Genomic DNA, 72089 nt, shown 5'->3' with positions numbered 1-72089 from the left:
GTAATCCTTCGGGATGTAGGATGTTAAGGATTAAGATCGTGTTCAACTTGTATTAGGAATCTTGTTCTAATCTATTTGTTTTATAGCAGAACTCTATGTTTATGTTTGTAATTCTATGCTTATGTTGTATGATGTTCTTATCTATGAAAAACCTGCTTTACTTTTAAAAGAGTACCGTTGCATACTATGTTATTAAGCTACTTTTGACTTTTGAAAGATAGACCATTTGCAAAAGAAAATTTGTTTTAGTAAAAAACCCCTTTCAATTTTCCCTCGTAGATAGTGAATACGCGCCACGGATTTGGATACGATAACGGAGGACCCTCTAAACGCAGAATAGGCCTAACTAAGCTATTTTAGCCATTCTTAGCACTAACCAACCCTAGGCCTAAGCAGCCGGAACCATAGCCGAATTCAAATTGCATCCTATTTCATTGCTGCTTTGAAAATTGGTTCCCGTTTCAAAATCTCGATGGTTTTTTCTCACCTCATAACCCTTTCACTAGGAGTAAGAACCTTGCGATTTCGAGTTACGCGCCGTTAGGAAACTAGATTGTGAATAACTCCCTTCTAACACTAAAAAGGAAGGACTACGAGAACAAGTCAAGATGCCAGCACCAACGGTGAGGCCGCCACCGCAAGCAACAAAGGCGACACTGATGCAGAAGTTAAAAGAACATCCCAACGCAACGTCTGAAGCCAACAAGATCAACCAATACTCCTAGAGCTTCCATTCTAACCTCTAAACATCGCGAGATTCCTTAGAATCGTAAACCGACAAAGGAAGGCGTGAAACTATTCAAGGGCTGCGGACGCTAACCACTTGTACCGGACGCAAACCGGGAACACTGAGGTCGAAAAGTTCGTTTAAATTGGGAATGCTCGAAGGGAACGACAATTACGTCTGTCAGCTAAATCCTAGTAGGAAGTATATACCAATCGACTAGTTATATCCGTACTATTTCCTAACTACATTGCTTCTCTCAAATCTCTATTTGAAATCAACATCCTTGTGAAGGAAACCCTCATTGTTTCAAGTAATGAAATCATTCATTTTTACTCCTTACGACACTTATTGATAAGAGTGGCGTAATCTTGGGTATCTTTTGTGACCCGACCTAATTGGCCAAGCGATGCACCCTATGGTGTTACTAATCCTAACTATTATCATTTAGAACCTTTCACTATCCCTTGAATTTTTCGTAACTCTTGAGTTTTGAACCTCGAGAATCATAGCAACCATTTTCTTCTGATACAACTTTTATTGACACTTTCGATAATGATCGGCAATGTCATTTCGCAATAACTAAGATTTGATGATTGGTCCATTCCATCATTGATAACTATTCCATTTCGTTCGTAATCAATAAATTCAGATCATCTCTTGATGATATTCAAATCATTTCGGAAAAACTCCTTGTTTCATTCTTATGGTACGATCATTCAAATTTGTTTGAAACTAATCTCCTTAGGAGATGGGTACCCTTCCTTGAACTAACCAGGTATCATCAATTCCTTATCAAAAGCTTGCGCTACTTGAGGGCAGCTTAAATCAGTCATTCCCGTCCCGACATCTAGGATTATCTTGGATTTTTGAAATTTTATTTTCAAGATAGCCGTACCTCTGAAATTACTGCCAGAAGTCGATGCTGCCCAGGTTTATTTTCCCGTGACTGCATAGGTTCTTTCAATGCCTTTGCTAATAATATCCGAGTTTGTAGACTATAGTAGGACATGCTTGCAGATGTTCGATTTCCCCCTGAATAAGGATGGAGTACTTACGCTGTACAATAATGGAGTGATTCTGCCCAAGCGATCCGTTGTTTCCTAGTTTAGAAATGGGTTTAATATCGTTAGGTGGGAAGCATGCTGATTTGATAGGGACGTGATAAGAAGATGCTTATGGGATACGAGTCCGCATGATGATTTGGTAGAAGTTTTGCATTTGACGTTAGTATCTACGATAGAAACTTCATCAAAGGCATACTACGAGGCAAATTGTTCGACGACTGAAGCAACTTCAACCCCGTCTTGTTAAGCAAGTGATGAGGCTTAATTTGATTGTGAGAGATGCTTGAAACGCTGTCGTCTTACTTCGAGATACTTCTAGGACCTGCCGGAGCCTTAGACAGTAGCCGTGTGATGCCAAAGCATTTGTGGGTTGCCAGAGTATTCGAATCTTGATTAGATCGCTGATTGGCTTAAAAAATACCTATAGGGTCCTTCCTGATTTTGCAGGGGTATTTCTTTCATTCCTTGACATCACCCCTCTCCGTTCAGTCATAAGTTGAAATCCTAATTTTCGAGCCTGATCAACACTGCAAGGGTACCTATACCCATGTAGCGTATTCTATCCTCTTTCAATCGAGAATCTACCCTTGGAATGGGAAGGTTTTTTCCTAAACTGTTTATCACTGCATACCTAGAAACTGAACCCATAGGATCGCTGTTGAACCTGTTATCACTTCAGGAGGAAGAATAGCTGTCAACCTAGTCTATGAAGGTTACGTGATGGAGATATCCTCAAATGACGAAGGTGATCACCTCAATATCACGCTATTGGTGGTGACCTGCTCCTATTTTAAGGGGGATAGACGATGATTCCAAGACCAGTAAAGCGACGAAATCTGATCCGTAGTCATGCACCAATTTCGAGGACGAAATTATTTTAAGGGGGATAGTTTGTAACGACCCGGATTTTTGGTAAATAAAAATTTCGTTAAATATTTAAATTTTATTTTAACTACTTGGATTTGCTACTAAAAATTTCTTTTTAATTTTAATAATCCGTCATAATTAGATTTGAGACTTATAAAATTATATCTTTCACGCCGAGCAATCTAGTCATTTTTTAAAAACAAGTATACTTATAAAAGCACTTGTATATTTTCCTAACGAGTTAGATAAAATCTTTAAATTATATTTCTTGGCTGGAAATCTTACTTGGCAAGTAAGGTTAGTTTCTAACCGATTAGTTTAAGAAACCGAACTACCAATCCACCTAGTTACAATTTCCTAACCCTAAATGGACCTTTTTGACCGTCTTTGAGCCTTATGAAACCCTCCGAACCCTATTGAACCATTAGACTATAGGAGTAATCATTTTATTCCTATGTTTAGTCATTTCACTTTACCTAGCATCATTACTTACCCTACCTATTGGATAATAAAGGCAAGGGAAAACTTTAACCTTTGGTCCATAATTGTTAGGGAAAATATTATCCCTTGGACAATAGATTCCCATGACTAGTCATATCAAATTATTACCAATATTCCTTTACCCATTGGTCCATAATTGTTAGGGAAATTTTTATCCCTTGGTTAATCAACCTTAGACTTGCCATAATGAGAACCTAGATTTGACTAGTCATTCAAGCTCATACTTACCTTCTTTAACCAATGGTTAATAAATGCTAGGAGAATTTTTGACCATTGGTTAATAGCAATTAAGTTGCCAATAAAGCCTTGATTTGACAATACAAAATCATGGGCTAAGGAATCTCATCATTTTGCTTCCAAGGAAGCAAGGCTAGCTTTGCCATGCATGCACACCTATGTTCTAGTCTTAAAATCCTAGACTCACTTTCCTAGACACTCATATATATACTTGTACACATATATATATAGACCAAGAGAGAGAGAGAGAGAGAGAGAGAGAGAGAGAGAGAGAGAGAGAGAGAGAACCGTGAGAGAGAGGGAGAAAGAGGCCGAGAGTGAGAGAGTGAGATGGAGTGTGTGCTTGTGTTTTGATTACTTACACAAGCAACCTTTATAGCCTTAAGCCTATTTTTTGACTACATGCCAACCCATTCTAGTCTTCCAAAGTACAAAGCTAGCCCATGATTATATTCTTTCTTGCAAGCAACCTCCCCATAGACTTGACAAGTCCAAAACCCTTCATGATGACCTAAGATTTGGCCTACAAATGGAAGTGACAAGTCATGGAAGACTTGGCATGCTTTCAAGCTTGATTGGACATGACAATGGAGCAAATCCATGGGAGGAAGGAGAGAAGGGGGGGCCGGCCATAGAGGAGGAAGGAGAAGCTCAAGTGTTGGCTATAAATAGCACCCCATGCCTTCCATTCAACTCACACCTTCACTTCTTGCTCCCACTTCTCTCTAGAAACCATTTCTGTTTTTCCAGGCAGCTTACTGCCCTCCACGAATCTCTATTTTTCTCCTGCTTAAAGTAGTTTTTAGAACCAACTCCCTTCGAGAAAGTTGTAGAGCACTTCGAAACCTTCAAGTTAGACCCAAGAACCATCCCAATCGGTGAAGAAATGACAAAGATATTGGCATCCGAAGTTCAGTAAAAATCTCGGATTTCTATTTCCAGACAGCATACTGTCTCTGCCTTTATCACCATTTTTCTCCTACCTAAAATAGTTTCTAGGATCAACTTCCTTCACGAAAGTCGTAGAGCACTTCGAGAGCTTCAACTTCGACCCAAGAACGATCGTATTCGGCCAAATATTGACCAAGTTACTGCCATCCAAAGTTCGGTCCAGATTTGCAAGTTCACCGCCCGTAGAAAATCTTCCAACTAGCTTATTCGGCCCCGACTAAGTTTCGGATCAAGGTAGATAAATCTCTACTCATTTTCCCTAGTATAACTTTAGTTATTTTGCTTATGATAAGGCAAGTTAAAGTATTAGGAATAAATAGCAAGCTCGTTTTACAAAATCTTGAAATGACATTACGATCATGTAGATAAATCTCTACTCATTTTCCCTAGTATAACTTTAGTTATTTTGCTTATGATAAGGCAAGTTAAAGTATTAGGAATAAATAGCAAGCTCGTTTTACAAAATCTTGAAATGACATTACGATCATGTAGATTTTCTCTGCTCACTTCCCTAAGTATACGTAGAACCCTAGTCCAATAACTCTACGTATAGTCTAGAATCTACGTTAGAAAGTAGCATGTTCTTGATTCAAAGTATCAATATCGTAGATAAGATTATCTATTGTTTGGTTTCAAGTAAATAAGCTTATCGTTTAAAATGCATGATTGTCAATAAGTTTATCTCACTAATGGAGGTAGGAACATGTTGGATAAATGACTTTGTCTTGAATAAACATATGTTGTATTGAATTTCTCAAAAAGTAAGATATAACGATTTTCGAAAGATAAGATTTTAACGCTTGAATTGAAGTATTCATATTTTGATCTTTTCGAGCATGCTTAGCAATATAGAATTGGATGATCTTGTTAGATTACAATGAATGATTTATGGTTGCGTATGTGAAAGGTCCTACCGCGGAGTCTATGCATGAGAACGAGACACGAAAATCGAGAAAATAGAAACATGACACCTAGGGTGTGGTTAACAAGAAAAATGTGTTTCGAAGGAGGAAATATTTTTGAAACTACATAATGACCGATTTTGATGGCATTATGTGAGATGTGTGTGTGTGAATGTGTGCCAATGGGAACCCGAGACGGCGGAACCATTGTGAGGATACTCGGGAACCCGGAACGGCGGAACCGAGGTTGGGTGTGTGGCTTGGTTATCCACGGAGAGGAGCCAATGCAAATGTGTGCCAATGGGAACCCGGGACGGCGGAACCATTGTGAGGATACTCGGGAACCCGGAACGGCGGAACCGAGGTTGGGTGTGTTAAAAACGGATTTTTGAAAATGTTGATTTGGTGAAGAAAAGTGAAAATGGAGACACGGTCTACGATGAGTTGCGTAGGAGAAACACAGAAAAAAAAAAACATGGACACCAACGATACTTGAATAGTGAATGTGGATGTGTGATTGTTACTATTCGTCGTATATGACTTACTGTTTGTAAGTTAAGAGTTAGTGGGTAGGGTTTACTCTATTGAGCGTTGTAGCTCACGGTGTTGCCTTTTTGGTGACCCTGACATATTATATGGGTGGCGACGCCGGTATAATGTGTCAGATTTCTTAGATGAACAGGATAAGATGTACACCGTGGAAGCTTTTGGAGCAGAGGAGCTTGCTAGGATGGAAGAGCAAGCAAAGTAGTATTAGGAACCCTAGTTTCCTTCCTTGTTGAATAAATGTACCTTTTCCTTATGATGTATTTATGATGTAATAATGAGCCAGACTCTCTTTATTATATAATAAATGCCTCATTTAACGTACCCAAAATTGGGGGCGTTACAACTTGGTATCAAAGCTTTAGGTTCAAAACCTCGGCCATGGGTAGAATGGGTAGATCCATAAGATAGTTTGACCGTTGCACAAACGTAAATTGAGTTTAAGTTTACCGTCTCAAATTGGGTGGAATTCTGTCAAAACAATCTTCGGATTGAAGCAAGGCACGGAATTGGCAGTACGGCCGAGCTGGGAATTCCCGAACAATTGGATGATGACTTAAATCAAGAATCGAATGTGGGACTTAGAAACTCGAAAATATTTTTGGTATTAGTAAACCTTGCGGCTCGTTCTTGAAATAAATATTTTCCCACGCTTCTTAAGGAACTAGAGCGGAACCTAACACCGAGTGCCGAGCACAACCCCAGTAGGCGCGGCAAACCGAACCCCCCCTAACCTTCAAATTTTAACCTCCAAAAATTCAAATTTCAAACTTTAAACTTCAAACTTTTTCCCTCCTCCACCCACCTTTTCCGTCCCCTATATATACCCCACCACCAATTCCATTTCTTCATCCCTCTCACCATCTTAACTCCTCCAAATCTCCATCCTATCCTATCAAACCGAACCGAACCAAGCCGAGCCATGGCAACCCGACGACGAGGATTTCCGGAAGACGCCATATTCCGAGAAATGGAGCGAGCCGAAATAACCATAACAATCCAAACCTTATGGTTGCAACTCTTCGCCCTCATTATATTTTGTGCGGTAGTCACAATAGGTATGCCACGGTGGTTCGCCGTGAATAACCGCCTCAACACCTTCTGGTACGGGACTCTCGTCGTGGCCGTCGCACTCGCCGCAGTCATAAAGGAGTACGAACGTCAGTTGCGCCAAGCTTACAACGAAAGATGGTAGAGAATCTCGAGGATGGGCGAGACCCGAACCCAACGACGCCATTTAGACATATATTAGGCCGATTGTAATCCTTCGGGATGTAGGATGTTAAGGATTAAGATCGTGTTCAACTTGTATTAGGAATCTTGTTCTAATCTATTTGTTTTATAGCAGAACTCTATGTTTATGTTTGTAATTCTATGCTTATGTTGTATGATGTTCTTATCTATGAAAAACCTGCTTTACTTTTAAAAGAGTACCGTTGCATACTATGTTATTAAGCTACTTTTGACTTTTGAAAGATAGACCATTTGCAAAAGAAAATTTGTTTTAGTAAAAAACCCCTTTCAATTTTCCCTCGTAGATAGTGAATACGCGCCACGGATTTGGATACGATAACGGAGGACCCTCTAAACGCAGAATAGGCCTAACTAAGCTATTTTAGCCATTCTTAGCACTAACCAACCCTAGGCCTAAGCAGCCGGAACCATAGCCGAATTCAAATTGCATCCTATTTCATTGCTGCTTTGAAAATTGGTTCCCGTTTCAAAATCTCGATGGTTTTTTCTCACCTCATAACCCTTTCACTAGGAGTAAGAACCTTGCGATTTCGAGTTACGCGCCGTTAGGAAACTAGATTGTGAATAACTCCCTTCTAACACTAAAAAGGAAGGACTACGAGAACAAGTCAAGATGCCAGCACCAACGGTGAGGCCGCCACCGCAAGCAACAAAGGCGACACTGATGCAGAAGTTAAAAGAACATCCCAACGCAACGTCTGAAGCCAACAAGATCAACCAATACTCCTAGAGCTTCCATTCTAACCTCTAAACATCGCGAGATTCCTTAGAATCGTAAACCGACAAAGGAAGGCGTGAAACTATTCAAGGGCTGCGGACGCTAACCACTTGTACCGGACGCAAACCGGGAACACTGAGGTCGAAAAGTTCGTTTAAATTGGGAATGCTCGAAGGGAACGACAATTACGTCTGTCAGCTAAATCCTAGTAGGAAGTATATACCAATCGACTAGTTATATCCGTACTATTTCCTAACTACATTGCTTCTCTCAAATCTCTATTTGAAATCAACATCCTTGTGAAGGAAACCCTCATTGTTTCAAGTAATGAAATCATTCATTTTTACTCCTTACGACACTTATTGATAAGAGTGGCGTAATCTTGGGTATCTTTTGTGACCCGACCTAATTGGCCAAGCGATGCACCCTATGGTGTTACTAATCCTAACTATTATCATTTAGAACCTTTCACTATCCCTTGAATTTTTCGTAACTCTTGAGTTTTGAACCTCGAGAATCATAGCAACCATTTTCTTCTGATACAACTTTTATTGACACTTTCGATAATGATCGGCAATGTCATTTCGCAATAACTAAGATTTGATGATTGGTCCATTCCATCATTGATAACTATTCCATTTCGTTCGTAATCAATAAATTCAGATCATCTCTTGATGATATTCAAATCATTTCGGAAAAACTCCTTGTTTCATTCTTATGGTACGATCATTCAAATTTGTTTGAAACTAATCTCCTTAGGAGATGGGTACCCTTCCTTGAACTAACCAGGTATCATCAATTCCTTATCAAAAGCTTGCGCTACTTGAGGGCAGCTTAAATCAGTCATTCCCGTCCCGACATCTAGGATTATCTTGGATTTTTGAAATTTTATTTTCAAGATAGCCGTACCTCTGAAATTACTGCCAGAAGTCGATGCTGCCCAGGTTTATTTTCCCGTGACTGCATAGGTTCTTTCAATGCCTTTGCTAATAATATCCGAGTTTGTAGACTATAGTAGGACATGCTTGCAGATGTTCGATTTCCCCCTGAATAAGGATGGAGTACTTACGCTGTACAATAATGGAGTGATTCTGCCCAAGCGATCCGTTGTTTCCTAGTTTAGAAATGGGTTTAATATCGTTAGGTGGGAAGCATGCTGATTTGATAGGGACGTGATAAGAAGATGCTTATGGGATACGAGTCCGCATGATGATTTGGTAGAAGTTTTGCATTTGACGTTAGTATCTACGATAGAAACTTCATCAAAGGCATACTACGAGGCAAATTGTTCGACGACTGAAGCAACTTCAACCCCGTCTTGTTAAGCAAGTGATGAGGCTTAATTTGATTGTGAGAGATGCTTGAAACGCTGTCGTCTTACTTCGAGATACTTCTAGGACCTGCCGGAGCCTTAGACAGTAGCCGTGTGATGCCAAAGCATTTGTGGGTTGCCAGAGTATTCGAATCTTGATTAGATCGCTGATTGGCTTAAAAAATACCTATAGGGTCCTTCCTGATTTTGCAGGGGTATTTCTTTCATTCCTTGACATCACCCCTCTCCGTTCAGTCATAAGTTGAAATCCTAATTTTCGAGCCTGATCAACACTGCAAGGGTACCTATACCCATGTAGCGTATTCTATCCTCTTTCAATCGAGAATCTACCCTTGGAATGGGAAGGTTTTTTCCTAAACTGTTTATCACTGCATACCTAGAAACTGAACCCATAGGATCGCTGTTGAACCTGTTATCACTTCAGGAGGAAGAATAGCTGTCAACCTAGTCTATGAAGGTTACGTGATGGAGATATCCTCAAATGACGAAGGTGATCACCTCAATATCACGCTATTGGTGGTGACCTGCTCCTATTTTAAGGGGGATAGACGATGATTCCAAGACCAGTAAAGCGACGAAATCTGATCCGTAGTCATGCACCAATTTCGAGGACGAAATTATTTTAAGGGGGATAGTTTGTAACGACCCGGATTTTTGGTAAATAAAAATTTCGTTAAATATTTAAATTTTATTTTAACTACTTGGATTTGCTACTAAAAATTTCTTTTTAATTTTAATAATCCGTCATAATTAGATTTGAGACTTATAAAATTATATCTTTCACGCCGAGCAATCTAGTCATTTTTTAAAAACAAGTATACTTATAAAAGCACTTGTATATTTTCCTAACGAGTTAGATAAAATCTTTAAATTATATTTCTTGGCTGGAAATCTTACTTGGCAAGTAAGGTTAGTTTCTAACCGATTAGTTTAAGAAACCGAACTACCAATCCACCTAGTTACAATTTCCTAACCCTAAATGGACCTTTTTGACCGTCTTTGAGCCTTATGAAACCCTCCGAACCCTATTGAACCATTAGACTATAGGAGTAATCATTTTATTCCTATGTTTAGTCATTTCACTTTACCTAGCATCATTACTTACCCTACCTATTGGATAATAAAGGCAAGGGAAAACTTTAACCTTTGGTCCATAATTGTTAGGGAAAATATTATCCCTTGGACAATAGATTCCCATGACTAGTCATATCAAATTATTACCAATATTCCTTTACCCATTGGTCCATAATTGTTAGGGAAATTTTTATCCCTTGGTTAATCAACCTTAGACTTGCCATATTGAGAACCTAGATTTGACTAGTCATTCAAGCTCATACTTACCTTCTTTAACCAATGGTTAATAAATGCTAGGAGAATTTTTGACCATTGGTTAATAGCAATTAAGTTGCCAATAAAGCCTTGATTTGACAATACAAAATCATGGGCTAAGGAATCTCATCATTTTGCTTCCAAGGAAGCAAGGCTAGCTTTGCCATGCATGCACACCTATGTTCTAGTCTTAAAATCCTAGACTCACTTTCCTAGACACTCATATATATACTTGTACACATATATATATAGACCAAGAGAGAGAGAGAGAGAGAGAGAGAGAGAGAGAGAGAGAGAGAACCGTGAGAGAGAGGGAGAAAGAGGCCGAGAGTGAGAGAGTGAGATGGAGTGTGTGCTTGTGTTTTGATTACTTACACAAGCAACCTTTATAGCCTTAAGCCTATTTTTTGACTACATGCCAACCCATTCTAGTCTTCCAAAGTACAAAGCTAGCCCATGATTATATTCTTTCTTGCAAGCAACCTCCCCATAGACTTGACAAGTCCAAAACCCTTCATGATGACCTAAGATTTGGCCTACAAATGGAAGTGACAAGTCATGGAAGACTTGGCATGCTTTCAAGCTTGATTGGACATGACAATGGAGCAAATCCATGGGAGGAAGGAGAGAAGGGGGGGCCGGCCATAGAGGAGGAAGGAGAAGCTCAAGTGTTGGCTATAAATAGCACCCCATGCCTTCCATTCAACTCACACCTTCACTTCTTGCTCCCACTTCTCTCTAGAAACCATTTCTGTTTTTCCAGGCAGCTTACTGCCCTCCACGAATCTCTATTTTTCTCCTGCTTAAAGTAGTTTTTAGAACCAACTCCCTTCGAGAAAGTTGTAGAGCACTTCGAAACCTTCAAGTTAGACCCAAGAACCATCCCAATCGGTGAAGAAATGACAAAGATATTGGCATCCGAAGTTCAGTAAAAATCTCGGATTTCTATTTCCAGACAGCATACTGTCTCTGCCTTTATCACCATTTTTCTCCTACCTAAAATAGTTTCTAGGATCAACTTCCTTCACGAAAGTCGTAGAGCACTTCGAGAGCTTCAACTTCGACCCAAGAACGATCGTATTCGGCCAAATATTGACCAAGTTACTGCCATCCAAAGTTCGGTCCAGATTTGCAAGTTCACCGCCCGTAGAAAATCTTCCAACTAGCTTATTCGGCCCCGACTAAGTTTCGGATCAAGGTAGATAAATCTCTACTCATTTTCCCTAGTATAACTTTAGTTATTTTGCTTATGATAAGGCAAGTTAAAGTATTAGGAATAAATAGCAAGCTCGTTTTACAAAATCTTGAAATGACATTACGATCATGTAGATAAATCTCTACTCATTTTCCCTAGTATAACTTTAGTTATTTTGCTTATGATAAGGCAAGTTAAAGTATTAGGAATAAATAGCAAGCTCGTTTTACAAAATCTTGAAATGACATTACGATCATGTAGATTTTCTCTGCTCACTTCCCTAAGTATACGTAGAACCCTAGTCCAATAACTCTACGTATAGTCTAGAATCTACGTTAGAAAGTAGCATGTTCTTGATTCAAAGTATCAATATCGTAGATAAGATTATCTATTGTTTGGTTTCAAGTAAATAAGCTTATCGTTTAAAATGCATGATTGTCAATAAGTTTATCTCACTAATGGAGGTAGGAACATGTTGGATAAATGACTTTGTCTTGAATAAACATATGTTGTATTGAATTTCTCAAAAAGTAAGATATAACGATTTTCGAAAGATAAGATTTTAACGCTTGAATTGAAGTATTCATATTTTGATCTTTTCGAGCATGCTTAGCAATATAGAATTGGATGATCTTGTTAGATTACAATGAATGATTTATGGTTGCGTATGTGAAAGGTCCTACCGCGGAGTCTATGCATGAGAACGAGACACGAAAATCGAGAAAATAGAAACATGACACCTAGGGTGTGGTTAACAAGAAAAATGTGTTTCGAAGGAGGAAATATTTTTGAAACTACATAATGACCGATTTTGATGGCATTATGTGAGATGTGTGTGTGTGAATGTGTGCCAATGGGAACCCGGGACGGCGGAACCATTGTGAGGATACTCGGGAACCCGGAACGGCGGAACCGAGGTTGGGTGTGTGGCTTGGTTATCCACGGAGAGGAGCCAATGCAAATGTGTGCCAATGGGAACCCGGGACGGCGGAACCATTGTGAGGATACTCGGGAACCCGGAACGGCGGAACCGAGGTTGGGTGTGTTAAAAACGGATTTTTGAAAATGTTGATTTGGTGAAGAAAAGTGAAAATGGAGACACGGTCTACGATGAGTTGCGTAGGAGAAACACAGAAAAAAAAAAACATGGACACCAACGATACTTGAATAGTGAATGTGGATGTGTGATTGTTACTATTCGTCGTATATGACTTACTGTTTGTAAGTTAAGAGTTAGTGGGTAGGGTTTACTCTATTGAGCGTTGTAGCTCACGGTGTTGCCTTTTTGGTGACCCTGACATATTATATGGGTGGCGACGCCGGTATAATGTGTCAGATTTCTTAGATGAACAGGATAAGATGTACACCGTGGAAGCTTTTGGAGCAGAGGAGCTTGCTAGGATGGAAGAGCAAGCAAAGTAGTATTAGGAACCCTAGTTTCCTTCCTTGTTGAATAAATGTACCTTTTCCTTATGATGTATTTATGATGTAATAATGAGCCAGACTCTCTTTATTATATAATAAATGCCTCATTTAACGTACCCAAAATTGGGGGCGTTACATTTTCAAAATCTGAAAATTGTCCTGTGAAACCCAGCTAGTACATGCACCTTAGTTTGTATTGGTACATGTACTATCATTGAGCATGTACTATCATTGAAATTTAGGATATGTTTAGCTAGTACATGTACCTGTACCTCGGTTTGTATTGGTATATGTACTGTCATTGAAATTTCGGATCTGTTTAGCTAGTACATGTACCTGTACCTCGATTTGTATTGGTACATGTACTGTCATTGAAATTTTGGATCTGTTTAGCTAGTACATGTACCTCTGTTTGTACTAGTACATGTACTACCTGAAAATTTTCAGCAATGTTCCTTCTTCCATGTTTTGAACTTCAATCACTTCTAACACACCCTAAATATTGTCAAACCATCCCTAAACTTGATTACTCGGGTTCCAATGATTCGTTGATTGTTCCAATTCCTTAGACACTCGTTAAACGTAATCTTAGTACCGTTGTAAATGGAAAACATACCGTAAGGTTATTTAGGTGTACCGTAGGTTATATGAGATGTTGTGGTGAGTGTGGTGGGTAGTCGTGAGTTTGGCTAGTGATCCGAAAGGTAACATGGTAACTTGTATCCTTGTGATTCCATCTCGTTGATCATCCTAAACTCCTTGAGCTCTCATTTTATGAGATTCTAGTTTAGAGGCTAATGGTTAGTGTGTCATAAAGTTACTTATGAGCTCAGTACGTTGTGTAGGAGCTCAGTACATTATGTAGGATGTGGTGATATACTTAAGGGAAATGTGGGTGCTTATATATTTGTTGGTGTATGTGATAGTTGATTATTTGTAGCATAATGGGATACGATTGATTGTTGAGATTGTGGACACAATGTGAATTTGACACAACGGGTATCACCATTCTGTTAAGTACCGACATGGTGAGAGGACCGGAATGGACACTTTTGGTATTGCCATGGACATTCGGCGAGTTTATAAGATCTGCAGATCAAATGAAATGACGGGTATCACCATGAACATTCGGTGAGATGACCGGACCACGCAAATGAACGGGTATCACCATGAACATTCGATGAGATGACCGGACCATACAAATGAACGGGTATCACCAATCGGTGAGATGACCGGAAACGAGCGATACATGCGAAAACCTTGGATGTTGTGATATGAGATTGTTGGGAAAGAAAGAAAGATTGATTTTTACCAAGTTGACTTGTTTTGAAAGGAGATTTGTTGATGAAACGAGGAATGTGAAAGATTGTGAAATGAGAATGAATGTGAAAACATATATGATGTGATGCAACGGATGAGAAACCAAACATTGGTTAATTGTGATAGATGTGGGAATATTGGTGGTATCGGTATGGCGTGTGAGATGATAGGTGTTGTATATAGGATTGTCTAGAATCCTTTAGCCATAGTGAGCTGCTTGTTGATAGCCATATACACTTTGGGCATATCGGTCTATACTCATTCACTCTAGATGCATAACTCGGCATGTTTTCTTATAACTTGTGCATAGATTTCTCTACTGGGCGTGTGTTTGCTCAACCTACCATTTCAGGTTTATTGCAGGTTATGGTCATGGAGTGCTTGGAGTATATGCAGGTGTCATGGTGTAAAACTTTTTTTTTTAGAGTACTTTACTATCTTTGTCAATTTTATCTTCGGATGAAGAAATTGTAATCTTATTATTATTCTTTTTATTAAATGAAGGATTTCTGTAAACTCTTAACTTTCTTTTAACGTGATCTAGTGGTTTTAGGCTGTTGGGCCAAAGATGTAAATTTGGAAATGCTTTAGAGTTTGGAAATGATTTGAGAGCAAGGGAAATAGAAATTGCTTTTGGGTAATATTAGTATTATTGTGAGGATATTTATTTATGGAAAACTTTTAATATTTATGTTTAAAATCAAGGGTGTGACAATAGTACTAACTGTTGAACACAAATTTCGAGTTTACGAAAAAGACGGCAAAAATGTTGAACAAGAGTCAATTTAATTAATTGAGAAAATTAGGGTTTACAATCTCTGATGTATTTCCTAATCAAAGAAAATAAAGTTTTCTTATTATTCTCTTCGGATTTTGAAACGAGGGCTTGATGCTTGATCCCGAATCGAACGGCAGAATCTTCTCCAAGATTTGTGAAGAAGATGATTACTTGGGTTGAATGTTCTTCGAGGCTTTGATTCGAAAAACCTTCTTGTTGGATGCAGACTTGAATAATTCTGAAGGACTTGAGGGCTTTAATTTTCAGAATTCTGGAGCTTGTATGCTTGAATGTCTAAATAGAAAATATGAGAGGAGAGCACTTCTATTTATAGAGATATAGGATGTAGAGTCGTGACCAATCTCTACTTCTTTTATATTTATCTTCTTAATTATTTTTTTATTTGATGTAAAAGAAATAATTATAATTTTATAACTTCCATTTGAAAGATAATTATATAAAGAGAAATACAATTATTACTTTATTAAGTAGCTTAATTTGATCGGCCACGCTTAATAAAAAATAATAACTGCGTCACTTAGACACGTGACACCATTTGATTGGCCCATCTATGTCACTTTGACCTTTGACCTCGAGATACACGGCAATATATGATTGACCATTTACTATGTTCTATTTACCAGGTCCCGCAACACGTGGCACCTTTTGATTGGCTGGAAATTTTACATGCGTACACCAACATTTTTAACTCTTTTGGTGTTAGGAAAAACATGACACTCCTCTTTTTTTTTTCCCCCATAGTGCAGAACTGCAGATGCGATGTGCGCGTATACCACACGCGCGCATGGGGATTCAGTGGAATTGAACGTTGAACTCGGACGGATGCGGGGTCCATCGGCAAAAATGGTTTGAATTGCTTTGGGGGGAAACGAGAAGCTTTTTTTGGCGGGAGGGAGAGAGAGAGAGAGATATTTTAATTTGTTTTTCAATTTTGTCTCGTTACGGCAAATACTGTTAAATATTGTCTGCCACAAAAAAAAATTTACTCCAAAGTCTCTAATTCAAAATTCCGAGCAACGGAGCAACTGGACTGGACGTGGAGGCGCTGCTGTGGTTATGGGGCAGCAGCCCCTACCTATTCCTCAAAACACATACTATCATATTGTGTTTTCAAATCAAGAATTGATTCACGACAATTGCAGTCAATACTTGACCGTCACAGGTGATTTAGGAACTTTTTTTTTTGTTTTTTTTATTAAAAATAATTTTTACAAATCAACGACCACTACAATCGATTCTGTTATGGACAATTTGATATTCCCAATGCAATTACATCGCGACCGTCACCATTGCATGTTTTGTTACCATAATTTTGGACCTTGATCCGTGCTAGTGTCTTCTTTGATCTTCGGGCTAGTATCTTCTTTGATCTTCGGTAAACATAATCAAGTTTTATCAACCAAAACCAAAACGTTGCCTACCATACTTAGTTGTAGATTTGGTGTTTTAATTCGCTTTTAATTCTTGTCGATTAACCCAAAGTGAGAATATATAGTTAGTTACCTTCCCTAATTGAACACGAAAATTCTGAACTCATTTAAAAAAGTTCACATTGAGACCATTTTAACTAATTTAAGCAAGATTACATTTTAAGGAATTTAAGGATCAAGAAAATAAAGTAATAAGTACTTAAAAACCATGGAGCTTTATTTATCTAACAACCAACAAGCAGTGGAGCATTACTCTAGTTATGAACCGGATTGTAAAATTTAAACCTAGACAATCAACCACATAAGAAAGCCACAATACCATAATAAAAAGAAAGGAAGTAGATACTCTCCGGTGTCAGAGTTGTCTCACAAGTGGGAGTCCTATAAACAATATATCTTCAAGTAAGGATATGCTTGCATTATGAGAAAATATTGGACTATCAGGGACAATTACTACCGGAGATGATCTCATCCCAAAAAAAGAAGTCTAAAACTTGCCACCAACATCTACTTTTCGGTATATTCTGAAGAAATTAACACTTCCCCTCAACCCTATAGTTTAGTGGTGTACATGTTTAACATGAATTCGGCTACATTCTTCTTTACTTTTTTTCCCTAATTTTTAGAATTTATCATTCATCTAGATGAAAAGGAATCGAAAAAGTATAAAAAAAACGGATTGATGTTGAAAAAAGTTCACATAAGACGATACTTTAAGAAAAAAAGACAACCGTTTTGTATTTTTTTTTTCTTTAGTGACCTTTTAAAACTTTTGGTCATAATTTTTTTATTTTTAGACTCCTTTTATCGAAATGGATAATTAATCAAAAAATATCAAGCAAATATAAAAAAAAAAAAAATCAGAAAAGACTAATAAAACTCACAAACGAAAAATAAAAAAAGGATAAGAAGAACTTGAAACTCGCTCAAATTAAAGGGGGTCCAAGTGAAATTTACCCTATTGACAACAAAAGACAAAATTTATGCGCAAAGAAAAATCTGGGAAAGAGCAACGGTCGTACAATCCCACAAAAAGTTCAAATAAACCGCCATTGGCCACAACCACACACACCCCCCCCCCCCCCCCCCCCCCCCCCCCCCCGGGTCTCTGTCTACTCTCTCTCTCTCTTCAGAGGTCAAGAAACCCCAAAATCGCAAAACCCTAGGAAAGAAACAGAGCCCTGGAAAAGAGGGAGGAAGAGAGAGATGGGTTTATCAGTAGTTGATTGTAGAGCAGGAACTCTGGTGTGGGTCCAGAGGAAGAATGGGACATGGTGGCCTGGCAGGGTAGTTGAAATCAGTGAGCTCTCGCCTTCTCTTCCTATTAACAGAACAGCCACCACCCCCATCAAGCTCCTCGGCCGAGAAGATTCCAGTGTGTAAGCTCTCTCTCTCTCTCTCTCTCTCTCTCTCTCCATGTGTGTGTGTGCTTTTTATAGTCATTTATGTACATGTACAGATGAAGTATCATTTTAGTTGCTGGATAGCAGAGGGTAAATGTGGAAAAAGAAAAGTGAGAAGATTTAGCTTGTGAAATGGAAGTAAAAAAAAAATGTCACAATTTTAGCTCAATATCTTTCTGGTTGCTGGAAAAGCAGGGCAATAGAATGAGAAATACAAGTAAGAAAGATTTTTAGTTCTTATATATATCTAAAATAAAATTGCATCTATGCACGAGCTTGCTCTGAAATCAAATGAAACAGAGAAAAACAGACGTTGAAATATGAAAAAGTAAGTCACATATCTGTATGGTTTCTACCACTGCCAGATTAAGGTTTTGGATTTGTTGTTAGTTGACCGTTTAACATCAAGGGCCTTCAAACCTCATTGCATACTTGTTCATTCTTCCATTTAGATTGTGTATCCTTGGGTATAACTAGGACCTTCAAGTTTACATGGAGCTGTTTATGAGAGAGACCAGTCTCTTGAGTCTGCCAGTTTATCATATAGGCTATGTTTGGAGGAGGTTTAAGTTTTCGTAGACTTATTAGTAACCTGTTCTCAAGACAAATATTGCTTCATTTGCCAAGGAAAATGGGCGTAAGCACTACGTTTATACTATGTTTTCTACAACCTACTGCAAAGCGGTATTGCCTTGTCAAAGAAACAAAGCAATAGAATTACCCTCATGTAGTTTCTCATCTTTTGTTGCCAACCCAAGTGCTAGAATTTCTGCCATGTTGTTTCTGACTTATGTTGCGGTTTGTTGTGTTAAGACTATTTTTTCGGTAATGGTACTTTTCATTGAAACCCCAAACAAGGAAACAAAAATACCTATCTATACACAGCATTTACAAAGGAGAAGAAGCAAAGACTACATTGTGTACATTCCAGATTCTGCAAAAGTGCAAATGTCTTTGTTCTCCTGCTTCACCTTCACATTTCTGCAAATGTATTAGAATATATGTCCCCATGTCTCAAGTTTGTTAAGTATCTCGAGAATAGATAATGCTTTAGTAAATCAGTTATCAGTTTACATTTTCTTTTGTTGTTTCGTAAGTTAATTATGCACTCATTAAAGATATTTGAATTGATGAAAGGAGCCAAGGATGTATCTGATAAGACAACTTTAAGTCTAATTGAGGTGACATGCTGGCATGACTTGTGGGTATGAGTGACTATATTACTATAGTTTATCGTAGGAAACGGGTGTATGTATCCCTTTTCAGATGATTACACCAAAGGCTTGTCGATTTGGAGGCTTGTCGAGTTGATTTTGTTAGAAAGGACCTGACATTCTAAGCTAACAGTAATATCTCGAGATCTTGTTGGTTTACTGGCAATGTGAGAAGGCTTGTGGAATATTTCCCTTAAAGAAAAGAAGGTTTACTTTGACCCCAGGGCAGTTTGTTTGGAGTTAGAGATTTGTTATGTTACGTGATACTACCTGTTTTGTTTGGAGAGTCAGCATCATTTTATTTATAATTTTATTGCTCAAAACTAAGAGATGTCAAGCATTATCTTTTTGGGGGTTCAAATGTCATACCCCACACCGGGCTAGCACTCTAATGAGCCCAATCCGACGCGAGGGTGCAACATCAACCACCAACCCACTCCTATAATTAAAGTTCAAACAATTAAGTTATTCAACAGTCACTTTATTGATAACGCAAAACATATCGTTCTTACAAATACAGCGGAAGTCTCAAGAAAGTAGTTAAACTATACAAAGACTAAATATTTACATAAGCTGCAACTACATCCCTATCTACAATATCTCTCCAAAACTCGTCAAGCCTCCCCGACATGCTACCCTAAGTGAGGGTACAACCACACGACGATCAGCAATGGATATCTACAACGCCTGCAAGATTGGGTTCCAAAATGGAATCCGGGAGTGTTATGAGACATGGATGCAATTCCACATTAAATGTACAACTAAAGATAATCTCAACTTGCTAAACAGTTATCGAGAAAATTAAAAGCAACACCGGGCGCACAACCAATAATTTAAGGCATAATAGCCTTTTGGCATAAAGCCAATCACCGGGCACTAAGCCAACAGTTCAATTCAATATAGAACAACATCTATGAATCAAACATTCACCTCGTACTCCAAAAGAAAGTACAACTTATGGTTTCGGTGCTCCTTGATTCACCGACTTGTCACCTATCCACAAACCAAACATTTTAGTATATAAATACTTGAAAGGCTTAACAAGTGCATTAACAATATCCGCATCAACTCAACTACACAACAAATGCCGAACATAAGTAAATTCACCAATTTGCACCCCAAAGCCGAAAATCTCACAAAACACACACTATCTAGCAGAACCACCGACTAAATTCTGACTATAGTATTCTAGAGGTTCACAGTCACTTTATATTAGTCAGTTTACTTGGTCCCCAACTCCCCTAAGCTTGGAACTCATTTCGATAGTTTGTATATTCAATAATCCCAAGATGGAGACGTGTACTCAAATACAAGTTTGATTATTGGGCTTGCCTGCCGAACGCATGATGTTATCTTCCTATTTCAGTTTTTCATGTTATTACATCACCTTTGTGGTTGAGTTATGACCTAAATATGTGTATAGGAAGCCCATTTTCCCCATAAAATGCAAGTTGAAATCTTGTAAAATAAAGTTTAAAAGTCACCATTGTCATCTTTAAGTAGCATCTGAGTTTGGAGGTTGAACTTTCTGGAGCTGGCCCTTTGCTTGATGACTTACACCAAGAATCGTCTCACACTGGGTGTAGAATGAGCTTAGACGTGTAAAGTGTTCGCAATTGACACCCATTATCGTAATTGGTCGTAATGCAGATTTATAGGATGTTGGGCTTGGATTCTTGCAACTTGGGTTTTTTTTATGATAATTTTCCGTGTATTTCGTATGCCAGTCCATTTCTTTAAATCATTTGCAGAAGGCATTTTTTTAGTTTTTTAATTTCACCTTCTCAAGAAATAAATGGTCTTTATCAACTTTTAGGGACTGGTACAATGCAGAGAAATCTAAGCGCATCAAGGCATTTCGATGTGGTGAGTTTGATGATTGTATTACAAAAGCTGAGTCGTCCCAGGTCAGTTCCCCAAAGAAAATTGGCAAAAATGCACGCCGGGAAGTTGCTATTCTCGATGCTCTTGAGCTGGAAAAGCTAGAAATGCAGAAAAAACATCAAGCAGCAGGTACTTTTCTAGCTGTTAGACTAGTTCATTCCTCGTGGTGTGCTAAAAGAGACTGACAATTCTTCAACGTATGGGAATGATGCGAACTCTGAATTTCCTTCCTTGAATGATTTTCTGAGACTCTAATTGTCCATTTAGGATGAGTGCAGACTGCACCGACAGTATGTTGAAGCTGAATCCCCCCCTGCGTCTTCCATTTTGATTAGAGTATGGGAAAAGCCAAACTGTTCAATCAACTAATCACAACGATGGTACTATTAAAGTCAAACGTTAAATGAGATATTGACTGAACAATAGTGCATGTTTCTGTAAACTTGTGTTTGTTCTAGAGGCAGATTTTTAGATTCTGCTTTTTTTCAATGTAGTTTGAGTCTTCGAGATGTTTGGCGGAAATACCCCTCAATCAGATTATGGATTTCGCAGTAATTACTACTATCTAAGAATCTGACGTTGGAGAAATTGGGTTTGGGGTGCTTTTGTAGCAAATTTTGAATTTTGAGTGATTTAGAAGCTGATTTCTAGCTTTTTGCAGCAAACGCTACTAGCTTTTGTTGTAGTTTAATTCAAGATCACACAGCTATAACAAACAAATTTCCCAGCTTCTAGTAAGTCCAAAAATCTGTAATCTAAAGCGGAACTAAAATCTGTTTCAGCAACTGTCATTGTCTGATCGGCTCCAAAAGGAAGCTATCCACAGCTATTGCAGATATCTTACAAATGGAGGGCTGATAGATACCATCCTTTTTATAAGTGTTATGTCAGAAAGATAGGATACCAGTTTATCAATCTTTGCAATCTCTTGATAAAGATGCATCTGTTTCTATGTCAGGAAAGGAGCAGGCAGGAATTATATGCCAAGGAAAGAGAAGCCGGCGTGTTTACTTGCCAGCTGAGTCAGAGAATTGCTGGAAGAAAACAGATATCTGTCCCAAAGTGTTGAAGGTCTCATCCTCCACGTTTGAAGTGCATGAATGTCCTAAGCAATCTGGTTCAGCTGAAGTCAACATCTCTTCCAGAGCAATGGAATCTGAACCATCCGAAAATGATTCTAGGGGTCCAGACAGAGTTCAAAGGGATACTCAACTTTCAGGTTAATGATCTCTCATATATACAAATGAGCTTTCGTTCAATGGCTTCGTTGTCTATGGTTGTCTGAAATTCCTGTTATATTGTTTACAGAGTCCTGTATGTGTGAAATTCTTATCTGAAAATAACATAATTGTGCTGAAATGTATACACATGGAATACAAACAACAAATTTATGAAATGGAAGAAAGAACGAAAGAGGAGACATGAGGTTTGCCTGGTCCTGCCATAATTCCTACGAGGAGATCACTAGCACTGGCGCACCTTTTTTGTCACCTCTTTTTCTCTAAGTTGATCATTTTTCTTGGGCACTAACACTGAGTCTGTAAAGTCAACACATGTGTATTATACTCGAGATAGGTTTAAATGGGAATAGTCCAATTTGTCCCGATCGTGTGGTAAACTAGTGTTATTTTTTTTGGCTCTTTCATGTTCATCCTTGTTGATTTTCCTTAAAATCCTTTCGTAAATGTGAGGAATTCAAGTTTTCAAAATTTTCTGGTGCAAACGAGGAACACTTTTTCCATTATAAAAGACCACCATAGCTCTAGACAGAGTGAAACAGTGATTTTCAAATCATTGCCCAGTGTAATCTACGTACGTTATATTTGGAGAAAAAGGTGTTAAATCAGCATATACTTGTTTAGATTTCAGAATCACACTGAGTATTAACCTTGCTGGAATTAGTTCTATGGAGTTTTTGTGGTTATGTTCTTGCAATAATTCTGATTGCCGGCTGTGGTTTGGTTAAGTTGATGCTGCTATTCTCGTGTTAACTTGACCATGTAATTCAGGTAAATTTGGCTTGCAACCTGGAAACATCAATGGGACGGGGAATCATGAAGTCAAGCGCTTGTCCTGTGGAGTACAAAAACGGGAGCTGAAAGGAAAAGAAAACATTAGCAATCTAACCAGAAGGCATGGAGATGTGATTGATATCAAGAGCGTCAAACTCAAAAAAGAGATGGCTAATAAACCGTGTCAGTCACCTCATAGTAGGAGTTACTTGGAAGAACCAGGCTTCCAATTTGCTGATACAGTACATAGCCAATTTTATAACATGATGCAAATGACCTTAACTGACGTGGAGTTGAAAATCCAAGCAAGTTATCGACAAGAACATGTCCCTCTGGTTTCTCTCATGAGTAGATTAAATGGGAAATCAATTATTGGGCCCTGGTTGATGTTGAAGCATCAGATGAAGGTTCCTTAGAGATCCTGCCTGGTAGAAATCACGAAACTAGCCGCAAGTTTAGTAATAACGGGAGTGCCACGCTTCAGTCAGCTTGGAGGACTTCTAGAAGGACTCCTGTTTGTTATGTCCCCCAAGATGATCAAAATCCAGGTAATTTAGGTCTTAAGGCAAGGGAGAGACGTCTGCCGCCGAAAAAGTTTCTGGTGAAAGTGCTGAAGAAACCTAGCTTGTCTAACCAGAAATCAAGAACACTCTCTTCATTTGACAGCGAACAGGGAAAAGACAGTATGGCTATGGCTAACAGAGTGACGCGTGTCCCCGTAAAACATATTTTCAGTAAGTTACTGGTGGCGGTTGGCGGTGTGTGATAATGAGCAGCAACTCATGGAGTTTTGTTACTTGATGCTGTACAGAAGAAAAGCCTGTATAGCTTACTAATTACATGGTTGTAGAAAATTCTATTTATCTTTTACTTAACAATTTCTGAACCACAAAATCAGTTTAAAGGGTAGGTTATGCAAATGTAAGTACAGAAACAGCAGGGGTATCTCCCAGTAGCTTTTGTTGTCCCCTGCAGTTAGATTTGAGGGAATTGGAGTAGATTGGATTGTGTGGATGCATATTGATGTTCCTTGAAAGTAGGGGTGGGCAAACAGGTATTTCGTGTTATTTTCGTATCATGTCTCCAAAATCTTATTTATGAATTCCCACCACATTTTCTCAATTCGTGTCGTATTCGAGTAGTTCGTGTCATGCCAAAAAGTCCTATTTTTAGCTAATTTTTTTTTATTTATTTATTGAGAGTTCATCATATTTATGTGTAATGAATAAAGTTACTCGTAAAAATGTTTACTTTTAACTCAATTATATAGATTTATTTAATTTTTCGTGATGCCCACCCCTCCTTGAAAGATAGTTGACGCAACAAAATTAACAAAGAGATTAGTTGCGTACTAATCAAACGAATGATAGGTACTCGTAGCCATGAGCGGTTTTTGAATTCACAAGAGAAAGAGACAAAGTCTGAATAATATTTGATAAAAAGCCTCATAAATATTAGGTTACAACTCCTTTTATAGGAAAAATGTGTAACCCTAGCAAAATCCTAACTCAAAAACGAAAATTCGGGGAAAATAATAAAATTGGAAAAAGGAAAGAAAAACATGACTTTCCTAAAAAGAATCAACTCTTACAGAATTATACGCTAAAAGTTATTAACGAAACAAATATTTCCTAAAACGGCAAAAACGTCTAATTGAAGGCCTAAACGAAGAATTAGGTCTAAAAACATCATCAGTCACGACTTAGGGTAGTGAGTATTGATCGCAGCGCGAAAATAAGTCAGCCAACCAAGTTTTGGCCCGAACTGAGCTCGTCCGAAAGTTGCCAAATTGGGTAATTTGCAATTAAACAACGTTTGGACTTCCGAGGTTTCGACCGGTCCAATTGAACATAAAATTGAGCCTCCACGTGTTTTATATCAATAGCAGATGAATTTTGTGTGGTACCCATCTTAGTTTTTGGTTGTGGATGCAAAATGAAGTTTTCTTGCAATTTTCAGTCTAGATTGTGTGGTTTGGTTCCCTTTGATTTTAACTTTTGAAGTGCCTGGAGATCAATAGGGATCCTGCAGGTATAATATGAAGTTAATTTACATGTCAATTGACACTCTTTATGTGACTAGTACTGTGATTGTTTGAGTGCAGGGTAAGCTATTTTCACAGGTATGTATAGATAGAATATTTAAGACTGTGATGATATAGGTACAAGCGTCTTTGATAAGTGCTCACCCACAATTTTTTTTTGTTACCAAATCTAATATTTATATCAAATGGTGGTATGGAAAAGAAGATTTAGATCATGACATGGTCATGAGAGAGAGAGAGAGAGAGAGAGAGAGAGATGGCATTCATTGCAGAAGCTCCTTGAAACAAAACTATAGACCGTACTAAGGATGTTTTCACCTTTCTTAGGATAGGAAAATAACGGAGAGCGCCAGGGTTGGAACCAGGGAGAGACCGAGTTGTGGCGCGACAGGCCCCAACCTGTGGGCTTCACTTGAGTTAATTGCAGAGGCATGGCCGTCTTTCCAGCTGATTAAGTTAATATAACAGACGTGCGCACGCGCGAGAGAGAGAGAGTCTTGAATATCCAAAAACTCTTCATAAAATTCCCCACACTCATGCAAGTTAGAAGATACCACCTTCCGTTAACTGAAAGCAAGAACTAGATAATTACGCATTCTACATCTTAGACAGTACAATAAAAATGGCCTTAACACCAAAACATGTGATGGCCAAATGATGTGTAGACTCCCCCCGGAATTCGTCAATAGATACAAAACATTTACAAGGTAGCACAAAGTAAATTGTGATTGCAATGCCACAGCTTCATCAAGAACCTGTTACGAGTCTTATGACGTCTCTCACCTAGAAGGGGTTTCGGATGCCTGACTATTCAAAGCTGAATTTGAGGGGACGGAAGGCAGGGCCCCATTTTCTTGAGGCACTGTTCCACCCCACTTTGGCTCTGCATCAGATGGTTCGATCACATGGACTGCACCATCACTCATTCCAAGAGCCATTTGGTTAGGTTCTGATGGGTGTGCCGCAATCACCACAGGAAAGGTGCTACTGCCACTGCAGAAACTATAGTCATCAGTAAAGGATAACCCTATTATGGAGACGGAAGAAGGTAGAATTTGAATCCATAAAGTTTAGGGCTGTTTTTGGATCGGAGGGAAAGGGATAATAAAAGTAAAAGCTGAGAAGAGAAGTCTATTTCTTTGGTTTTCTTATTTTTATTTATTCCTCTGCAAATCACTCCCAAAAAATCACAATCCAAACAAAGAATGATGAATTGTATATGATGCACGAATAATCGATGTCCCAAAGTTGACTCATATCAGGAAAACTTCATAATCAGAAACTCCAAATTTTATGATTGTACTATGATTATGGATATTGGTGAAACCAAGAGTGATATCGCCAAAGTCGGCAAGAGTTTCTAATTGACACCCAAAAGCAGAAGCCGAACCGTGTGCTTAAGGAAAGATTTAACACGAAAAAAGAATAAATTCATGTTCTTCACTGCATTATCATTTTCTCTTTTCCGTTGCTTCTACCTTTCCCTCTCATATCTCTCCACAAAAAACATTTCACGAACATAGCAAAAATTGTGTCCACAGTGGAACAAACCCCAGAGGAACCAATTCTAAACTTCTGTTGTCTATTCAAGTTAAGAAAGGTGGAGGGAACAAAATGAAAATTTTCAAGTCCAAATCATTTTGCAATGAAAGGCTGCAAGATTTTTCAGGTTAGCATACCTGGCAATCGATGAAGATATATAAGCAGATGGTGCTATCCGGCATCGAAGCCTGAAACTGTCTGCATCAAAAACTCCAATAGCTCCATCAGAAAATCCAGTGAAGACCAGCAAACCATCACACGAATATATTGCACTTGTAATGGCAGCAGAGAGTGATTCTCTAGGATACCACTGCATGATAGTTTACAGGTTAAAAAAGCTCAGAAACTTGGGACAAATACATGAATAAAAAACTAGGCACATAAATGTATTCTGAATATCCCCCACATGGTTATATTGTATTCTGTATATTCTATGTTCTTGTTCGCAGAGTATTTCTCCAATTACTCCTATGTAAAGAACTATCCTCAAATACCTAGAAATCAGATATCTTAACATCAGGCGTGCATGACCAGAAAACTAATAATAGCATTCAAGTCCTTTTATGGATAACTTCTGATGAGCAACATTTTATTGCACTCTTGGTGTCGAAACGGGAATGCATTCAAATTTTGTTTCTTGCTTCGGACCCATATTATCAACAACAATCCAAAAATTTCCTTAAACATTAGGTAGATTAGATGGATGTTGGTGCACTATTATGGGTTCCAATTCTCATTTATTTTCAGGTAATTAGGCCAATCAATTGTAGTGGATTGATTTTCACCAATAAATTATTAATTGTGATGACTCCTAGACAATGAGCACAATAAGCCAAACTTACTGATCGCGAGCATTCCAGCTGGATATCATAAATAGCGATTTGGCTTTCATGGACAACTAAAATATGGGTTTGGTCATTGTTGAATTGGACTTTAGTTTCTCCAACCAGGGGAGATGGGTGGCCAGGTGGTGCTTGTATGGGCCTTGCTTTCCTCTTTTCCCATCCATCAATGTTCCAGACGCATAGCTGCAGTTAAAGTCGACAATCAAGCATTATAAGGTACAACCTGAGTTGAGTAACGGCAAACAAAATACCAGAAAAATGAAATGCGCACAGCATTTTCCCGCGTACCCACTTAAATATGATATATTCCCATAATCGCTCTGTGAAGATACCGCCTGAAATTTACCTGCGCATCAGCCCCAGATGATACCAGTACGTTCAGAGTCCGGGAAAATGCCAGCCCCGTGATTTCTTTCTGGTGACCCTTGAGCTTAGTTTTCACCTACCAGAGGAATTGAAAAGAAAATTTAGAATTGAGCTACAAGAATTAAGAAATTCAAAGGCAACACAAGACCCAAAAAGCATGCACAGAATTGCTTCTTTAGGCTACAGTAATTGGGCCCCTACGGCCACAAGAGAGACCAGCCTACAAAACTACTTGAACCCAATCCACTCTTTTAGTGGTGCCACTGCCACCCCCACTGCAGATCATAAGATGATGACAGGGATCCGCACATGCGCCATCCTACGGACCTACAGTTATTCCCTAATGCAAGTAACTAATAAGATTGAAAGCTCCTTGACCAGTTAACTTAAGGAAAGAGAGGTATTTAACCTCGTCAACCCGAACGTTGTATATTTGAATGGTAGAATCATCAGTTCCTATGGCAATGATATTATTGTCTTGAGGATGGAAAGCTAAATAGGTTGCTGCAGGTGGTGGAGCCATGAAAGTTGTCATAACCTGGTCAGAAAAATTACAAGTTACATAGAGTCATACAACAGATCAAAGCAAAAGTCACAGAGCCATTAGCAATCTAGAACAACCATCAGGGAAAATACTTGAAGTTTCTGTGTTGCGAGTAGACGGATAGCTACTAACCTTAAAAGTCATCATGTTGAACAAAGAGACCTTCCCACCTGATGCGGACATGACATATGAATCGTTTTTTGATAACGCAATGCATGCAGCTGATTCTTCGCCTAGTTTAGCACCAATCAAATTATTCGTCAATAGCGCTCCTGTTGAAGGTTGCCAAAGCATTGGGACAATTGAGGCAGTAGACTGAAATTTTTTGGAGAGAAGGAATCAGAAACTAGTTTCAGCCAAAAAACTAAATTAAAATAACAAACTATGTTTAAGAACTAACCTTCCCAGATGGATTGCGTTCACCACGCTGCCATTTCCAGAGCTTATGAACAGCATTGGAGGCAAGTGCAAGCAAAGCTACCCCAGAATTGGTGTACAGCAGTCGCACAACCTGTGTCAGGAAAAACAAGCCGTATCCCTAGGGGTGTGAATATTGTGACCCAAGCCACAAACTCCCTCTAAATTCACTGAAACCCAACTAACTTATGAGATGGGTTAAATGACTTAACTGAGTCAAACTCCTTTACCCAATGAACTGCTCATCAATACCCACAAAGGCACAAATTCTACCTTTCACACCATAAACATTACTACCACATCATATTTATCGCCACACCATAATCACTACAGCAACACCAAAATCCCGAACACCACACCAAAATTTACTAGCATCACACCAAAATTACTAATTCAACACCACCACCTTTCCGTGTCAACATATATTTGATACCTAATTCAAATCCTAGATACACAAATGGGTTAACGGGCGGGTTGGGTTTCACTAAATAAATGAATAGGGTTGCGAATGAGTAACAATTATGTAGCTAATTGGTTTATAAATGGGTCACAACCCATTAATGGCCCAACTCATTTACAACTCACCCAAATCCAACCGTTTGATAATCCTAATTACCTCCTTGGAAATTTTATTCCACAGAGTCTATAACATTATTTAAGCTCAGTGGAGTCCTTTAGTCCTTGAGAAATGCTAGGGAGTTGAAGAATTGAGATGAGACTCAAGCTATGTCTAAATCAAACAGAAACACAGAGACATAGAAACAACAGATAAAAGGTAAAATCAACCTTCATAGCATTAGCATATCCTTTAGATTGATTTATTTATGTTAAGACTTTGCTTACTTTTAAAGGGATCTTGACAAAAGGTAGTTTAGCTTTAGATCCTAGGCTATACTACTCATTTGGTTCGACTCTAGAACCCACTAGGACAGCCACTGGGTATTTTTACATAGTTTTCCAAATTAAAAGGAATATTTGGGAAAAGGGTAGCTTATTTGTGCAAATTCGTGGCTGGACCTTTCTTACACATGTATCTTGGTCAATATATTTTCTGTGTCTCTGATATAACTGTTCAAACACGAGGTGTTACTCAAACTGACAGGACTTTTACATAGATGACCCTTTGACCAAGCGTCGTGGCATGCGAACAGTATTGCATACGCTGACCTGAAATCAAAAGAATTTGAAATTCTTGCTTACTTATGCACTTCCCGATAAGATGGATACGTTAAACAAATATTTGGAAGGGCTACGCTAAATATTGTTCAGTAGGAGAACGTGTGAGCTTCACCTACACTCCATTAATAATATCATATTGCATTGAGACTCGGAAAGTTGTTTGAGTTCTCTGTGACTTTGCTATAGTGAGCCAGAGATATTGGACTAGCTGCATTCATATAGTGGAAGGCACATCGCACATGTATGAACATGGCCTTGTTTGTTTGGCGTTATGCAAGTGGTGAATAACGGTAATATATTAAACATTGGGACAGAAGTGGTTGAATATTAAGCAACAGTAAATGCTCAGGGCAGATAGGATCTTGTAGCTGGATTTTGCAAGTGTTACTAAATCTTTGATTATTAGTGGATCTGCTAAGTCAGCGGTTCTTTTCCCCAGTTTGGTTTCCCCATGAAGAATTCACGTTACTCCAATTGGTGTTTCATTTCAATGTTATAAATTTATTGCTCGAACAACATGGTTAAATTTTGTTAAGATATGCTTACATTTTGTTTTTTTGAAGACATGCTTAAATTGAAAGATTCTAGTTCAGTTGTGCTTTATATGAAGAAGACAGGCAAGGTTCTGTGTGCGACCCGATTGAAAACTTGTTTTCTCCAAAAACGCCTTACTGACATATTACGAATTATACTTGGTTTGAGCAAGATAGGTAAAGATGGCTACTAAGAAGAAGCGACGAGGAGTACTCTTATATAACAATATACAAACATAGAGGGTTATATCTTAGTTTTTCTAGAACATACCTTGCTCGCGGTCAACGGGTCAGGCAACCGTAAAGCCTTTAGTTGAGCTGGGTCAACAATATCAGGGAATTTCCAGCTTTTAGTATTGTCAACACTATCAGAAGTCCTTGGTTTGACATCAGCTGCCCTGCTGCTTTCGACATTAGCCTGCCATTTGATCAAATAATATAAGCTAAGTTGATACTGAGAGACAAGGCCTGATAATGACTATAAAAGGAGTGCAACAAATTACAAGAGTGCCAATGGATATGGGAGGTTGGATTCTATCAGAACGTTCTTGCGTGGGAACAATAGGGCCAGAAACATTGGTAGTGGGGCCCGATGCACCGGCTATTGGAGGCTGCAAGAAAATTGCAAAGAATACTATCAAAACTAACGTTCTATCCACGAGGTAATAAAAATCAGAAAAGATTAAAACAAACAAGTAAAATTACTTTAATGTTGATGGCTTCGGAAAAACCTCGTGACCCCTCAAATGCCCTACTCTCTAGCATTCGCAGCATCCGGTGCCCATCAGTATTCGCTAAAATCTTGATACCGTTATCGTTTGTTGTAACAGCCAGCAATGAGCCTTCCTTGTTAAACCTTAGTCGAGGACTTGCCTGTGAAGAAGCCACGGTACTTAGTAGCAACTCAAGTTTGTAGTATTAATGTGATGTTATAATGGTCAATAAAGTGTAAAAACACTTACAGGCAATCCACCATCCCCATCAGTAATTGTTAGTATGTTGGTATTATCCATATCCCAAAACTTTATCTGGAAATCATCACCAGCAGCTAAGAAACGGTTCTTTGTCGTGTCAAACTGCACAACACCTAAAGAACGCTTTCTAAAACCGGAATATGTCCTCTTAATAGCTCCTTCACTCTCGTTCCACTCAACCAGGTGAGATTCACCCTCTTTGCTTGTTCCACAAGAGAAAAGTCTGAAAATAGCGAAGGAAAGATAAAGATCACAAGGACCATGACAACATTGTGTGTAAAGATCTTCTAGTTGTCATAGTTGTCGTCAGCATCACACCCTAACTACTAATACCAACAATAGTACCTAACACTTATAGAAACAAAATATCCTTCTTTTCTAATAAAAGGAACATTCGCCAAAAGGAATGAATGCGTACTTTCATTCATAAATAATCCTGTCTTTTGTGATGCATGCCATAAAAGAAACAAGAACATTAGGAATGTGAACTATCCTATACTATGTCGGTACAAAGAATCAGAAATAACCACAGAAGCATCATCCCACAACCGTACAAATTCTTGATTACCCTATGTAACATGGTGAGAAAATTGAAAAAGAGGAAAAATTGGAGAATTAGATTTCCATGGAGACCGACAGTTACCCTGGGAACCACGAGACAATTGCTGCCATTTAAATAAATCTCACGCCTACTCTTGTTAATAGAATGACCACCATAACTTAAGAAAGAAAGGAATTTTTATGATCTTATCCGTAGCTTCATCTTTATTGTACCACAAGGCGATTGCATAATGTATTCATCAGATTACTGAAAAGAGTGTTATTCTTTGTTGAGGGGAAAAAGGCCATTGTGGCCGAACCATGTAAACTTGGTGTCTCCTCTCTCTTATTCATTGGGTATCTCTCTCTACTACTTTTAATTTAAAGTTGCACCAGCGTAGGTAGATCGGAACTTGTATAGTCATGCCAACCATTATTTTCTTAAAACCAAGAAAGAAACATTTTTGTTCTTCTTCAACGCTTAATCGTCTTCCTTTTTGAAACAGAGTTATTTGTTCGTACTATCAAGCACATCATGGCTTTAATGCAGAACTTGTGACCACAAGTATTGGATCTCATTTTCAACTATGCAGCCCTCATGGCACGCCCAGAGAGCAAAATGCAGTTGGTAACTTTTGTATTCTCTAACAATGGAATGTCTTTTCCATTGCATGGAAAGTGCATGATTTGGATCGAAAACAAGATTGATCTCTTGGTTTAGCATTTCTTCTACGTTCTTGAAGTTTATAAAAGAAACTAAAGTATTACATGTCGCACACAAATTGAAGAAAGAAAAGAATAAAGAGAAGGTAAACTAAAAAATAGTTTCAAAAGAACATCTCTCTATGATCCTTGCATGTTTTTATGGGAAGTGTAAGAGATAATCATTCAAAGTGACAATTTATCTCTTAGGACAAGAAGATTAGGATGCAGTTGAGCGACAATAGATATTCAAATGACCAAATCTCAATCAGTATTGAAAAATACTACCTTTGTCCCAAAATAAATGTCCGGTCCGCAAAACGAGGAAGGACTTAAAAATAATACGTTTTCTACAAGAAAAAATTCCAATTTTTCCCATAAATTAAAAAAACTCATGGCTATCAAGTAAATTGTTGAAAAAAGTTTGGATTTTTCTTGGAAAATTTGTATTATGTTTAAGTTCTCGTTTTGCAGACCAGACATTTATTTTGGGAAGGAGGGAGTAATTGTTTAGGGTACTAATTCGAGTTAGTGTAAATAGAATTATCGACTTTCTTTGGTGGACTTAGGCCATTATGGCCAAAACACAATTTTTTTTGACTCCCCCAACTCTCCCATTTCATACATTTTATTATTATTCTATTTCAAATTTATACATCACACTTTTCATGCTACTTCACCTTGTATTCAAGTTTCTTGACTTTATTTTTGCATGTATTTGTCTAGGTTTCCAGGTGTCAAAGTTCAACTTTTCTTTTACTATTAGCATTTCACCAAAGTAGTGATGGTAAAGTGAAAGCAAAATAATGAGAGAATATAATCCTCAGGTTTACTCATCAAATTTAACAAAATAAATGTGGGGTCAAAATCCTGCTGGTAGCACTGATGCCAGCTTTTGTGTTCTGCCTCTAATAACAATCAATTTTTCTAAGGACAATCTTATCAAACAAAAGATGAAAGCATGTGCCCCAAACTCTAAATGGAGGTCACAGCTGGAAATTTATCCATATGCCTCGAATGCCAGCAGCCAGCGTTACTAGTAGAGTAGTAGTTCACTTGCAGGGAAAAAAGGAGAACAGTACTTTGGTATGGTGACAAGAAAAGTGACAGCTATAATAAACCTCTATCAACTTGTCATTATCCATAAAACAAGGACAAAGCCACCACCTACCAAAGTGAATAGTGATGTGATGTTGCACTAGAACAGGATTAATCAACCATCACTATTTCAATCAAATAACAAAACTGGCATTGAACAACAAGGTACTGCCAGCACCGGGCTTTAATAATAAAAAAAGACCTGTTTCCATCTGCACTATATGCCATTGTGGTGCACCAATGTCCGGGGGCATCATAATCCACCCTCGATCCCAAGCAATCATAGAGCCATGCTTTAATTTTCCCATCAATGGCAGTAGAGAAAATGAACTGCAGACAAGGATAAAATAAATTACAAGTCAAATTATGTGGGGGAAAATCTTCATTGAAACTTCTGCCACTGGATCTACTTAGATTTGCCCACAAAACCATTCTTGCGAACCAAAATGACTACAAGTGTAGTGGTAGCCCAATGGTAGGTAATGTGTACTCCCATGCATTAGGTTGTGGTTTCAAACCCCACACCCCCCATCCCCACTCCCCAAGGTTAGAGTAACATAGGTTTCTTTGAATTGTACATAATAAAAAATACAGAAACCAGACAACTCCCAAGAAGCAAAATTTATTCACCTGAATATTCTCTTTATAGTGGGGGCAGACAGAATATACAGGAGCTTCATGGCCTTCAAATGTATGCTGCCTGCGTCCAGCTACAGCATCCCACACCTAGTACACAAAGAGATTGATGAGAAAACTCAATCTAAAACGCCCAAAATCTAGTTAGAATCAGGTTGATACCTTGATTGTCTTGTCATCACCACACGTGACAATACATAGTTGCTTATTAGGATGAGCAAATGCAATATCATTAACACCACCACTATGAGCATCAATCTGGAACATGGGAAGAGTTATTAGGTAATTGAAGCTGGGTCAAATTAGCAAAAAAAGATAATGATTACATGACAAAAGTTACTTCTAAATGCTGTCTTAATTCTCCCCCTGAATTGTATGTATATGTCTGGACAATGTGTTTCGAAAAAGCAACACCTATATATGAGAAAAAGTAAGATAAGTAACAAAACAAAACATAATTCCCAAAAGAAGACAATTAATAAGAAAAAGAAATATAGCCCAGAAAAGGTGAGTTCAAAATTACCGAGTATAGATCCATCTGGGCCCCAAATGCATCGATTTACAGATATCGTGGCATCTTTCGCCAAAATTGTCTGGACATCATGAAGGTTTTTTCAGGCAAATGGCATGTTATCCACAAACTTGTATAAGCACCATGACAAAGGTAGCTAATGCCAATGATATTCTTACCTGCAATGGCATTGAACAAGCTGATATATCCCAAACCTTGAAGGGTTTGTGAGCTAACCTTTCTCGAGATCCAACTTCCCAAATGCTAATATCACCAACATTTGTGCCAACTACATGGTGATAGTACAATCAGCAACAGATTCAGAACCACAGCCTAAAGTTTGTTATAGTAAATTCTTTTTCATAATTTGAACAGGAAAGAATCTAGAAAAAGATACAAACATTAAAGCAGAGTAAAAACTTATCACTAAAGCGTCAACCTAGAAGAACGGTCTGCTGTTGTGGATGAAAGTCCATGCTCATCACATTAGATCCTTGAGTAAGGTTCCTTAAAACATTTTTTGGAAGATCGTCTGGCAAATAATTGTTGGGAGGAGTTGAACCAAGAAAGGACACCTAAGCAAAATATTTTTGCATGTCAGTATGAATCCAAAGATAAAAAAACCCAACGGAAGCAGAGATGGTTTTCCCAACTTTTGCACCTCATCAGGTTGGCCAGGTCTAATGCGTTTCATCAGATGTTCTGAATCTGCCATTTGATAATCCATCCCAAGAGCACCTGGAGGAGTCCTTGGGTGTTTGAGGAATGCGGCTGCGAATAACAGAGCAAGAAATATTCAGCAAAACAGGCACAATAAGTGACTCAAAATGGATTACAAATGCGAACAACCCTTCAGTTAATATCAAGAACTAACCTGCACCTGGAGGCTGCACAAGACCGGGGGGACCGCCTGCAACGGCAGCGTGAGGCATGGAAAGGTTAGCATTTGACATCCATCCTGCTATAGCACTAGCAGATGGAGAAACTACGGGCTGAAATGGCTGCACATAAAAAATAGTGAGACAAGTAAAAAAAAAAAATTTTTGATCAGCAGACAAGTAAAATTTGAGGGGGAAAAAAGTGTCCCACGCAGTTAACAAATCCTGTAATACTTACATTATGGGCTCCAATAGGAGGAAAAGCCCCAGCCATAGGAACAGGTCCGACGAGAGGGCTATTAGTGGGTGGAGGAGCTCGGGCATTTCCGTTACTAGTTGCACAAGTGTGATCAGTAAAAAGTGTTTTGATGTCAGGGTTTGGGCGGGGGTTCTTGCACAGTTGATGCTGCCAGTTGAGACTGAAAATTCAAGAATAAGAAAAACTAAAAAAAACGTAATAGAGTATGGAAAGGCACATTAACTATTTAGCAAGTGCAACTACAATCTAGAAAATTATCCCCAAGATGTCAAGACTAATCACAACGAAGACAACAAAAACACAAAAACCAAGTTTGGAGGAAAGCAACATGTATTAGAGGAAAAAAAAAAGCAGCAGTAAATTAGTAGAGAATAACCTCTGATTAATCAATGTCCGCAATCTTGAAGCCTTGAAGGCTGGAAATGTAAGTTTGTCACGAAATAATGGATTTGCCTCTATAAGCTTCTTTAATTCAATGAGCATAATATTTCGTGCCGACTTTGTGTCCCCGTATTTAGAAAGCTGCTCATTCTGCCTAATAGCACAATAGAAAACGTAGGAAAAGGTGTTACTATATAACAAGATGAAACTGGTATTATCCGCAAATGTGAAGATAAAAGTACCTAAAATTGTCAAGAGTAAGTAGTTGGGTGATCTCCTTAAACAATTCTTCATTGAAAGACGCAAACACCTTGAGATCTTTCACCAGAGTCTCAACAGCTTTTGCGCGATCCTGTCTGCAAAATAGGGCATTGAAGAAAAGGATCAAATCTATTAAGCACCTCGGACTGCTTCAAAGTGATGCCACAATAACAGCCTAAAACTCACCGATCAAGAGCTTCCAAGTACTTTTGTTTCCGTATTTCGAAGAAAATCTTCATTGAGTACCGGTTATCCTCAACCTTTGTGAAGCCGCATAAATAGCGTTCCACTTCATCCCATTCACCTGCTTGGACTTGATCCTCAAAGTATTTCATATTGAAGAAGAAACCGGACTCTTGTTCCAACCTATATGCAACCAGTAACAAGGTCCAATTTAGAAAAACAAACCTATTCTCATTTTGACTTCCTAAGTTATTTTCGAGCAAGCATAAACACCTAAATGCAACCATTTAAGTTCCAAGTAAGAAAAAAACTCATTTCCGAATTCCAATTCCTCCAATATTCAAGCAGCACAATTACGACCTACATGCAACCATCAAGTTCCAATGGAGAACAAAAGAGCTGGTTTTCAATTTCACTTCACAAGTTACTCAAGCAGCATGATGAAAACCTAAATACAAACAAGTATACAACCACTAAGTTCCAGTTTTGATAAAAGAGACGTTCCTTGACTTTACTTCCTACATTATTCAAGCAGGATAATTATCTATTCTAATATATAACAGGAGAAGCCCTTTTTGGTGAGAAGCTTTTGTGAAGCTGTGGCACAAACTGACAAAAGTAATTTCCACTATTGCCTAAAACAAAAAGGGTATGAAATCTTTGTTCGGCAATGGTTTCTCAATTTCACTTCCAACATTATTCAAGCAGCATAATAAGTTAATAACAACCTAAATGAAACCATAAGTTACAACCACGAAAAAATAGCTGGGTTCCCAATTCAAGCATCATAACAATTACCCAAAAAAGAAACCATTAAGTTCCAATTAAGAAAAAAAAAACCCTTTTTTTTTTTTTGATAAAAGAAAAATAAAATTTTGATAAAAGAAAAAAAAAAGCCGGTTTCTAAATTTCACTTCCTTAACTATTTGTGCAGCATAATAATTACCTTTTCTTATCACAGCATAGTAATTACCTATAAGCAACAATTAAGTTCCAATTACAAAGATGAGTTGGTTTCTCCAATCCACTTCCTACATTATCTAACAATTTCGCGTCCTAAATTATTCAAGCAGCATAACAATTGCCTTAATGCAACCATTAAGTACTTCACAAATAAGAGCTGGGTTCTCGATTTCACTTCCTACATAATTCAAACGCATGATAATTACCTAAACACAACCACCAACTCCCAATTAATAAAAAAAAAAAGTTTTTCGATTTCATTCCGTGTATCATTCAATGAGAACCAAGGTACATATCAACTACCACAAAAGCAACCATTAAGCCCGAATCACATAAAAAAAAATCTGGATTCAATTTCACAAAAAAAAAATCTTCCCAATTTAAAACTAAAGAAAGAAAGAAAGAAAGAAACTTACTTGTGGACTGTTTCCTTGAACTTCTCCTCATCTAAGAACTGTAAGATCAAGAAAACCAGCTCCCTACTTAAGGACGACATCCCTCCTCGTCCCGGTACCCCTAACCACTCCAGTGCAAATTACTAGTACCAAAATTCACCAAAGCAATCAAACTCAGACCTCTAGGGTTTGTGGCAACCCAATTACACAAATCTGATCTTTCTGCAAAACTAAGTCTTTCTCTCCAAAATCTCCTCCCTTCCAATTTACAAGCCCATGTACAAGGATTGATCAGTGGCCCAACAAAAATCTGTCTTTTTGCTGTTGATCCAACTTCAATTCCGTCAAAAAAAGAACAAACAAACACACCACGTTTTGGCTTCGATTACAAAGATACAAAGCACTTACAATTCTCACCGATAAGCCCTAGAAATGCCAGTTTTTTTTTCCCTTGTCTCTAAGAAATCCACATAAATGAGAGAAAGTGTAAAAGCATCTGCAGATCTAAAGCATACAAACCATGTGAGGGCAGAAAGAGAAGGCGGCCTGAAACGGAGGTCTAGGGTTTTCAGAAGAACCACGCTCTTTTCTCTCTGCAAATCACTTCAGAGGACTGACGTACTTTCTCTCTCTCTAGACAGAGCTTTAAATATGTTTCTTTGCTCTCTCTCTCTCTCTCTCTCTCTCTCTCTTTTCTTATGACCCTTTTACTTTGCGAAAAGTGACTGTGTTGGGATTTCTTCTAACTACCGTTGCTGTCTTAATGAGGGGAAATTATTGGGTGCTCCACGTGATGCCCGGCATGCTCTACAACTCTACACACACTATAAAAGTCTACTAGTACACACACTATAAAAGTCTACTAGTACTAGTGAATGCAATATCTCAATCGGTCTTAACGAGTCCAACAACTCTACGAAAAACAATAGTCCAAGTATATTCTATAGCATTTAAGCTCAATAATAAAATATAAGATTGTAATCGGCAACTCCCAACTGTTAATTTGTGATAACAGAATAGGAAATCTTTGCTTTGGAGATGTAATACAAACAAAATCCCCAACCTCCAATTCAGAAAATCTAAATACCCAATTAACATAATAGTGGTGATAAAAAAAATTAACTTTGTGGAAATTGTTCATGGGATAAGGAAACCTTTGCTTTAGAGATTAAAAAATACAAATCAAACCCAACAAATCTCTTTCAGCGATATTAAAGATAGGCATGCGATGATGGTGGATTGAGAAGGAGGCAAACTATAAGGGTTTGCAAAGAGGTGAGAGCAAGAGGGTGACGGGGAGAGAGAAGTGGAAAGAAAACGGTGAGGATTTAGTGGAGGAAAAAGAGAGAAAGCACGCGCATTGTTAAGGGTGAGATTTGAATTTCTTATTTTGATCATGTGAGATATAAATTTCAAAACGGGTGTGAACGCGTATGTGTGAGGGAGAGAAGGGGGGGCTGGAGGGCTCTGAAATTGGAAACATGCGGCGAGAATTGAAAACAATTGGAATAAATGATTCAGTGTAAATTGGCTATTTTCCCAAACATAATCACAGCTGTAGGATTTATTCGGTGAACTGTTAAATTAATCAATCGTGCTTTCAATTCTTACTCTCACAAATTCTAATTTTTTGGTGAAGTTTTTAAAGATGCTTTCACACTCCCGCATGTGTAAGCGGATTATTTAATAGTTCCTGCCAAACGTAACCGCATCGCACTTATAGAAACGAAGGCTCTATCATGGAACTTAGAGGGAAAAGTTAAGAAAAAATATAGGAGGGAAAATTCAACTTGCTTGTTTAACTTTCCTTTCTCTTTCGCTAGAAACCAAACAATGAAAAAGAATTTTTTTAAAACTCTCTCTTCTTTTTCATTTCTTTCCCTAAATTCTACACTCGAAATCTACCCAATTTTTTAACTACAAGTTTTTTTAATGAGAATTAATTCCTTTTTAAATACAATTCACTATATTTTTTTTTCCAAAGTCTATTTCAGCCCCCACTAGGTTTGGAGTTTTTCTCAATATAGTGAATTCCTGTCTGGTACGACTATGATCTCAATGAAAAGAAGCTTGCGGGTCTTGATTCGGGTCGATTTTTATGGTAAATTTTGAACTTAATTAAAATTTCAAAATATGAGTCAAACCATCCCGTTGACATTCCTATTGAGTACATGAACATGTGTGGTTGAAAATTACTATTGTGCAACGGTGGAGGTACATTATGGCTGGGTGAGGCCATGCCCCCTGTAATTTTTTTCCTTTCAAAGTACCCGCTTCGTCCCAATTATGTTTGTTCATTTTCGACATATGTGCCCTTCAGAAAATTATATGTATCTTGTAATATACAATGTTATAGTATATAATTTTAAAAACTATGTCTAATAGAATAAATTGAAATCTATCAAATAAGATCCATATTGCATATTAATTAAAAACATTATAAATTGCAAACTATAGACAAGTTTTTAAAAGATTCCAAATAGTGGAAAGAGACTATCAAGACGGAGGGATTATAAATTTGTTAATTTTATTGAGTATTGCATGTTTCTCCCATATGAAATTATTTTGAATATAATTAAGGATTTTCACTAATTTGAGGTTGAATTTTTTTTCATTTTAACTTCAATGTGCAGCTCAGTCATTACATAAATTCAGCCAATGCACAACAGGAGCCCATACGGAATAATTATGTGTCTTCAATACTAGAGAAAACAATTGGCTCAGGCCATATTCCTCCAAAACAATGGGCATATATGTCAAAATAGGACCAGGGATGCTGCTGAATGGTTGCAGAGCGGCCGATTCATCTTGGCACAGACAGCCCGAATCGAATCTTAGCACATTCAAATCGCGTACGAAACTGAACCGAACAATGCTGTCTAATTAGGAAAATTGAACCAAACTTGAGTTGTAGCTTGTTGGTTTGGTACGCTTTGCTTGGTTCATCAGGTGGTGACTTCAAATCCCACCAGCCCTGTCCATTGTCCCCCAGGTTAGAATAGCCAGTAGTATATGATTTGTCTTGTCCAAAATAAAAATAAAAAATCGATTGACTCTAAGTACTATCCGAGGGTGTGTTCTACTAATTAAAATAAGTATTTATTTTTCAAACAATAAGTACTTATTAGCGGAATGGGGCCTCAGTCATCGGAAGTGGGCGTGGGTTTGCTATCCTATTGTATATCCTTCGTTGACATTTCAATGTGATTCATTAGACTGCAGATTTGAAAAGTGCTTCTCATCTTCTATGCATGTTTCCTGCTCAAGAGTTTGGAAAACTATTTTATGCTCTTCTTACTCTGCATTTAGCTAGGCGTGGAACCCACATAATCGTGCGACTATTGCGACTGTTTCAACATTGTCCTAGAACATGGAATAACCTCTCCAAGAGTTGTGTTTCCCATATTTGAAGCAACTTGGCCTTTGTGCACCAATATCAAAATGTAACCACCCCACCCATAGAGCTCATTTGAACTTGACTGTTCACTAATTTCATTCAATGAATTGAGAGCTAAAAACACGAAACCACAGTAACAAAGTTGAGAATGTTGAGTGTGAAGAGGAATTCAGCATTTTCTACACGTTTTCTGAAGTTTCAGCATCTCTGGTACGGACCAAGCCAACTGTGGTTCGGACCAGGCAAGAGGAACCAAAACTAAGTTGCAGCATTTGTGGTCTGACATGGTCCGATTTGGTTCGGATCAAAGAATTCAGTGGTCCGGACCAGGGTCTCGATGGTCCGGACAAGAGAAGCTATATGTCTGCGCATTTTTGATGGTTTTAGGGCTTATAAAAGGCAAAGGATAGGCAGCCCACATTGTAACTTTATTCACCTTTCATCATAGTAAAACCACCAGCACCCCGTGGAGTACGATTAGACAAATTGCTTAAATCTGAACCACATACATCGCGCGTCTTGTCCTTTCGATTGCATGTTTATTTTTTGCTTGAATGTGTTCTCTTACCCTAACAGAGAAAATGATGAAAATCCCAGAATCTCTATTTCTGGGTGGCAAGAAAATGCAAGATGTGGGGAAAAAAATGCCACAGACCAACTAACCGCTGTTTCTTTGCATGCAAGTGCTTAAACTTTTAAGCTATTTCAAACGGGGACACTTTTACTTTCGTCACATAAACTTAAACTCTTTTATTTAGGTAAATTACTTATGCACTCCCATTTTTTTTTATGATAACACTCACTCTTTTTTTCTTTCATCATTTGAGTTTACAAAACTTTACAGATTGTTTTCTAACGTCACGTGCTAAAAAGTAAAAAATGAAGTGTTGTAATCAGAAAGGAGAGTTTGCAAATCACTACCATTTTATTTACTCCTTATCATTTTTTGACATACGTGACTAAGTACAACTGTAAGAAACTCCGAGGCCCTCCTCGCAGAATGGGTAACAGTATTGTCTGCATACGTAGAGCATGAATTCGCATTCTATTGCATAACTCATACATTGTATCCATCTCCTCTACTAGTCTGTCAAAATCTAGGGCAATCTAGCTTATGCTAATATAATGATGCAAGCAAAAAAAAGGTGATAGTTACAACCAATACTTTGAACGACTTTCTTTTACAGTATTTTTTGGGGGAAAAAATGTTAAGCAAAAAAAGATAAACTGGATGAAGACACCATGCAGTGCAAAGTGCAAACCAACGGTCATAACCCACACTGCAAAAGGAAGCGTGGGTACATGTACTAAAACCTCATGTTCCAATCAACCAGCATGGGTCAGCTATATGAATCATCTTTCGCTCCATAACTTCGATTCTTGCAAGCTATTCCTTGTCTGTCAAATAATGGCATGATATTTTCCTCGCAACGGTACATGTTCAAGCGCTTTGTCTTTACGAATGAAGGTTTCGATGACGACAGAAACCGAAGATTTACAAACATTTCAAGCTTCGCTTTTTTGTGATCAAATTAATGAATAAAGAGGGAGGCATGACTTCCTCTCTTCACTGGTCCATAACATCTCCCCTCTACGTAAATTCCCCGTTAATACGCGTCCAACGATAGTATGTGGAATTTCGATAAGGTGGTTAACCCAAGAACATTCTGATGATTGTGGAGTACTAGTTTTTCCGGGTTCCATCGCCCAGAGCTCTAATTCCTGTTCATGCGTTTCACTTAGCAACAGAGCTAGACAATTTTTGAATCCATACAATAAGGCTCCACGACAGGGAGTGCTTGGTGGGGGGGTGAACCACCCGATACTCCTCCAATTGGAAGTCGAAACCAATGATTTGGTTTCCACTAGTATGCAACCAAAAGATACTCCCGTTAATGTAAGCAGTTTCTCTCGATAGATCGAGTGACAACATTGGGAGCCTTCTCCATGACTGGTCCTTGCGCAGAGTAAGAATCTCCATTAACACTGAAGAGTACTCAAGATCAGATGATTCTCCATCACCAGGAGGGAGAATACTCTAATCAACTTGTATTCCTCGGAATCACAAACATACTCCAAAGAGTAAAAAAAGATCGTGGAGTGTGTAGTAGGCCGAGCACAACTGAGATCGCTCCAGGGACCACCTCCACTCCTCTGCCACCGTCAGCTGCCGCACGGGGCAGCAAACACACTCCACTAGGCTCGGCGATAGCCGAGAAGAGCCGGTTGTCGGCTCTGACTTTGTCCATCTCGTCCGACGATGAATAGTTTTATGTCAAGCTCGGCCACGCGGATGATGTTTGCCTAGCCCGAATACTCTTCGGGCTCGGCTTCCCCACAAGCTTGGCAACCGTTAGGTTCTTCCGAGCTCGGCCACGTGCCCACCCATGTGCAGAGGCGGTTATGCCAAGGGATAATCATGAGCGCACATGGGAGTGCCAGCTCACTCCCAAAAGCGGTTACCAGATCTGTTCGGTGACGTCACGGTAACGTCGCCTGGCACGTGCCCGTGCTTGGAGGGCAAGTCAGGGAGCTCTATAAATATCTAGCGATGATAACCCTAAACAGGTACGTGCTACTACAGACTCACACTCATTGTCTTCTGCCTCCTCTCTCTGCACAATACTGATCCTCTCGCCGGAGGGCCTTGCCGGGACAACCCCCGGCCAGGTCTTAGTCGTGCGCTCCCTGTGCAGGCTAGGAGAAGACTCAATAACCATCAAGCCACCAGCGGAGGAGAAGATCGAGGATCACGGGCCACACAATTGGTGAACCCGACGTGAATTGCTTCTGATTCAAACGGCTCTCACATCCTCCAAACCCCCCACTCCTTCGTGAAAAAAAAACCCCGACCAAACCACTCACCATGGGCGGAGATCAGACGGATGTAGCCATCTCAGGGACGAAAGACGCTAGCGGAAATGTCATCCCCACAACACCCCACGAGAGGCACATGTCCATGTCCCTCGCCCCAGGATCCGGTCTCTCACCAGTCGCGGACGACGTAACGGCGGCCTATATCCGTTTGTTACAGCGTCGCGACGACGAACGCGATAACGAGTTGGCTACGCTAAGGGCGGAGGTGGCTCAAATGAAACAGCGCATGCATCAAGAGACCACCCCCTCCGCATCCAGATCTGGTGGAGGGGGTAGGAGAACGCGAACGCCACCTCCACCACCACCACAAAGGTGTCAAAACGAGGGAGGCCAACGCGGATCCGTAAAAGACCGCCTAGGCTTCACCCCGGCACCGGGGGACGCCAGAGAGATAATCCTTTACAAGCAACCCACCGCATCGAGAACACACCGCTCAAAAGACCACGATCGAACCAACACTAGGGATACCACGTCATTTACAAGCACATACTCGACTGGTCGCGCAGAATTCTCTCGCACAATGGTTTCCCACCGTAGCCGAGATTCTGCGGAGATCAGACGCCATGTATCTGAACGACTCGGTGAAATCCCTGCAGAAAAGTTCGACAACAGCAACCAGGCTCGACGGAACGGAAAGGGTGTGCGTATTGACGAGCCAAACAACGAGACCAAATCCCGTAAGGACAGAGGAGAAACGGTTGACGAACATCGCCGGGTGGCAGCAGATTTACGAGACAAACTCCGGCATCGAAACCGCAAAAAGTCTCCAGATAGAGAGTCCGAGAGAACAAAGACGGTTGAGCACGACAGGCCGCCACGCCCTGGTTTTAAACGGCAGCTGAAGGACCTCGGTGTTTCTCCCTTCGCACCCCACATAATCAACATGACGGCCGAACCCAACTTCCACCTGCCAAAGTTTACGAAGTTCGATCCTACCACATGCGAAGCCTACACTCACCTTATCCACTTCCGTCAAACCATTGAGCTATGCACCACGAGAGACGAAATAAAATGCAAAGCGTTCCCGTCCAGCCTCGGCTCCCTTGGACTCCAGTGGTTCAACAAATTGCCCGCTGGATCCATACGGAACCTGGCCGACCTTGAACGCGCCTTCAACACTCGCTTCATCACCAGTAACAAGACAGCCAAGGAGCCTGAGTCCTTGTCCCAGATGAGGAAGCTCCAAAACGAAACACTCAGACAATACGCCCAGCGTTATTGGCAGCTGTTCAACGAAATTCCAGGAATCGATGAATATTGGGCTGCGCGCACTTTCAAAAACGGTCTGGAAACCGGCAGCAAGATCCTAGACGAACTCACCATCCGCCCACCACACGGCATGGGAGAATTAATGCGCGTCGTGGAGAGATTCTGTGCTCTTGAAGAGTTTTATGCGGACCGCGCGGCCCTGGGAATCCCGAGCTTGACAGCATCCTTCACCTCGGCCGCAACCCAACTACCGGCACCAGCAATCACCCAGCACCTGCAACCCAAAAAGCAGGTACACAACATCAAAGAAGGGAAGAAATGCTAGCCCAAAGAGCACGACTACGTGGCCGAAACCACCCATTTCAAAGAACCCATCTGGTCCTTCCTAAAAGAAATCATGAGACAACCATGGTTCGAGTGGCCGCAAGGCAAGCTCGGCACGGACAACGGCCAAACGAATCAGAACCCGAGGAAGAAGTGGTCATATCACAATGAGCTCGGCCACTATACAACGGCATGTACTCCGTACAAGGCGCTGTTGGAACGTTTGGCGGCCCAAGGCCATCTCGACCAATACATTGATCGGGCAAAAACGCCCGCCCGACAGACAAATCCCAACCCCAACAAACAGCGCCCACTGATACACGTCATCCACGGTCCAATGACGAAGGCATCCGAAACCGCCCTCAAGGCCGACATCGATCACGCCTCAACATCTAAACAGATACTCTCAGTTGGTTGCGGATCCAAGCGTCAACGACCGCAGGACGTACCCAAGTGGACGATAAGCTTTACTGAGCGTGACCTTGAACATGTTAAAACTCCACACTCGGACGCCCTCGTCGTCACCATCCAAATAGGCGTCCACGACGTAAAGCGCGTCCTCATTGATCAAGGAAGTTCAGCAGAGGTCATGCATTACGACCTTTTCAAGAAGTTGGATCTACCAGAGTCAGCCCTACAACCTACCGACGTACACCTCATAGGCTTCAACGGTGCACCCGTCTGGCCACTTGGCCGAATCTTCCTCCCAGTCGTCGTCGGCTCAAAAACTTTGACCGTCGAATTCATCGTCGTCAACGTTCCGAGCCCATACAACGCCATCCTTGGCCGAACTTGGCTCCACGGAATGCAAGCCATTGCTTCCACCTACCATCAGGTCGTCCGCTTCATCGGTGCCACAAGAAGACAAGAAGATTTGCGAGGTGACCAAGTAGCCTCCAAAAAATGCTACGTCTCTGCCGTCCACAATTCCGCCAAAGCCAAACAAGTTCAATGGGTTGAAGTCCCCGACGTGGCCGTAATCGATGACATCGGCCTGGAAGCCGAAGACAAAGCAGAGGAGGACCTCGTCCAAATGCCAATCAACGAGGATGGATCCCGATTCTTCTTGATCAGTTCTTCCATCAGCGAGACTGATCGTGAAGAAATGTTCCAATACCTCATGAAAAATGTAGAAGTTTTTGCCTGGACCCCCAACGAAATGCCGGGGGTCGATCCCAATTTCATCAGTCACTCACTCAACATCAAGAAAGATGCCAAGCCTGTCATCCAGAAAGCACGACGTTCTGCAGCTGAGCACGCTGACGTCGTCGTCGAAGAGGTCAAGCGACTGCTGGAGGCCAACGCCATCCAAGAAGTACAATACCCAACATGGCTGTCTAACACTGTGGTCGTTAAAAAGAAAAACGGCAAATGGCGAGTCTGCGTGAATTATACCAATCTCAACGATGCTTGTCCAAAGGATTGGTTTCCACTGCCAAAGATTGATCAACTTGTGGATGCAACGGCAGGCCATGCTCGGCTAAGCTTCCTGGACGCCTACCGTGGCTACCACCAAATTGCCATGGACCCCGATGACAGGGAGAACTGCTTTCATCACGCCACACGGCATCTTTTGTTACCGCGTCATGCCCTTTGGGCTCAAGAATTCAGGGGCAACGTTCAACAGAGCAATATTCAAGATGTTAGATGAACAAATCGGCCATACCGTGGAGGCCTACATTGATGACCTTGTAGTCAAAAGCAAGAAGGAATCCAACCACCTCCGAGACTTGGTGGAAGTCTTCGACATCCTCAAACTCCACAAGCTACAGCTAAATCCTGAAAAATGCGCATTTGGGGTGAGCGCTAGGAAATTCCTCGGACACCTGGTCACTCGAAGAGGCATTGAGGCCGACCCCAACCAAATCAAGGCTGTTCAAGATTTGTGCCCACCCAGGGCGATCAAGGAAGTACAAAGGCTCACTGGGATGGCAGCGGCTCTAAACCGATTCATCAGCAAATCCTCAGAAAAATGCCACGCATTCTTCCACGCCTTGAAGGGAAAAAGTTGACACAGCTTTGAATGGACCCCGGATTGTGACTCAGCCTTTGCCGAACTAAAGGACTACTTAAATTCGGCCCCGTTGTTGGTAAAACCGAAGGAGTTCGAAACTTTATATCTCTACCTCGCCGTATCCGCCCACGCAACCACTTCTGCTCTCGTACGCCGGGAAGGCGCCGATGACAAGCCTATCTATTTCACAAGCAAGACACTCCTTCCAGCTCAAACTCGCTACCTACCACTTAAAAAGTTAGCCCTCGCTCTCGTTTCAGCGGCTAGAAAACTCCTGCCCTACTTTCAGTCACACCCTATCGTCGTCTTAACTGAACATCCCCTCAAGAGCCTCTTTCGAAAGGCTGATCTATCCAACAGGGTTTCCAAGTGGGCAGTCGAGCTAGCAAACTTTGATATCCGGTTTGAACCACGAACGGCAATCAAAGGACAGGTTCTTGCTGATTTCATTGCTGAACTTACTCCAGAAGATACTGAACTCCTTAACATACCCATCCCAACACAAACCGTCGCCGAGCATCAACTGTCACCAGAACCTTGGCACCTTTTCCAAGGTGACATATGGCGTCTACATGTTGACGGAGCATCAAACAGCAACGGACCAGGGGCCGGGGTCGTTCTAGTCTCCCCCTGTGGAACACTACACGAAAGTGCTATCAGCATCAACTTCCCCGTCACCAAAAACGAAGTTGAATATGAAGCGCTCCTAACTGGCTTACGCTCTACGGTAGTGATGGAAATTTCCAACCTTGTTGTTTACTGTGACTCCCAACTCATCGTTAACCAAATATTGGGCGATTATGAGGCTCGGGATCCACGGATGTCAAAATATCAGGCCACCGCAGCCGAACTAATCACCCACTTCCCCAATTTCAAAATCGAACAGATCAACCGCGAACACAACGCGCATGCCGACACACTCGCTGGCCTTGCCTCAGCTTCAAAAGCAACCGAATTTCGGACAATCAGCTTTGGCAACATGGACCACCCAAGCTTTGATACCACTTCAAAGGTTCTCAACGTTGAACTGGGCCCAAGCTGGATGGACGAGATCATTGCGTTCCTCAAAAATGATACTCTGCCGGCAGACAAGAAGGAAGCTTATCGTATCAGGAACAAAGCCGTTCATTACTCGCTATCTGAAAGCGGTCAACTTTACAGGAAATCTATATCCGGCCCATACCTACTCGTGGTCCACCCAACACAGGTACCCGAAATTCTCGCCGAACTTCACTCAGGGAGTTGTGGTTGCCACTCCGGCGGCCGTTCACTTTGCCAAAGAGCATTGAGTCAGGGATACTTTTGGAAAAACATGAAAAAAGACTGCGAAGACACAGTTCGCAAATGCCGACCATGCCAACAATTTTCTCCCATTCCAAAGTAACCCGCCCAGAACCTCTCCCCCATCATCAGTCCTTGGCCCTTTGCACAATGGGGGCTTGATATCGTCGGAAAACTGCCAACAGCTCCAGGAGGATTCAAGTTCCTGATCACCGCAACGGACTACTTCTCAAAATGGGTAGAGGCCGAACCTCTCGTGACAATCACTGAGGCTGATGTCCGAAGATTTGTTTGGCGAAACATTGTTACAAGGTTCGGAGTCCCTTATGCCATTGTATCAGACAACGGGAGCCAATTCGTTGGTAAAGACCTCACCAACCTCTGTGAAGAATTTGGGATACGCTTCTTCAACTCTACTCCTGCATACCCACAAGGGAATGGACAAGCTGAGGCAACAAACAAGACCGTCTGCGCCGGGATCAAACGCCGGTTAAACTCCAAGAGAGGAAAATGGGTTGAAGAATTACCACGTGTCTTCTGGGCTTACCGTTCTACTCCCCGGCATTCAACCGGACAAACGCCCTTTTCAATGGCATTCGGCATGGAGGCGGTAATCCCATTGGAGTCCAAGTTCCCCACTCTACGGACTGAGAATTTCGATCCAAAGACTAACGAAGAAGCCGTACAACAAGAATTAACCCTGGCAGAAGAGAAATGCGACGATGCTCAGCTAAAGCTCGCCGAATACCAACAACAAGTGGCAAGAGCCTACAACCGAAGTGTTCGAATCAAGACCTTCAAACCAGACGACTTGGTCTGGCAAAAGGTGGTGCAAGCTAGCAAGAAGCAGAAATGCAAACCCAATTGGGAAGGCCCCTTTCGTGTCGTCAAGATTGCTGGAGAAGGCGCCTACGTGCTGGAGGACATGAATGGAAAAGTTCTAACTAACCCATGGAACGCACAGAACCTCAAGAAGGCATACATGTAGCCAAAACCCTTACAGTGTGCCTCATGTTCGGCCACTGCCTATCCTATTTTTCTTTATTGGCTTCGGCCTAAGTCTTTACATTTCAACCTGTACTTCATATTTGAGGAGTCAAAGAAATTATATGGCAGTTGTCATTTGCGATTCCAAAAATTCTTTTTCTTACTTTATATTTCAACTCGGCTTAATTGTTGTTTAACCTCGGCTCAATTGGCCAACCACAAATGCTGACCTCGGTCACACCCACAAACGGCTCCTATGCTCCTGTTTCGGCCACTATCACTGCCCAAAGAAGCAAAACGGACATCAGGTCCACCGAGCCCAAAGACACACAATATGGCTGGAATTTGGGCTCCGGTTCGGCTTGGCAAGACTCTGAGGTCGGCCACAGCCTGGTTACACTCACATTTTGGTGAGCAAACCACCCACAAACATTACAACACTTCACAACCTTGGCTAGGGGCTGGCACCTCGACCGAGCACAACAAACTTTGGAGACTAACCTAAGTATTGTCAGCTAAACAAGCTAAATGACCGAGCACAAAACCACGCTTGGCACAATCTCCACTCCATTCTACTACTCTACTTTGGTTCAGGCTCGGCATACCTTCCGCTAGCAACTTCAACAATTGGACAAACATTCCCACCACCAGGCCGAACCCAAACCAAAGTGGGGGCTACAGGATAACTACTACTCCATTAAACAGGGCTCGGCAACATATCACATCAACGCCTCTATTACAGCCCAGGCTCGGCTGTCATATAACTATGCGTTGTTTAAGGCTCGGCAAAAACCCAACAACTTAATGAAGCAGCTTTTACTTCGCTCCATGACAACCTAACTCAGCCGACCCCAAAACCAAAGAAGGGGCTAAAGAAAAACCACTATTCTATCTACCATTCAAACCAAACAAGCCCTATTCAAATCAAAGTTTGGCAAAAATACATTACAAACACAGAAGCCAAAGTCATTCACTAAAAAGAGATCAAGTATGAAGCTCGGCAAAAAGTTCAAAGCCGACGACCATTACATCTGGAACGATAAAATCCGTACTCGAATCCGCCCAGTCCAAAAGTTCAACAAAACGCAAAATTAACAAAGTACGAAAAATAAAAGGTACTCCCTCCATCCCTAAATGTTTAGCACGTTCATGCTTTTTATTGTCCCATATTATTTGTCCATTTTGAAAAGTCAAAAGTAAAATATGGTAAATTTCCTATGTTACCCTTTTCTTTTGGGCACCAAATTTCAAATTCAAATTTTCAAGTACTATTTAAAGTACACTAGAAGGGTAAGATTGGACACTTGATTTTTGCACAATACAATAATATTTGTTCCTTAAAAGTTAGAACTCCCAAAAGTGCCAAACATTTAGGGACGGAGGGAGTAGTAAACTACGGCAACCATCTTCCCCGAAGCCGGCACCTGCGAACAACTTTCTTCATACTCGGGCAGCCTCTTCAACATTAATTCCAGTTCCACCTGCGTCTGCGTCGGCAATGGCACCACCACTGGCAGCAACATCTTCGGCCCGAGCATCCTTATCAACATTCACAGGCTCTTGCTCGGCATGAGCGGCAGCTTGCTTTCCACCATCACCACCTTTTTCCAAGCCTGTCAAGTCTTCTGCAATGTCGTCGGCTTCAGTTAGGTCTTCCACATCATCTTCGCTCTCGGGGAACTCCTCAGGTGGAAGGGGTTCGCACTCTTCTTCGGTATACGGAAGGACGAGCTCAGGTGCAACAGGAGCAGGAATTGACTTTGTCAAATTCATATCGGCATCCAGTTGCATAACTCCACAAGCGGCCTTCACGCCGTCCTTATACCCTGTTCTGTAGGCGATGGGCATTCTCATCCTTATGGCATCGTTCACCATGGACCGAGCTTCACGCATGTACTCGGCACCAGCTCGGTCAAAATCGGCCTGATACGCCGCAATGTCTACCTCCTTCATCTTCCGCTTCTCCCTTCTCAGAACCTTGGCCACCTCACGCTCGGCGTTCTTCATTCTCTCCTCCATTTAATCTCTTTTCTTCTCCAGCTCGGCGACCTGCGCCTTCACCATCTTAAGACTTCCCTTGTAGCTTCTCACCTTCTCTCACTCGACCTTCAAGTCATCATGAAAGTGAGCGCGCTCGGCGAGGACGAGATCGGCATCTTTTGACGAGCGGAGCAAGGCCTGTCCAGCCTAATAAACAAAGAGAACGTCGGCATGGAAATACTCAAAGGATAAAAATGATGGTGAAAGTAAAAGGTCCAAGGTCGGATAATACCTGAACAAGGTAAGCCCCAGCATGAATCAAGCTCGGCTGGAGGCCCTCAGGAATTTTCTGCATATCCTTCAGCAATGCCAGACCTTGAAGAATGGCAGTGGCCAGCCCTGGTTCAACTTTCACAGAGTCCTCCACCGTCACGATTCTGCCTTCGGCCAAGGCATATGAGGGAGCGAACTCCTGTGCAATGACACGGCCAGCCGAACCTAAAGGTTGTTCGGCTACCTTTGAGCCACTAGCGGCTGACGACTCGGTCTTCTCCTGCTCGCTCGGATGAGAACTCGGTGGCTTGGTCCGGAAAAAGTCGTGGGTGACTTTTTGCCTCTTTTCAGTAGGCTCGGCGAACCCGAATTCCTGTCGAACCGCTTTACCATCCCTTATATTGACACGGACGACGTTCCGTCGGCCCATTTCACTGGTATGATCGGGCACAAGTGTTTTTAAGGGAACGTTAATGCCTGGGTGTTCGGCTTGCTGACTTTCTCCGAACCAAAACTCGGCCGGCTTTCTGAACGTCGGCAACTTTACTCTAGGCTGCTTGCTGCCTCCTAACAGCCCGGTCTTCTTCCCTCGGCTCTGACCCTCTCTACTCGGACCAGTCTCCTTTCCCCTCCTCCTTAGCTTTCCCTTGTAAGACGGTTCGTAGCCAAGCAGTGTCGGCGCGTCTCTACAAGCCTGAGACAGAAGGATGTCAACGTGCGCCTCAACAGACAGAGATTGTTGAGTCTTTGTTATGGCTCGGTGATCTGCAGGAGGAATCAACTGTTAAGGAAATCAAATGCATTGACAAAAGTTGACGTCGGCAAAAGCGAAAGAAGCGTGATTACCTCGAAAGTCTTTTGTCTTCGGCACCATGTACTTACGTACGGATTGGTCGCCGAACTCAAAATTACCACTCACTTCAACATAAAAATTTGCCCATTTGTCAGTGCCGGGCAAACCATCTACTAGTGGTTGTTTCTTGCTACGTGCCGACAAGTACCGACGCTCAGTTTGGCCGTGCCAAGACATGATGTAAGTATGGAAAAGGTCGGCGACGGTGAACTCAAGGATGTGAAGCTCCTTCAATTTAATCACCGACATTACTATCCGATAGCTGTTGATGGCAAAGAAATGTGGGACAATGCTGAACCGAGCCAGAAGTTCCCTTAAGAAGGGGTGAAGAGGAAACCTCAACCCAGCCTCACATATCGCCATCAAAGGGACGGTGATGTGCTCGGGATGGTTTCCTCTTGTGTCTTTTATTCTGTTGCTCGCCACTTGACTAATTACAACATCGTTAGGGATACTGTATTCTCGGCAAAATTTTTGGTACTCCCTAGGGTTTCCACTGAAATAATGGGCGTGGGGGCAAACTTGTCCCCTCTCATAGAGATCGTGTACCCCTCTACCCTTGGATTGAGATTCACTGTGCCCTGATCGGATAGAGGTTGGTGCGTCGGCCTGTGGGACGAATCTGGATTCGGCCTCTGGCCCCAGATGAGGCTCGGCTTCAGAGTGGGTCGATGTTGTGAACGATATCTCAGGCTACGTTACGAATTCGTTGGCACAGTACTCAAAAACACGTTCGGCATTCAAGTCATTGGAGTCGGAAGACATGTTTGAAGCAATGGACGATATTTGGTGTCGGCGTCTGTGTTTTTCCAACCACTCGCGGAAAAATGAATCTCCAGAATCTCCCCCCGAGCTTTCAGAGTCGGAAGAGATGACGATGGTTGGGTGAGCCAGGCCTAACAAAAACAAGAAGAAACCAATGAGAAACCTCGTCGTCGGCCAGAAGGCAAGGGATCTCTACGTTCGGCTACCCTATTGGCCCACCCTATTTGTCTCTTCGAGATTCAAGCTCGGGAGATACTAAGACTCGAAACGGGGCTCGGCCTATCAGCGCCCTAGGCTGGGCTCGGCAAATCCCAACAATGGCCAAGCACGGGCGTCGTTATAGACTTATGCTCGGAAGAACAGGTTGAAGATGAAAATGAACAGTCCGTTCATCTCCAGACCTCACACAGTTCACTTAGAACAAAAAACTCCCAAAAAACCCAGGAAAGAACGAAAAAGGGCGTAAAAGAATGCAGGAATGAAGAGAGAGCGACGTATCGAACACATACCTGAAAATTTCAACGAGATTTGATGAAAAACTGCTGGGAAACTGAAACTGGAAGATGAACAGGCGTGGTAGAGCTCTGGCAATGGAGGTTTAGAGAGAGAAAGTGACCGTGACTTCTCTCTCTACCCCCAGCGCTATATATAGAGCTAGGGTTTGGGAGTTCGAATCTCCCGCCCATCATTACACCGCCGAACCAGCAGCTAGTAAGCGCTCGACACGTGGCGATGACAGGTTAGCTTTGCAGAGCTGCACGCGTGCCAGCCGTCCCCTATCAGCCGTACTCGACCAGAGATTGACACCTGGCGCACCTCTATTGGTTCTTGTCCATGGCAGTTATTCAAAGGTGATTCAGGCTCGACCAAATTCTGCCCAAGCAACCGTTACTCATGTTCGGCGTCTGGAAGACTCGGCCAAAGTTTGAAATCAATCCCAGCCGCGCGCTCGGCGACGGCTGAGATTGAGGGGCTATTGTAGTAGGCCGAGCACAACTGAGATCACTCCAGGGACCACCTCCACTCCTCTGCCACCGTCAGCTGCCGCACGGGGCAGCAAACACACTCCACTAGGCTCGGCGATAGCCGAGACGAGCCAGTTGTCGGCTCTGACTTTGTCCATCTCGTCCGACGATGAATAGTTTTATGTCAAGCTCGGCCACGTGGATGATGTTTGCCTAGCCCGAATACTCTTCGGGCTCGGCTTCCCCACAAGCTTGGCAACCGTCAGGTTCTTCCGGGCTCGGCCATTTGCCCACCCATGTGCAGAGGCAGTTATGCCAAGGGATAATCATGAGCGCACATGGGAGTGCCAGCTCACTCCCAAAAGCGGTTACCAGATCTGTTCGGTGACGTCACGGTAACGTCGCCTGGCACGTGCCCGTGCTTGGAGGGCTAGTCAAGGAGCTCTATAAATATCTACCGATGGTAACCCTAAACAGGTACGTGCTACTACAGACTCACACTCATTGTCTTCTACCTCCTCTCTCTGCACAATACTGATCCTCTCGCCGGAGGGCCTTGCCGGGACAACCCCCGGCCAGGTCTTAGTCGTGCGCTCCCTGTGCAGGCTAGGAGAAGACTCAATAACCATCAAGCCGCCAGCGGAGGAGAAGATCAAGGATCACGGGCCACACAGAGTGCTCTTCAAGTTGAAGATAATGATCATGACGATCGAACGAAGAAGCGAGAGGAGGAATCTCCACGATTTCATGAGTAGAGACGTTGCAAATGGCTTCGCGAATAAAAACAAACGATGCCGTTGACTACTTCCGTAGTTGCATCATAATCATGGAGCACATCAAATATTTCTTCCTTCATGACTCCAATGTTGCAATTGTGCGGGACACAGTGAATTGGTGAACCATCGGTACATCCATCGGCGTCATTATTGGGGATAGGAGGGTTGGGGGAGGCTCGCACGGAAGAAATCAAACTAGAGGTTAGTATCGTCATGATCAGAAGGACACACCAATAACAGGTCGCCGCCAGCAGAACGAGAGCGAGAGCATGCACTATGTGCCTTGACAAAGCAAGGGTCGCAGATGGTGGAGCACCATAGCTTGGACACGCTTTTGAGTCGCATCAGAGACTTGGCTGGGAGCCTAGTGAGCACCTCCTCCGCCAGTAAATCGTGAGGGATCACCGCCACCGCCGCCTCCTCCTCCTCGATCTCTAGTGCACGAGCCGCGCAACGCCACAAATTCTCCACGATCGTCTTCCCGTCTATCTATTGCCCGGCTCCCAAGTGCTTTGACAGCGTCAAGGACCGTTCAATGCAGTACTCCATGACCTTGCCGATGACATCCCCGCCGGAGGAGTGGGGTAGCTCCGCCACCACATCTTCGCGTCCGCCCTCCCCAGCCAAGTTATTGTCATCATAAGTCTTAAGTTGGAAGAGAGAGCCATCGGAGCTCTGCAGCGCTGATCTCTTCCTCCTCTTATTATCAGTAGATAGTAATTATAATGATGATGATGATCCTCTCGCTGGCATGGTAACGAATGAACGATGCTTCTATGCGTCAGTGTATATATATAGCCTGTGGTCTAGAGAGAGTTTTTGCTTGTAGCTTGAATTCGATTTGGAAAAAGATTTCTTTTCGGAAGGGATGAGGAACAAGGAGGGGAGTGGAACGTAAAATTTGGGACAGGGGATCCCCATTTTTTAAAATTTTTTTAATAACCGGTTCTATTTTACTTACCAAATTATTACGGTTCTTTTTTGTCTTTCAGCATAAAAAAAAGTACATTTTCAACGCTCAACAAGAAAGCGTGAATATCGAAAAGGGTGGTGTGAAAATCACTTCCCATTGGTTTTCCATCCACCAATAAGGACTTTTACACTTCTGTACTGACCATTTTGCCACTTTTTTTTTTTTTTGCAGGAAAAGTCGAGTGGTTTGTGCACAGGGACAGAACCAAAATTTGATAAACGCGGGGGCCGAACTATGAATAAGAAAATTTTAAAATTTCAAGGTTCGAAAATCTAATATTTTGTTTGGTTTAGATTTTGATGGAGGTTTCTTGGGTAATGAGTTGAGAGAGATCAAAAGAGAAATGAAATTAATAATTTGAAAGAAAACTTATGGCAGACCATGTGTAGAGAAAGAAATTGGATTTTGAGACTCAAAATGAACACATTCTTAAAGTATTTAAATGCCTAAATAATATGCAATACAAAATACAATATCTAGGTATTCTTAACAAATAAAAATAATAATATCAATATTGAAATTTGAAAAAAAAAATTCCGAAACAACGCTGGAGCCGTGGCCTCGCCCATACACAGTTCCGTCATTGTTTGTGCAGCGGCAACTTTTCCAGCGGCGACAACTCCATCCGGTGACCTGTACAATGGTAAAATTGTCCAAAATTACACAATGGCCCGTATTGTTACAATGGCAAACTTATTCGTTTTGGGTCTTAAAACTCCTGCGCACGATTTTCAATAAATTTTCTCTATTTATTTATTTATCTCCAGTCATTACTCTCAAAACTCAAACCGAACATTTCTGGAAAAAGGATTGACCCGTAAGTTAATAACGTACGTATTGGACTGGACATACGTTGGGCCTGGTGCTCTTATAGATAGTACGCAATAGATGATGAGCATAAACTTTTGGGCTGGGCTTCCACCCAACAGTCAGAGAGGAAATTGTAGTGGATCCACATTCCACCCATTGAATCCGCTGCCTCACCCATTGAGGAAAAATTGGTCACAACAAAGTTGGTCCAGGCGTACTCCCATTGAGTTTGGGAGAGTCAGGAGGTCTCGAGTTTGAGTCGTAGTAACGACGCCCTCTCGAATTTGGTCTTTCTAATCAGCCTGGCTTTGGCCCGCTAGTCTTTGGTGAGGCCGTAGTTGCTATGGCTCTTTGATCCTTTCCAAGATTCGTCGCGGGTCTAGTGTCCCTATGATCACGCCCACAGGAGGATTGCTATGTCTAGTTACTGCCTTCTCCACCCTTTTGCTTTGCAAAAAATAAAATCACAGTTGATGTTTCATTTTTTTTTTGGAAACGGACATAAAAGGTATCAATTAGGCCGAAAGCGGCTTGCTTTTTTTTGATCACCCTGGACTTTACTTTCAAAATTGTAATTGGAGGCGATAATGATGGGCTTGGGTCTCTCTCATGCCTTTTAATAACACAACTCTACCCCACAAGAAGTACTTTTATTAGTTTATTTCATGCCCCACTTTTATAGTGTTGACATAACATGAGAGAGATTGGGAAGGAAAAGTTATCCAATGCTCCCAAAGCAAGGACACGTGGACTCCGTTCGTTTAAGGATTTTGAATTTTGAATTCTAATTATTATTCTCATTTTTCACTCTATCTCTTTTCAATCATTAACTCTATTTTTAATCATTACTCTATTTATTCCTATACTCATTGCCTACTTTTCCAAAATACCAAAACGAACGGGGTCGTCGTTCTCCAAATCATGTTTGCATCATTCATTTGTGTAGTCTCTATCACAAAGTGTATGAAGCACACATTAACGTGATGGAAAGACGGACTGGCGCATCACGTATCCTTGCCACTGAAACCCCCCTTCTCAATGTGGAGTCACGGGCGATTTGGATGAGCCAGCCATTGAGCGGGGGAATGAAGAATAATGCACTTGCGATAAAGGAAAATAATTTTAGCACTTTTCATTCATTCACGTGGACTTTTTGTTTTTGCTTTTAATCAGATGAAATTAGAAATTTGCCGTTCATTAGGGGAGAGGTTAATTAGAAAATTAGGTATTTTGTAAATAAAAAAGAATAAGGACATAAAAATAGTCTAAACTAGGGATGCATACTGGCCCGCTAGTCCGTCTAACCCAACTCGTGTTTTTAAGGATTTGGATATGTGTTTAGGCCTATCGGGTTGGGTTGGATTGAGTTTTTAAGCCCATTTAGTTAATGAAATGAGCTTGAGAATATCTTCTAAACTCAAGTCCGGTCAGGTCCGACCCGATAAAATAACAATGACGTGCATTAAATGTTTACACTGTAAAAAATAAAAATAAAACAGTAAAAAGGTAAAGAAAAGCTACCATCATACTTACATATACACAATACCCTTTATTTTAATACTCCTACTTACATATGTACGTACTACTTGGTCTTCGTACAATTATAATCATTATTACGGTTGTAAACTCCAATATATATTAATGAGGATGATTAATTTATATACTTGGCACCATACTTTACAAAAATATATGGGCTAATTGGACGGGTTTGATAGATGAACAGAAAATTACCTTTCGGTCTAAAAAATCTAGACTTAATTTCCATTAAGGATGAACTTAATTTTTATTTATCTTTAAAGGATAATCTTATATGAATATTACCCTTTTACCCTTCATTAAATGCAACCACCCCCTCCCACCTCCATTGCACAACCACTTCCAGTCGGCAAACACCTCCTGCCGGTAATTTTTTCGACGACCACCTCCAGCCGGCGACTTTTTCCGGTGATCACCTCCGATCGAGGACTTTTCCGGCCAGATTTGGGCATGCAAAAGCCTCGCGACTATACAGTGTAAGTGCTGCCCGAACCCGGCCAGGTCAGATGTATGTGCACCTCTAGTCTCTATAGCTAAATGGAGAGTACTAAAATTCTATTCCTTAAAAAAAATTTGTAAGGGTCAACGAATACTGAAAATGTATTCAATGTGTAGATTATGTGGAGTTTGCGGAAAATAATTTTTAGCATTCTTTTTTTTTAATAACCAAGAAACAGCCCTACAATTGAGTCACAATTGGACTTGACTGCGCAATCCAAATCTCGGGAGAACTAGTGCGGCCACACTAGTCATGGCCCCTCACTTACTATCAGGTACTCACCTGGTGGGGAATCGAACCCCTGACCAAGGGGAATTCTCTCAAATTCAATCATTCGCCCTTACCACTAGGGTAACCCTGGATGTGTAGCATTCCTTTTTTATCCATATGTATTCCTTTCTTATCCTCGTTCATGAGGAATTACTGAATTATCCTTAATTTTTAGTTAAGCTTTTCACTCATGAAGGACAACGCAAAGATTACTTCCTCAAAAACTCTAAAGGATTGGCCTAGTGGTCAAGATATGAGATTTAGGAGTTTGTTCCCTCCTTAGGTCTCAAGTTTGAAACTTTTAAGGTACTATCAACTCTTGTGAGGCCAATCTATACAAACTTTTGCTCTGGCTTTAATTAGGGCCTCCGCAAATAGGTCAGTAAGATTGATCCCCAGAATTAGTAGAAGTATGTGTAAGCTGCCCGAACACTTTGAGTTATCCCAAAAACAATATTGGAGTAACTTGTTTGGGTTTCAACTAAACCGATAGGGACAGGGTGATGGTGTGCAACATGCGAGACTTTATGGTCCCTCCAACATTTTGATTTTGAGTCAGAGAAGTTATGGGAATGTTAGAATTTGAGAGATAGGGAATCCCCGCAGGGAGCTCGGTACTGAAGGGGACCGAATATATTCTAGGCCGAGCCCCACATCAAACAATAAACAGAAAAGCTACAGGAACAGCATTTGCTGCACAGCAGCCATGCACAGATTCGTTTTGAGCTGGTTTCGGGTCTCGCAAAGATGATCGGAGCCGCTCATTTTGTTCCAAAATTTTGAAGCAAAGTTGGATGATTCGTAAACACCCTTCCCGATATCGGATTGAGGTGATTTTTTACAGGGACCATAAACGACGCATTTGGAACAAAATGAGCGGCTCCGATCATCTTTGCGAGACCCGAGACGAGCGCAAAACGGATCTGTGCATGGCTGCTGTGCAGCAAATGCTGTACCTGTAGCAGAGTTCAACAATAAATAAGCTACTATTTGTTTGGGATGATGTTATGGTGTCCCCGGTCATTTTAGGGACACCGTAATTTTTGACATAACTTCACCATTATGAGCATAACTAAAACCCATTACAAGCATAACAGAACCCAAACAAGGTATAATCAAGGAATATCCAAAAAACCAACCAAGGCATAACCAAACCCAACCAAGGCATAACAAACAAGTTATGTCTTGCTATGGTTCTGTTATGCTCATAATGGTTTTGGTTATGCTCATAATGAGTTTTGGTTATACTCATAATGGTTTTGTTATGCCAAAAGTTACAGTGTCCCCAAAATGACTGGGGACACCGAAGTCATTCCCATTTGTTTTTATTTCTCCGTTAGAAAAAAAAAAAACTAAACTTTTTATCTGTTGAGGTGGAAGAAAAGAAAGGCCATCTGATCTAGGGCTGAGTGAAGATTCCGAAGAGTCTGCTCAAGCAGAGGATGAGAGCGCAACGAAGGAGGTTTTTTCTTTGGGGAAGCGCTTAGGTGCCTCCTTCCGTTTTGGAGACACCGTAAAAAATGACATGACAAAATCAGTTGAAGCATAACTAAAACCATTAAATATATAATTAAGGCATAACAAAAAAAACTTGACACCCATAGAACCCGGTCATTAGTTGGGAAAAAAAAAAAAAACCTTTAGCCCCTTTAACCACGGTTAACATTTTTATCATCCACATTTCATCTGTTTCCAGCTAGCCACCACCACCACCACCTCCGGCCATCTCTCTTCTCTCCTCTCCCTCCAAACTCCTCTGTAAATACCACATCCTCCCTCACCTTCGAAAGCACAGCAAACACACACCTCTCTCACCCTTAGCACGTCCAAACCCAGTAGAGGAATAGGGAAACCAAACTCTGGCCATGGAGGTTTAGTAAGAGAAACCATAGAGACAATGACGGAACCAGGAATTGATTCTGCCCTGGGCTAATCCCAAAAAAAATTGGTGGGTAAAACTGCGTGTATAATATGCATATACTGGTAATCTCTATGAAATAAGGCTTGTACGTAATCTATTCATGCACCGCACATATTTCTAGCACCATCATACCCTTGACCTCGCATATTGTGAATGTCCAGATTAAAACGAGTGAAGATATCGGATATTTATTTTTTAAGAGTTAATGCAGTGATATTTAACATGCGTAATATGAAAAAAAACGCTCCCATAAAAACCCTTAGATATCAACAAATCTCAAAAAATGCTCTAGTTTTTTTTCATGTTTCATATAATTTAGTGTTCTGCATCAACTAAATTAATAAAAATCTAAGCACACCGATTAGTTATTTGCATTTAACAACATAATAGTAAATCTAAGCACACTAGCCAATTTTATTGGGTTTTCATGAAATTCCTTGAGTTGATTTAACTGGATTTTCAGCTGTAAACAATCTGTTGGCCCAAATAGCAACCCAAGAGGGGGGGGGGGGGGGGGGGTGAATTGGGTATCTCAAATATAACACGGAATTTAAAAAAACTAATTGCAATCTATTCAACTACAATTCCAATTTCAATGATGTTCTATTCTACTCATGCAATATTGATATGCAAAACGGAAAATAAAGAAAGTAGGGAAGAGAGAATCAAACGCAAGGATTTATAGTGCTTTGGTCCGCAACTTCACGGCCTAATCCACTCCCCAAGTGTCCAACTCGGGATTTGATGCACTATTTCCAATAGTTACAATCTTCTAGCTTCGCCTAGACAACCTTTACAACGAGCAATCTATCCCCAGTCGCTCCGACTAATTTTGACTCCGGTGCTAGTCACACCTAACCCAACTAGTTTTGACTCCGGTGCTAGTAACACCTAACCACCAAGTGATTTTCTTTCCAAAATCACTCACAAAGAGTAAATCACTCACAAGAGTATGAATAATAGTGTACAATCCCTTTTACAATAAAGATCAAAATAAGAACTCTCTCACACAAGTGTATGGATGTCAAGATGAAAGAATAGAGTACTGAGAGATTGGTGTATTCCTTAGAATATTTCCGTGAAGCTCACTGGTCTATGCCTTTTTTCTTCCTTGGCCTTGTATATAGTCTTCAACATATGAACGTTGGAAGCATTCAATCACAATTGAAAATACTCTGATACATTATGCCTTTGATTGGAAACATGTCCAAGTCCACACAAATCCATTCCTTTTGTGTACTAGCCGTTGAACCCATTGGGAAGCCATACTCCGATCCACTTGACTTGTTCCCATTATTTAGCCATTAGACATAATTAAGCTCCAAGTAATCTTCTACGTTCCTCCTTAATTAATATTTGCTTTCCATAGGAGTCCTTATAGCCAATCAAAACTTAGGAGAAGATTTGTCTTTAATCTTCTTCCTTTTAATTTCAATCTTGACTATTGGAGATAGGAGTTTTGATGTAGAGAATTTCCTTGTGTAGCTCAATCAAATTCTACAAAATAAACATTATTCAAATCAATAGCAAATAATATTAATTATATTTCTCTTCAATAAAATTTACTTTGTTATCATCAAAATCGATAAGGTTTTCATAGAAATTTTTAGGCTAACACAATCAACAAGAACCCAGACCTTGACGGTGGTAGAGAGGGAGAGAACACAAGAATAGAAAGAACGTAGGTGAGAAGGAGAAAACGTCATGTTTACAGAGAGGCTGAGAAGGTAGGACCAAAATGGGCTGGACTAAAAACAAAGGAATTGGGCTAAAATTATTTGGAATAAAAATATACATATAATTTTATTTTATTTTTGGGTTTTTTGAAAAACCACCTTGGCTATAGCCCAGTGGAGCCTCCAAGTGGTTCTGCCCTTGCATAGAGAGAGAAAAGTGGGTTTCTCACCTACACCACCCCAAACTCCGAATTACCACTTCCAAACTTCCTTACCCACCAAAAGCCGCCCAAAACCACCACTAACTGCCCTGAACCGAGCCCAAACCCCCATGCCCCGTCGTCTCCCCGCGAAATCGAAAAACTTTGAAAAACCTGTTTTAAGCTTGTTTCGACCGAACCCGAGGTAGATAACTATTTTCCCACTCTCCCTAAGTATAATAGAGTAGTTTTGACTAGGTAATAGGGCTTGAAAGGAGCCCAAACAGAAAAAAATAGCATGCATTTTCTGCATTTTTAGCCATTCTGATATTATTTTTGGCCCGACACACAATTTGATATTATTTACGAAGACGATGGTCCTAATGATATTTATTTTATAATTCTTATGATATTATTATTCTGAGACACGACTGACATAATATTAGTTTAGTAAATGTGTAATATTGATTGGGTACAAAACGTAATAGTTATATCGTACTTTAATTTTTTCTGTTAAATTAAGTGAAGAAATCATGAGTTTTTGTACAAAAGTAGATTATATGTGTACTCAAATTTGTTCCTTCTATATTCTAATGATCTTTAGAATTGGTGATTGTAAATATATATATATATATATATATATATATTATTTAATTAATAACATGGTTCATTTAGTAAATCTTGAAAAGAAAAATTAGTAAATAAAAATAAATCAATATACGAGTATTATAAAAGGATAAACTAGTATATTTTTATGAATGATATAAAAGTGAATGGATTTGTAAACTCATGTAGAAAATATTTATACTAATTTATAAGTAATAGAAGAAAAAAAAAGTAAGTTAATAACAACTTATAAGTTATTTAAGAAAGTTAGAAAATTTAGAAATTAAGAATTAAGTGTGAGAATATAATAAGAAAAAAGAAAAGAAAATAAAAGAAAATGAAAATATTTCTTATTTATGTTAAGTAAAGGAAACAATAATATTTAAAGTATATATAAATACGGGTATGTTTAGTTTTTTGAAATTTTATTTCGTTTAATAATTATCGATATTTGAAACTTCGGATTCATTATTGTTCATCGTAAGGATATAATAGTGTTGAGGTGAATTGGAGATATTGAGAATTCGAGTTTGGGGAATAAAGATTATTGTTGCAAAGAAAAATAATTTAATTTATAATATGCTTCATGTGGTAAATATTGAAAAGCAAAAGATAAGGAAAGATAATAATAGTATATTAATATTACAAGTATTATAAAAAGGATAAGATTATAGTTTTGGTGGCATATATTCCTTTCCAACTAATAATAGGGATTTTCAAGTAAAATCATATATACGTAATAGTAGATTGAAAAAGAAAAGGGAAATGATTTTACCAAAAATACACTTGCATGGGAGCGAAGTTAACAAAAAAGTGAGTAGCAAAATCAGCAGACAAAGAAAAATAGTAAATCAATAATAATTTTTGTAAGTTATTTAGTTATGAGTTTAAGAAATTAAGGATTAACTATGAGAGTAAAAAAAAGATTTAATATTACAGTTTCCAATTTTTTACTAAATTTAGTATTTCAGTACAAAAAAAAAAATTATAAGTTGGTACTTTTCACTTTTTCCGATCTAATATAAGTTTTCCGATTATGTTCAACAGTAAAATGTTGGTACTTTTCACATTTTTCCCTGAGAACTTGGTCGTGGATCGTCCACGTATCCAAGTTTTAACGCCTAATTTCAAAAATCTGGGGGATTCTCCTTGTATGGGCGGGCCCAGTTACATACTTAATCGGATAATTGGACATACAATATAGAATCTGCGTTTCGATGAATAGACTTTCAAAATCCGTTAGACCCGAAAATTTATGAGAATGATAAAAACAGCAAGCACAACAAAATTAACGGTATCAATCGTCGTGATAGTGATGCGGTCTTGTGGCTACTGTACATTAGACTACAACACAAAACCTTGCTTCATAATCAAAAAAGTTCAATGTATAAATTTTAAAGACATTAGGCAACTATTTTTTTTTCCGAATTCTCGATCTAAATTGATGGGATTTAACATTTTGTTGATTTTTAATCATTGTCACCAAAATCGGTAATAATCGGATGTTGGCAACCACATAATCAAAACACATTTGGTGCTTTCAGAAGCGTTAAAGTCCCACATTGCACCACTCTTGGGCCGCCTCGGCTATTTTTTTCGAATCGGGACCGTCTATGTTTTACGTAACAAATATTAGAAAACTGATGCCAAAAATGAATTCAATCTCTTACACATACTTGATCGGATGTAAAATGTCATTCTAATAATGAATCTACGTCCCAATAAAAGGGCATTCTAAACTCGGTAGACCAAAAAATTTACGAGAACAATTGAAATACCAAGCAAAACAAAATGGACGGTATCGATCGTCGTGATTGTATTGCGATCGTATGAGTATTGTACATTATACAAAAGCACAAGACCTTAGTTTAGAAACAATAAGGTTCAACATATAGATTTTAAAGGAAGTTGTTCAATAATTTTTTCTGATGACCGATCTAAACCGTTAAGATTGCACATCTTATCGTTTCTACATTTGTTGCCAACTTCAGTGAAAATCGGATGTCGACAACCACATGATCAGAACACATTCGATGCTTACGTAGGTATTAAAGTCCTATAGTTCACAACTCGATGACCGCTTTATCTATTTTTTCAAAATCAGAACCGTCTATCTTTTGCGTAAGCGAGATTAGATCATTTTTGCCAAAAATGAAGTAAATTGCTTATAGTTACAAACTTTGTCGGACATAAGTTATCATTCTTATGTTGAATTTTTTTTACCAATTGAAGAGCTTCATAAACCGGAATAAATCGGATGGAGCCCAAAATTTCCAAAAATAACTAAATTAACAATAACAACCAAATCAACGGCCTTGATTATTACAATAAATGTAATACCCGCCCTGGATATTTCGTTATTTCAATTACTTTTAATTGAATTATGTGTTTTAGGGGTTTAAATCATAAATAATAGAACTTACGAGGGTCTTGTGTGTGATTTGTTATTGGAGCATAAGTTAGGACGTGATTCCGTTTGCATGTGATAAATTTTCTTGTGCCCTTATATACTGGGGATATTATTTATCTTTCTCCATACGTATCTTGTTTCTACGTAGAGAGAGAGAGAGAGAGAGAGAGAGAGAGAGATGATAAGAAGAAGAAGAGAAAGACATGTGCAGGGTTGTTCTTTATAAAATTATTCAAGGTACTTAGAAAGCTTACGAATTTCTCTAATTTTTACTGAATGTTCATTTATGTGTCTAGTATACGGTGGTAAATTTTCATAATTTTCCAAGAGGTTTAGAAAAAGATAAAAATCATAAACCTAACTGTGGTTAGGATCCTATTTTTTAGCAGACAGCTTACAGAGCTGTGTCTTTTATCAATTTTTTTATAGTTAAGCAATCCTCCTGGTTCTGGGTTCTTATGATTCTGAAAGTTTGATAAGTTGGTGATGTTTTGGCGTTGGAATTACTAAAAAGTATTAAGTATTCAATTTTTAATGACTTTTTGAATACCGACTGTTCTGCTGAAAATTGTGCTTTGCTGCACAGAATTTCTGAGTTTGGAGGTGATTTTGATTAGGTTCCTTTATTTTGAAAAATCTGAAAAAAATCAGGAATGAACTTTGACAAGTGATAATGGTGTGTACCAAATTTGGAATTTATTAGATGCGTATTCTAGTGTTGGCGGATTTTACATATTTGTGTGACACTGCTGGGTTTTGTAATTGCTGCATTAACACATTTTGAGAAAATGGTCATATCTTTTAGCTCGGGTATCGGGTTAGCGCACGGGTTGTTGATTCTGAAACTAGACTCGTATACCTTTCGGAATATATAGGGTTTGTGGCTTGTTTTGTACCAAGTTAAATCAGTTTTTGATTTGAAATTGATAGACGGACAGAATCTGTGATTTTGGACAGATTTTTGTGTAACTTTGGATGAGCATAACTTTATCGTTCGGACTCCGTTTTTAACAAATTTTATATAAAAATTCATGTACCGGAGGTTTAATTTCTAATGGTGGTAGTTTCATAATCTGGTTTTAACCTTATAAAAAGTTATAAGCAGAATACGACACGCTGGTCGTAGATTTCAAACCAAATGTAGGGGTTATGTGGTGTTTGAGTGTTACGCTTGTTTAGGGACACTTCTAAACCTTTGAGATGGACATGCTAGTATACGTTACGCATCTTTAATCTATTGTTGGTATTATAGATTATTGTTAGGAGTTAGTTTTGACGTTTAAGCGTTCAATAAACTGATATGGTTAATTTGTGGTTAGGTGTCAACCTAGTCAATTGGGAGAGGTCGAAACCGTAAGTTTGGCGTACCTCGGTCGATACAAAGGTGAATGTGTTTAATATGATTCTTCTCAATATAATATTGTTGTGGTGGTGAGTGTATGCCTTGCTAATCGTAGTTAGCTTTCGATGTGGTTATCTTTTATGAGATATTGTTGTGATGGTGAGTGCATATCCTGCTAATCGTAATTAGCTTTCGATATGATTATTTTTATGGGATATTACTATAGTGGTGGATGTATATCATGCTGACAGATGATTTAGCTGTTGATATGCATGCATGATGATATGTATGCTTGGAGGTTGTATATCATGCTAACCGAGGTTTAGTTATCGATATGCATGTTGTGATGTATTGATTGTACCCGTTTAAAGATTGTGGAGTGAGTCACACCATGTCGTGGGTCGTGCCGTCTAATTAACGGTGAATGAGAATATAGTGTGCGGGACACAATACCTTGGGTACATGGGATGTGACAGACGTGCCACTGCATATGATGTGATTACATTCATATTGTCGTGCATTGATTATTATTGCTCAGTTGGGTGGATATGTTGATTATAACTATTGTATACATTCTAGTATTTCAGTTACATTGATGATGTGTATTCATGTTGATATTCCTTCAGGTATTGTGGTATTATGTTGAGCATTTCCATATCTCACACACTCTGGCTTTCCTTTTTGGTTTGTCAGGTAGCAGGTTGCTTAGAGTGGGTCCACTACAGGTCGTCGTGTTGAGGTGTTTTTGCTAGCGTTAGGTGGGGTTTTGGTTACGTTGTTGTCGAGTGCCTTATCTGATACAGAACTTAATTTGTAAGGAGTTGTAGCTAAGGATAGTTAAAGTTTTTTTTAAATTGTATAGGTTGTAATTAAGTTTGGTCGATGGTTGACATTCTATTTGAGGTTAGCATTGGACGTTATGGATGGTCGAGTTTGTTGTAGGTGGTTGATGATGAAGTTGGTTTATTCAAGTTGTAAGTAAGTCGTTGGTGGATGTGTTGTAGTATAGAATTTTTAAAGTACTCTAATGTAGATGTTGTTTCTTGGTTGTGCGATGTTGTGGTTGGTTGGTCAATACGTTGACTCATTTTTTTGTTAAGGTGATAAGTCTTCCGCTGAGTGTTTATTTCTGACAGGTTGTAAGGTGTGATTTGGTCTTCTGTGTGGAATGCCACGTGGTCGCGCCGACTCGGGCCCACTTTGGGTGTCGTTTGCGGGGCGGGGCATGACAATAAATGATTTACTGAGGTCCCATTATAATATACTATTGAACATAATCGCAAAATACGTTTACATTTTAAAAAAATTCCCTATTTTTCCCACTTAACCACGGTTAAACATTTTTCCAACATTTTAAAATAAAAAAAAGAAATGAAAAAACACGGGTGGGGGATTGTTATGGTTCGAGAGGTTATTGTTATGCTTTTTAGTAGTTATTATTATGCTCGTATGTGGTATTGTTATGCTTCTTTTACTTTTGATTTTAGTTATGCCTTTTATGGTTTTTGACTTTTTGTTATGCCTTCATTGGTTTTTTGTTATGCTTTTCAATGGTTTCCGTTATGCCCATGTTGTTATGACTCACCAGTTATGCTATTTAATGGTTTAGTAATGCCTAATTTGAATTAATGTTATACCCATTTGGGAAATGTTATACCCATGTTATGCCATTAAATTCACGTGTTATGCCTTTTTGGGTTTTTTATTTAGTGCTTTTGTTATACCCAATTCTTTGACCTATTGGGGTTACCGGTTTGACCGGTCAATTTTGGTCAAATCTGCTGGCGTGGCAAAATCCCGTCCGTCGGATTGAGTTACGGTGTCTTCGAAACAGAAGGAGACACCGAATTCCTCTTTTTCTTTCTTCTCCCAAATTCGGTCTTGCTCGCAACTTTGCCATATGTGACTAGTCGCCTCTTTTCCTCTGCCGAAAGACTTAGCCAGAAGTAACCTAATGTATAAAGCCACGACATCGTACTTTCTCCCACGGTATTAGCGCGGGAATATGACGAATAGCATCTGTTGAAAGGAATTAAGATAGGATGGTTCAATCTTTTAACCTGACGGAGACTTTAAAAAGTTGTTTTTTTCTTTAAACGGAGAAATAAAAAAAAGAAAAGAAAAGCTTATTCACTCAGTAATTGTCTTATCGTCTTTACAAATTCATTATGCCAATACAACCCTATTGATTTTGAGAAAAGCAAACACAAAACACACGAGTTGGGATTTATTGTTTTGGAGTTAGAACTTTTTGGCCTAATTTTTTTGTTTGCTTTCTTTTAATTTTTTCTATATTTGAGTCAAAATTTTATGTTACATTGTTTGTCTCAATGACATCAAGAGGTAATTAGATAATATTTGGGTTCGGTTATGCTTGTAATGGGTTTAAGTTATGCTCATAATGGTAAAATTATGCCAAAAATTATGGTGTCTCCAAAATGACCGGGAACACCATAGCATCATCCTATAAAACTATAAATACAAAAATTTTCAAAAAAAGTCATATAAGACAAAAGACACTAAAAACAGGTGTGGAGAGATTGAATATGAAGGGAAGTTCATCTTCAATGTTAAAGTCCATTCATGAGTCATTTAAGTCGTAAAGTGAAAGTAGACATGGCAAAATGGTGCTCCTTTAAGGTAAACCTTTTTGTGGGAAAAAATGGAAAGTCATATTTGGTGCCAAATTTAACAGAAACTTTGGGTTTGTCAAATATTCTACATTATCCAGGCTAATAAATCCAGACTGTAGAGGGCAATCCCTTGTTGTCCAAAAGTGTTTTTAGTGGTATAAATTAATTTGTTGACATAATTCTACATGTAAAAAAGTATATTACTTGAAAGAATATTTTACAAATTTGGACCATTAATTGTCGAGATGGACTGTTGAAATGAGACTGCTTCATACAATCCAACCTTGATCAGCGGAGAAGCCGAGTTCGTGCCAAAATAGTACTAAACCGGTGAAACAACATTGTCTCTTACAGGCTTTTTGACATAGTAGCAAGCCATCGAGTAGCTTTGAAAAAGCTGCTTCGGCACTTAGGTCATCCACAGTGGTATAATCAAAAAACGATAACCAAAAGTTGACACATCAGCTTTTGATTATTCACTTAAGAGGTTGCTAAGCTTAACAATGTTGAGCTTTACAATGGTCACTTATAGTCCATAACCAAAATAAGGGTCCACTACAATTTTACTCTCTCTCCCCCTCTGTTTCATGTCATTCACTTCCCTCCATTTATGTTTTTTTTAAACAAAAATATATCGATTCCCTCTTTTAATTTTGGAAAAAAATTGGTAACTTTTTCCCCTCCTATTATGAATTTTTTTGGGGAAAAAAAAAAGAAACGGGAAAGAATAGTGAAATACCTTAATCCGGCGATGATGAGTTGAATTGTAGATGATCGAGAGATATGAGCCTCACTTTTTGAGGAAAAAAAAGAGAAATAGTTTGTGAGTGAAGTGAAGAAGAAATAGAGTAGGCGAAGAAGAGAAGAAAAAAATACCAATTGAAACACACGTGGAGTCCACAAATTTTGATTATTGAAAAATGTTGCTAGTTTTGGTTATCTAAATCCCAAAATTTGATTATTTCTAAGGATATTGCTAAGTTTGATTATATCATTGTGAGCCATCTTTTGCACCAACATTGTTAACTTTAAAAACAATTGGCTTTTGATTATACCACTGTGGATGGCCTTAGAGTACACTTCTTATCTTGATAAGAAAATGACATTGTCAAAGCTATTGTTTGCGAGTAGCTTCCTATAATGTAAAAAA

General features: G+C 39.9%; 3 protein-coding genes and 2 long non-coding RNA genes across 6 annotated transcripts; 4 read left to right on the top strand and 1 right to left on the bottom strand.

Annotated features, from left to right (window-relative positions):
- The first annotated feature begins 17691 nt into the window (after positions 1 to 17691).
- On the top strand, positions 17692 to 24181 carry LOC131308621 (uncharacterized protein At1g51745-like). Its single transcript, XM_058335579.1, has 4 exons — positions 17692 to 17977; positions 21032 to 21228; positions 22058 to 22318; positions 23109 to 24181. The coding sequence occupies exons 1-4, from the start codon at positions 17805 to 17807 to the stop codon at positions 23525 to 23527; spliced, it is 1050 nt and encodes a 349-aa protein (XP_058191562.1). The 5' UTR covers positions 17692 to 17804; the 3' UTR covers positions 23528 to 24181.
- A 1171-nt stretch (positions 24182 to 25352) lies between these two features.
- Positions 25353 to 25997, top strand: LOC131308622 (uncharacterized). Its single transcript, XR_009194511.1, has 2 exons — positions 25353 to 25610; positions 25641 to 25997. It is a non-coding gene; the product is annotated as an uncharacterized LOC131308622 (long non-coding RNA).
- On the bottom strand, positions 25699 to 39092 carry LOC131308617 (protein TOPLESS-RELATED PROTEIN 2-like). Of its 2 annotated transcripts, XM_058335575.1 has the most exons (26): positions 38771 to 39092; positions 38384 to 38683; positions 37008 to 37187; positions 36803 to 36916; positions 36556 to 36714; positions 36159 to 36339; positions 35917 to 36043; positions 35704 to 35813; positions 35482 to 35617; positions 35222 to 35331; positions 35055 to 35124; positions 34872 to 34945; positions 34694 to 34789; positions 34526 to 34621; positions 34098 to 34225; positions 31544 to 31778; positions 31287 to 31454; positions 31085 to 31192; positions 30853 to 30999; positions 28853 to 28963; positions 28585 to 28767; positions 28318 to 28446; positions 27889 to 27984; positions 27540 to 27725; positions 26835 to 27007; positions 25699 to 26148 (listed from the first exon to the last, which is right to left on the bottom strand). In XM_058335575.1, exons 2-26 carry the CDS (start codon positions 38461 to 38463, stop codon positions 25935 to 25937), a joined length of 3411 nt encoding a protein of 1136 aa, XP_058191558.1. In that variant the 5' UTR covers positions 38464 to 38683; positions 38771 to 39092; the 3' UTR covers positions 25699 to 25934. The 2 variants fall into 2 exon arrangements, with proteins under 2 accessions (XP_058191558.1, XP_058191559.1); XM_058335576.1 differs by having other exon boundaries at positions 25699 to 26142; positions 38384 to 39092.
- A 7150-nt stretch (positions 39093 to 46242) lies between these two features.
- Positions 46243 to 51066, top strand: LOC131306917 (uncharacterized). The gene is made up of 5 exons (XM_058333348.1): positions 46243 to 46796; positions 47797 to 48079; positions 48233 to 49390; positions 49577 to 50377; positions 51046 to 51066. The coding sequence occupies exons 1-5, from the start codon at positions 46243 to 46245 to the stop codon at positions 51064 to 51066; spliced, it is 2817 nt and encodes a 938-aa protein (XP_058189331.1).
- Positions 51067 to 67965: 16899 nt separating this feature from the next.
- Positions 67966 to 69288, top strand: LOC131308623 (uncharacterized). The gene is made up of 2 exons (XR_009194513.1): positions 67966 to 68348; positions 69000 to 69288. It is a non-coding gene; the product is annotated as an uncharacterized LOC131308623 (long non-coding RNA).
- Positions 69289 to 72089: the final 2801 nt, after the last annotated feature.

This window comes from Rhododendron vialii, chromosome 11a, assembly GCF_030253575.1.
Source record: "Rhododendron vialii isolate Sample 1 chromosome 11a, ASM3025357v1".
Lineage (NCBI taxonomy): Eukaryota > Viridiplantae > Streptophyta > Magnoliopsida > Ericales > Ericaceae > Rhododendron > Rhododendron vialii.
Note: the sequence above shows the minus strand (reverse complement) of the source record. Positions and strands in the feature narration are given on the sequence as shown.

What these genes read in the sequence shown, in the direction of transcription:
- LOC131308621 (XM_058335579.1), top strand. Translation starts at nt 17,805, where the DNA reads ATGGGTTTATCAGTAGTTGATTGTAGAGCAGGAACTCTGGTGTGGGTC. An exon ending in GGCCGAGAAGATTCCAGTGT is followed by an intron (nt 17,978 to 21,031) that starts GTAAGCTCTCTC and finishes ATCAACTTTTAG; the next exon opens with GGACTGGTACAATGCAGAGA. An exon ending in GAAAAAACATCAAGCAGCAG is followed by an intron (nt 21,229 to 22,057) that starts GTACTTTTCTAG and finishes TTTCTATGTCAG; the next exon opens with GAAAGGAGCAGGCAGGAATT.
- LOC131308617 (XM_058335575.1), bottom strand. Translation starts at nt 38,463, where the DNA reads ATGTCGTCCTTAAGTAGGGAGCTGGTTTTCTTGATCTTACAGTTCTTA. An exon ending in ACTATAAAGAGAATATTCAG is followed by an intron (nt 34,226 to 34,525) that starts GTGAATAAATTT and finishes CCTTGTCTGCAG; the next exon opens with TTCATTTTCTCTACTGCCAT. An exon ending in TCAACATGATGACTTTTAAG is followed by an intron (nt 28,447 to 28,584) that starts GTTAGTAGCTAT and finishes TTTTCTGACCAG; the next exon opens with GTTATGACAACTTTCATGGC.
- LOC131306917 (XM_058333348.1), top strand. Translation starts at nt 46,243, where the DNA reads ATGAGACAACCATGGTTCGAGTGGCCGCAAGGCAAGCTCGGCACGGAC. An exon ending in AAGAAGTTGGATCTACCAGA is followed by an intron (nt 46,797 to 47,796) that starts GTCAGCCCTACA and finishes AACGTTCAACAG; the next exon opens with AGCAATATTCAAGATGTTAG. An exon ending in TCGTGGTCCACCCAACACAG is followed by an intron (nt 49,391 to 49,576) that starts GTACCCGAAATT and finishes TAACCCGCCCAG; the next exon opens with AACCTCTCCCCCATCATCAG.